At 41.2% G+C, this 62788-nt stretch overlaps 6 protein-coding genes and 1 long non-coding RNA gene across 7 annotated transcripts; 3 read left to right on the forward strand and 4 right to left on the reverse strand.

The window, feature by feature from the left end:
* Positions 1-3286: 3286 nt before the first annotated feature.
* On the reverse strand, positions 3287-9038 carry LOC130736145 (uncharacterized). Its single transcript, XM_057587991.1, has 5 exons — positions 8827-9038; positions 8583-8716; positions 4335-4751; positions 4122-4263; positions 3287-4028 (listed from the first exon to the last, which is right to left on the reverse strand). Exons 1-5 carry the CDS (start codon positions 9036-9038, stop codon positions 3287-3289), a joined length of 1647 nt encoding a protein of 548 aa, XP_057443974.1.
* An 851-nt stretch (positions 9039-9889) lies between these two features.
* On the forward strand, positions 9890-10587 carry LOC130736146 (agamous-like MADS-box protein AGL62). Its single transcript, XM_057587992.1, has 2 exons — positions 9890-10449; positions 10548-10587. Exons 1-2 carry the CDS (start codon positions 9890-9892, stop codon positions 10585-10587), a joined length of 600 nt encoding a protein of 199 aa, XP_057443975.1.
* Positions 10588-10704: 117 nt separating this feature from the next.
* On the reverse strand, positions 10705-13962 carry LOC130737707 (uncharacterized). Its single transcript, XR_009018885.1, has 3 exons — positions 13683-13962; positions 12780-12857; positions 10705-11206 (listed from the first exon to the last, which is right to left on the reverse strand). It is a non-coding gene; the product is annotated as an uncharacterized LOC130737707 (long non-coding RNA).
* A 12790-nt stretch (positions 13963-26752) lies between these two features.
* On the reverse strand, positions 26753-35562 carry LOC130736147 (uncharacterized). Its single transcript, XM_057587993.1, has 2 exons — positions 35397-35562; positions 26753-27942 (listed from the first exon to the last, which is right to left on the reverse strand). Exons 1-2 carry the CDS (start codon positions 35560-35562, stop codon positions 26753-26755), a joined length of 1356 nt encoding a protein of 451 aa, XP_057443976.1.
* Positions 35563-36702: 1140 nt separating this feature from the next.
* On the forward strand, positions 36703-37443 carry LOC130736148 (agamous-like MADS-box protein AGL62). Its single transcript, XM_057587994.1, has one exon. It carries the CDS (start codon positions 36703-36705, stop codon positions 37441-37443), a length of 741 nt encoding a protein of 246 aa, XP_057443977.1.
* A 4630-nt stretch (positions 37444-42073) lies between these two features.
* LOC130736149 (uncharacterized) lies at positions 42074-43351 on the forward strand. The gene has a single exon (XM_057587995.1). The coding sequence runs from the start codon at positions 42074-42076 to the stop codon at positions 43349-43351; it is 1278 nt and encodes a 425-aa protein (XP_057443978.1).
* Positions 43352-50209: 6858 nt separating this feature from the next.
* On the reverse strand, positions 50210-52069 carry LOC130736150 (uncharacterized). The gene has a single exon (XM_057587996.1). It carries the CDS (start codon positions 52067-52069, stop codon positions 50210-50212), a length of 1860 nt encoding a protein of 619 aa, XP_057443979.1.
* Between the last annotated feature and the right edge of the window lie 10719 nt (positions 52070-62788).

Genomic DNA, 62788 nt, shown 5'->3' on the forward strand with positions numbered 1-62788 from the left:
TTCCTAGCTCCTCACGGTGGCGAGAGCTTCATTCTTCCTCGCTAATTCGCCGCGCAAGATTTCAAGCTCCAAGTTCCGGGCAGCGATGTTCTAATCCTTTACAGCCAGAGCTTCATCCTTGGCGGCGATTTCCTACAGCGTCTCTTGTTTCAGCTCCTCCAGCACCCTCTCAAGTTTAAGAATTTGATTGTCCCTGAACTCCAAGCTGAATTTGGCCCGGTTAGTCTCTTCGTGGGATGTCTTCTGGGTCACTAGTTGGGCCTCCAACGCCTCGCACTTCTCGCTGTACGTAGCGTTGGCGGACCGAAGACGACCCACATCCTGCCGCAAGTTTTCAGCGTCTTTGGCGGCAGAGTGGTAGCGGCGGAAGGCGTTCCTGAAGATGCTCTCGGCGTGCAAAAAGCTCGCCATGGCTTCCTCGGCCACATGATCCAAACCTTTATGCAGCATTTCCTCCTCTTGCCTCTCAGAATTAATGTGCGAAAGAAGAAAGGCGATCGAGCACTCATGATATCCCAAGGTGAGGGGCGGCCGATGGAAGAACTTTTCTCTAGGGTGAAATCTTGCTGAGGAACACAATAAGGGAGGTCGGTGAAATGTTAGTCAGGTCCTGACGGTTACGGTTGACTTGCATGAGTTTTTTTGGCTTTGGTTGTCAAGCTGGGAGCTGCTCGGTCGGGTCGAGGTCCTTGGCGGGATATCAACCTCGCCATGCAAGGATTTGGTCCCCGACACTGGCCGGGCCACCGCCCCCGCCCATTGTGTATCTTTGACGTCAACCTCGGACGTTGATACAGGGCGGAGGTCAGGTCCTCGGCCCGGGGCAGTGGGGGCTCTTGGCAGAACTTTCTTTTTGAGGGGCGAATGGCGGGTGCCGGTCTCAGGTTCTTGGCGGAAGAGTCTCTTTTTGTTGCCCTCCATGTTGAACAGGGGAGGGAACTGAGCAATTTTCTTCTTCGTCAATGCCTTCAGGATAATCATCAGACACTCAGATCTTAAAGTATCTTCGAGCGAAGTGGGTTTTGGCGTTAGATCAAAAGGGATTAAAACATTTGCGGCCGGCCCTGGCCTTCAGTGCTACCCAGCCGCGTGACTGCAAAGACTTGGCGTCCATATCATAGAGGTAGTAAAAATGGGTTGTTGACGGTTCACGATGAACAGCGTCGCAAAGGATTTCAAAACACCGTATAAATGCCCAGGCATTGGGGTGCAATTGGCAGGGGGATGCGTTGATATCCCGCAGTACCGAACAAACAAAGGGACAAAAGGGGAGTTTTATTCCCAGATCAGTGAACAAGTACTCATACACGTAGAAAAATTGGAAGTTGTGTACGTTGCCGGCTTTACGACGGTACCAAGGGCGCTCGACTGCTTTACAACCCCTGTAAGCAAGGATGTTGTCCAGGGGTCTTTCGTGGCAAAAACCTCCGACTTCCGAAGAAAGGTCCGAGATTGAGTCGCGGGTCTCATAATCAGAAGGCTGATTGATGGCCTCTAGCAAGGGCGCAGACTGAATAGGATGGGGAAGGGACTGGAAAGTCCTAAGGCGAAAGGCCGTAACTTTCGACTGGTCAAGAGGGGTCTCGCCGGGAGGGGGAGGCCTGATTGACATTATGGATGCCTGGTCGCGACATGGGGGAACAGGTGGAGCGGACTTGCGAGAAGAGTTCCTGGTTCAGTGTTTGGGTGGCATAGTGGAGGAGTTGTCAAAAGGGTGAAGAATGAGGTGCTGAAAGCGGCGGCTTGCAGAGGGATCTCTAGGGGGCGGTCAGGAGAAAGAAGAGTGAAAGTATCGAAAGTGGCAAGTGATGGAGAATAGGAGTTCTTATAGGCAAGGGACTGATGGTGGCACAAGTCGCGTGTAGGATTTGAGCGGCCGCTTTATTGCGTGTAGAAGATGGTGAGTTGCGCCCCATAATGATAGAAGGGAATGATTGCCTTGAAAAAACAAACGACGCAACCTTGGGAGGCGTTGTAAGCGTGGGGTTGGTTCAAATTCTACCCTCTATGACGAGAGGTGACGTTTCAAAAGTGGTAGTTGAGGTTTCAAAGATATGCTGACTTTTCCACTTCGCTGACATGTCGACGCACTAGGCGACTGAAATTCTGGTTCTCTCACAGGACAATTGTCCTACACGATGCTGGGACAATAGGTTCGAGAATTGACTAACAGTAACAGCAATAAACAAAAACACAAGTAAACAAGACACAAGAATTGGTAACCCAGTTCAGTGAAAAACTTCACCTACGATGGAGGGTTTTCACCCAAAGAAAGGTAATCCACTATCTCAAGATTCAGGAATTACAGACACTCATGAACACAACAGTTCATAGTTCACTTCCTAATCTACCCAGTGTATTTATTCTTAGAACCTCAACCTAAGTATGAGAGCTCCTCTCACTATCTCTCAATCACTGCCATAGTGATTGGTAACAAACAATCAACAACGACAATCCTAAAACACTCGATCTCTCTATTAGCTTCTGTGGTCTTCAAGCTTTAGGTCTTTGTTCTTTTATAGTCTTCAGCAGCGGTGGCTTGGGCAATAGGGTTTGCTTTGCTGAAGTAATAGATAGCAGCAACAAATCAAAACTGAATCTCCAAGATATTGTTGCAAAATTCAAACATGAAGATAGAAACTCAATCTTTTATCAAAGATTGTTTCAACAAATAACAACCAACAAATCAAACCCTTCCTGTACAACTATTTGTTCCTCAAGTAACTATAAAAATATAACTTCATAAAATCTACAAGGGCCCACAATAAACGTTCCAAGCATAGGACTGATGTCCTAGCAACACAAAGGCAGATGCCACGGCATCAGCTTCGACATCCGGTTGTTTTTGACAAAATGCTAGACAACAAAGTAACAACAATCTCCCCCTTTTTCAAATTTTGTCTAAAACAATTTACAGAACAGAGAGAGTAAACAAAGAGAACCAAACCTCCCCCTTAGTAGCAGACTCCCCCTCAAATGATGCATCAACCAACACACTCCATAAAGCACAGTTGGAACAAAGAACATGATAGCAGAAATGTACTAACTATCAACCAGTGCTAAACAACACACTAGAAGCAATGTGAACAAAATCTAAGCACCAAACAAAACAACCAGTCAATTACTTGCCTCTGTCTTGAACTTGTCTTCAAATTATTACAGACCAAAGCCATCAACACAACAAAACACATAGTTTGCACAGCTACACAGATCTACTCCCCCTTTTTAGCATAAATTTGGCAAAGGGTACACAAACTACAACCAAAAGAAAAACAAGAACCACAAACTAATCATCAGAACTGGAGTCGTCTTCCGTGTCTTCTATATGTTCTTCAGATTCTCCCTCTTCTTCAGTGCTGGCATCCTGAGGAGCAGCAGCACCACCACTTGGCTCACCCTCTTGACCTTCTTCCTCTTGAAGCTTGAGAAGTAAAGCATCAACCTTTAGCTTCCTTGCAGTGCTGATCCTAATAGTCTCCTGTAGAGCCTTAGAAACATCCATTAATTCAGCAATAATAACCTTAGTGCTAGATTCACTCACAAAAGCAGGGGCAGAAGTCTTGCTAAATGGCACAGCAATGTCTATGACATGTGGCTCCATAAACAGTCGTTGATCCAGGGTAATAGGAACACCCTTTGGCAAAGGAACCTCATCAGCCCTGATGCTCTGACGATGCAGCTTCACAGCACAAGTGTTAGCATGCTTCAAGGTCTGTTCAAACACAAAGGACCCAAAATCAAAAGCAGTAGAAGTGCCAATCTTGTAGATCCATCTGACAAGAGCAGTAGAAACTCCAGAAGTATGTTGGGTAGGAACCCAGTTCACAGCTCCAATCCTGTTAAGGATGGCATACTTCACACCCAGTGCTCCTGTAGACAGCAACTTCTTGATGGGCCACTTCTTGACTTGGCCAGCAGTAATCTCCTTGGCAATCACATCCAAGGACAACTCCTCATCAACAAACTCAACAGCACTTCTTCCAAGTGCTTCGTTGATCACAGCAGGGGGGAATTCAACACATTTTTCCCTGACAAACACCTTTCTAAACTCAATACTTTAAGGAAGTCCCACTTCCACAGACAAATTCACCAGAAATTCTCTCACCAGTTTTTCATAACACCTTCCCACCTTGAGAATGGTCTTCATCAGTCCAGCGTTTTCAATAAGTGCAACCACTTCCTTGCACTCAAGTACATCAGAGCCAACTTCCCTTTCCTTGGCAAATCTGCGTTGGCACACATACTTCCACTTCTGAACATTACCTTCAGCATGAAAAGACACATTGTCAATAGGAACAGCAGAGACATTCTGAGGAATGCGTTTTCCTGCATACTTCTTCTTCTCAGAGGCAAGATGTCCTCGACATCCCCCTCAACATCTGACAAAGATTCCTCAGCAGCAAGTGGAACCTTCTTCTTCTTGACACTCTTGGATTTAACTTCCTGTTGCTTACCTTTGCCCTTCACGTCTTTTTTCTTAGACTTGGAAGTTGTTGGAGTGGACTTGGTCTTCTTCTTTAGAGCAAGAGATTCTTCAACATCAGGAACCCTTCTTTTTCTGTTGATCCTTGCAGCAACACTATCAGGCAGAGAAGCAGTTAACAGAACATTATCAGAGTCATCATCAGAGATGTTCTGAATAGAGGCAGGAGTCTGGCTTGATTCCTTGGACTGAGAATCATCAATGGTCACATGCACTGGTTCATCCTCTTTCGAAGGAGAAGAAGAGCCATCAGAATAAGTGGGTACACCTGAATCATATTTATTAGTTAATTTGTTAAAATTTATAAATTTTAAATTTAAATTTACTCCGTTGAAATTTCATTAGTTACTCATTACTGATATCATATTCTATCATTATCAAGTCTACCTCAAATGCATGATAGGATATAAGTCTATCATGTTCTTATCTTATCCAACCCTTATCCATCTCTATATTTATAATTAAATAAAGACTAATTTAAGAAAATAATATTAATATTATTATTAAAATTTATTAATTTAATTATTTATCACTTTCTACTAGTAAATTAAAATAAATTAATTACTTATGTATTTTAAATTTAAATAGACTTCGTAATAAATAAATTGAATTTAATTAATTTTAAAATAGATATTGACTCATTCATAAAATAAATAAATAAATAATAATAGACTAATTACTTTTTAAAATTATTAATTTTTTTAAAATTAAATTCTATCATTTCATTGTTGATATCATATCCTTTCATTATCTTGCCCACTTCCAACACATGATACATAAAATCTTATCACGTTCTTATCATTTTCTGCCATAATCCATCTCTCTACCCTATCTTGCGCTTATCATATCTGATCCCAAACATGTGTTTAAAGGGCCAAGGCATATACTTAAGCACAATGACACCAAGAAAATATGCGCTCGGAAGCACGACTTAAAGGACTTTTAACTTTCTTGCAGAGACATTGAACGTACACATCTAGCCTATAAATACAGGTTTAATCGTTCATTTAGATAAATGCTAGATTGGGAAAGCCTTGGGGCCGGCAAAATGTTTCGCTGGAAGGCTTGAGTGGACCTTAAGAGCGCTAATATGGATCAAGCTAGGTGAAGGATGGACAAGAAACATTAATGTGAAATAATGATAGACACTTAGGGACTAAGGAGGTACCTGCCTATGTGCGGGCATAGATCTTGTACGAACTCTTGGGCCAAGATATTAAAAGGCCCAAGAGTCGACTAGGGTTAGTTTAGGGTTCCAATAACCCCCTATAAAAGAGAAATTGTTTACGTTGAGAAAAGGACTTTTGATTGATATACATTAGGTGGCTAGGTTATTACAAGACCCTACCTCTGCTAGGGTTTTAGACTTGTTCCTTCCTCATTTTTCTCTATACATGAACAACAGGGGTCGTATGTGCGAGATCGAGAAATTCATTCCACGGTCGTGTGGTTTCTTAAGTGAGAATTGTGAGATGGAGACGTGTTATAGGCGCCATAGAGTTTCGCCGGAGCAAAGGTGTGTTTCTCCACCGCGTCGGTGTATAGGAGACTGGGGCCTGTTCGTTAACAGCAGGTCTTGGAGGAGCATGTTTAGCAGGAACATGTTTACAAAGATCTCGTACCTAATCCAATGCTTGCCCCAAATTAGGACGACCCAGGTCGAGCAGAACTAGATATGGGACCTCCACAGCACAAGGGAAAACCGCTGCCACCGGCGGTGACGCTAGAAGATTTTGCACGGCTTTGCACCAACATTGACGTGATCCGCGTCACACAAGCATCTACAGGCTCAGCTGGATTTCCTCTGTCCTGAACACGACCACTGTCAGATGGCTTGCATTAGACGAAAACTGTGGTGAAACTCAAGTCATTCTCCGTTCAAGAAATCAATATTTAATGCATGGCTGAATTTCAAATTACTTGTTGCTGTCAAAATAAAATTTAAATTAGTTACTAGTGTTATAGACAAAAAAAAACTGTAAAAATACTTATATATGACAATTTTTTTCTTTTTAACACCTTAAATCCACTCACACTCAGAAAAATAGAAAAAAAAGAAAAGAAAACGATATAAATAAGACATATGATTAATGATGTGTTAGAAAATGAAAAAAAAAATACAAGAACAAAGTAAGTGGAAATAGAACAAAAGTGTAGAAAAAAAAGTAGGTCCAGTTTTAAAAACATTTATATTCACACTCAATTACACTTTGAGTATACTTTTACTTACTTTTTATTGAAAATTAATATGTTGATTTTATTATTCGTATTTAGATATTAATTTCTCAATGGTGATGGTCGCATTCCTACTGAAGATGATTCAGTTGAGCCTGCTAAAGCTTATTCTGCTGTTGAATCATATCTATGTTCTCCTGCATCGACCGCTAATCATCGGGGGGTAACAAAGACCAGAGGAGGCAAAACGTTGTCAATCAAAACACCACCTATGCTCTCAACCTCCTCGCTCTTGTCACCTCCAGGAGCGCGACCTCCAATGGTTATTCTCCCTCCGCCAACGTTTCGATACACACATCCACCTTTTCTGCCCAGTACTCTTCCGCTTCCCACTACTACTCTTTCACCTCTACCATTTCCAGGGCTACGTCCACCATTCCAGCTTGGACCTCATCGTCCATCTCTCACGCCACCATTACGAGTCTTCATCAATTTGAACTAACAATAACTACAAGACCTGGGAAAAGTTTATCATATACCCATAGACGACATCAATGCTCACATCGAGTAAAATAATGAAGCAAACCAAGTCGGAACCCTAGCAGAAGTAGGAATGTCTAAAGACCTAGCCGTTTTTGTATAATAATTAAGTGAGCATGCCAATTACAAATGAACATTTTCCTCTTATAGAGGAAAAGTCTAAAACCCTAAATATGATTCCAAATGGGACTCTTCGGCCTCATAGAATAACGATCCAAGATTCATTACATACTGTTTACCATAATTGGCCGACCATAATAGTGTAAAATCCCTAAAACAAGGAACCAACTCGCCATCTGCATGAGTGGCTTGCCATGAGCGAAGGCTTTAGAGTGGACGCTTCCTTTGCCCTAACACAACTCCCTAGTTATATCTTGATCACCGAAGGCTGACCCATAGGTTAAATTTCTGGGATCCTTGCTCGCCTCAACCATAAACCATTTTGAGAGCGATCGCCTTCTAAGGTGAGCCTAGGAAGTCCCTAATAAGTCCAAATTAAATTAATCTTTCAAACACTACATATACATATGTAGAAATATCAAGATATCTAATCCCAAAATGCAGGTCATGTTATTGATGAATTATTGCCAGAATAAACAGAAAATGAATTCAAGCTTAAGCATTGGGGTATTTTTTTTTTGTTATGAACCGTCGCGCAGGATCTGGTCATTGGTCAGGACGTAGAAGAATTCTTCTTGCGACCCAATTTGTAGAAAAGAAGCCTGCTCGTCCTTGACAGAGCTTCTTCTAATTTACGATTCCTTTAGGAAATACTTGCTTGATTTTATTCAATACTGAAATACCTATTTATAATAAGGGTTGAGTACAAGAAAATAGGAAACTAGGAAACTCGAAAACTAAGAAACAAATCCTAAGGTCTTATAAAATAAGATAGAATCAAATCCTAACTTATAAAGATATAACAATAAAATAGAATTATCCTAAATATCCTAAATAAACCTAACAATTAAAATATGCTTATTGATAAAAATAAAACAAATCATATCAGCATCAATTCAAATATGCATCTATATCATCACACCCCTCCTCAACATTGACCTTGTCCTCAAGGTCAAATTGTAAGATCGTTCTTCGGGTCGTTGTCATCATCGGGAACCTCAATCAAAAATAGCCTTTTACACTCGTGCCTAGTTGAATATGATTCATCACAGTTGTAACACATCCCTTTTTCCCTCCTTTCCGCCATTTCAGCTCGTGTTAACCTTTTAAAAAAAGGTGTTGAAGATCCCCCTCTGTTGTTTCCACTTGCTGGCTTGGAGATTTGTCCACTTCCTTGTCAATCTGGTTTTTGTCAATCAGGCAATCAAATGGCCATTCCTCACAGTCAATGGTGGAAGAGTTCTGTGTGATACCTTTTGTTTACATTCTAATGCTCGAGCCAGGTTCATGGCAGCACCGAGATTTTTGGGTTGTTGCATCTCGATATCAATTATGAGTTCTTCTGTTAACCCAGTAGTGAACATGTCCACTTTATGAGGGTATTTCAGGTCAGAATTCCTAGCCAGCAACGATTGGAATAGACTAGACATTGGGATTCCTCAACAAATCCTGTTTGTTTTAGGTTCGAGAGTTCCCCTAAGGAATTGTTACTCAAGGGTGGCCCGAACCTTACATGACAACCTTCCTTAAAACGGTTCCAGTCCAATTCTTCTCCTTCCTGGTCAATATGATCAAACCATAATTGAGCCTCGCCCAAGAGATGGAAAGCCGCTAGTCCCACGTAGTCTTCTTCAGCAGTTCTCTGGCTATGGAAGAATCGCTCACAGCGTTCCAGCCAACCCAAAGGATCGACGCTGCCGTCATAAACTAGAAACTCCATCTTAGAATATCACGGCGCCATGGATTTTCCTGCGCCGTCACGTACACCGGTGCTGCTGTCACGTACGTCGGTGCTGCTGCCGTCACGTACGCCAGTGCTGCTGCCGTCTGCGCTGGATCCCAGGGATTTCTTCTCAAAGTCCCGAACGACGACGAAGAGTTCCGCCATATGTTCTTCTAGAGCTTGCTGCCTGGCAGCCATTTGTTCCATGAAAGCGTTCAGCTTTACTGTCAAATCCACGTCCCCCATGACAACCGACATTGGGGTCTTTGTTAATCCAATCAGTATATGATAAATATTTCCAACCAAAAAGTTATATAAGTTGGTACTTGCTATAACAGGAAAAATCATGGTTCATTGGTGGACTAGTTTTAACATGGTCCACCGTTAATATTTACAATTAATCTTGCTTAATTTCTAGAAACAGATGAAGAGGCGTAAGTTGTCAATTGATATTTTTTAAAACAAATAAAAAATAAATATTGTTGCATAAGTAGAGACACCTTGTGAACAGTTGTCCCGAAAGAAAAATTTACTCAAAATATGCTCTGGATTTTTTTTTCATAAACTTATCTTACTAATAAAATATTTATCTTTACAAAAAATCTGAGTCATATTGCAAACAGCTGTCTGTAATGCAGCATTGATTCAAAATTAATTTTATACTATATGAGCCATGCGAATGAGGATTGCAAAAAATTTCAATCCAGATACATGTCAATACAACATTAATCTATGCATAAAAAATTGCCTATAAAAAGAGAAATTTTTACGTGATTTCGAAATGTGTCTGCAACTTATCCTCTACACTCTTATCCCTCCATTTCTCTTTATTTCGTTCTTCAATAGCCATGTCCACCTCAGGAAAGAAAAGTTGGGGGCGTAAAAAGATTGACATCAAGAAAGTGACGAATCAGAAACATTTGCAGGTTACTTTCTCGAAGCGCCGCACTGGGATCTTCAAGAAAGCAAGCGAGCTCTCCACGCTTTCTGATGCAGAGATGGCTCTCATCGTCATCTCGCCGGGCCAGAAGGTGTTTTCATTCGGCCATCCGAATGTTGAGACTGTCATTGAGAAGTACCTCTTGGAGGTCCCGACTCAACCGGCTGACAACATGCAATACGTCAATGCTCAGAGTAGCGCTGACGTGCTTGGGCTCAATGCAAAAATATTTCTATTTAACAACCAAATTGATGCTGAGAAGAAGCACATCAAGGAGCTAGATCGTCAGATCAAGGCAGTTCAAGCTCAATTTTGGGGGGCCTCTCTGATTAAAGAGATGGACAAGTCTCAACTTGAGCAGTTCAAGGGGGCCTTGGATGAGGTCAAGAAGCGAGTCACTCGCTATTGTGACATGCTCCCTATGCAAGGTGATGTTGATGCTAGTGATGCCCCTACCAACCCACCAATGTATCAACATTTTTCTGCTGGACCCTCGAACGCCATGATCCCTCTCCACCACCCACCACCAACACCTCCTCAGGTGTTTTCACCACTGAATTTTCAAGGCCCAATGATGCAGACTCAAACCTTTTTTGGTGGCCTTAACAACTGTAACACCCCGATTTCCGGGTGTCACTTTAGTAACCAAAAATCAAATAAAGCGGAAAAGCAGGTATTTTTTTTTCGTTTTCTTTTTAAATAAAAAGACTTGTCGAAATAAAGGCTCAACCCAATCGCGATTAACAACGACTAACATACGATATAAGTACAGCCCTCGCTGCAACTAAAAACATCGTCACGAGTGCCCTCAAGTGACGGAAAGTAACATCAAGTAACTGAAAGTGGTGCCCGAAGGCAACAAGTGCGACCCATAGCCAGAGTCATAAGTTTTATAAATACAGTCCTCCAAGAAAGTAAGTCAGCCCAAAACGGCCTCCAAAGGACCTCCTACGTCCGACAAACTCCCTGTGATCCTCATGGAAGAGAACCACACAAAAAGCTAATAGTCGGGGACCTACCCTGCCCCAAAATAAGAAATGAAAATCAGAGCTATGACACTAACACCCAACCTTAGTAGGCTCTAAACACTCATACCCTATACTTCCATCATCGGCCCTCATCTGGTCCTGCATTCAGTTCGGGTCCTCGTCGAAACTTCAGTAATGGTAATTACGCTCCTGGTCCTCCCCGAGTGACGAATCATCACGAACCAGCTGTCGAACGTCTGGCAGCAGGCCGACCGCCCAAACACAGACATACAAACAAAGCCAAGGCGCTAGGGTCAACTTACAGTATACAATAAATATACAACCAACATTTGAAGAATAAGGGGGTATATATATATATATATATATATATGTTGTATATATATATACGTATAACTTATGTATTGCCTACCCTAAGGTATATACATAGCATATTTATCAACATCAAATCATCAAGATATATAACGATGTCTATCGACATCAAATCACAAATGACATTTGGATCTTCAACACATCAACAAATACAGTTAGGTGCATGGCGCGCCAATGCAATGTCATGCTCAAAAGATGATCCGGATAAAATGTCACCATCTCGATGGATGGGACGAGCCAAGCATCTCGCTCCGCTAAAGCATCTCGCTTTTATGAAGCATCTCGCTCCTGTGAAGCAGCACGCTCCTGTGAAGCATCTCGCTCCAATGAAGCATCTCGCTCCGATGAAGTCCGATCTGAGATCGTCCTTCGGAAAGCAGCACACTTTCCAAGAAATGTATGCATGAATGCAATATGGTTAGTCAAACAACGAATCTTCCTCACCAAGGTACGCGTGTCTAGCTAGAGAACATTGTCTCTACAATACCCTAAGGTAAACAAAGAAGTGCTAGTCACACTTGGTAACTTTCCTAGCCACTTTGGCTCACCGTCTCGATGGCCAATCAAACTGCTCCACGAGCAAAATAATGCATCTCGCACTCAGTGACCTTTCAAGTTACCCTGGCTCACCATCTCGATGGCCAAACGACTGATCAACGATTAAAGAGAATGCTGCTCGCATTCTGTGACTTCTCGTCACAACAACTCATCCTCTTGAAGACTGAACCAAATGCTCAAGGAGCAAGGAGTGTCATCCGCACTCAGTGACTGTCCCAGTCACAACGCTAGGATCGCCGACACTTCCCGTTTTCAAACTTATTTCAGATCCTAAGTCTTTTCCAAGAAATTGTTATTACTATTTGAATATGTTCTACCTTTGGTTAATGCATTATGAATTTCATTTATGAAGTCAAGTTTCGTTTCTCTTTTGTTCCAAAACTCTATAAGTAAAAAGATCCCAATAAACCCAAGTAATTCCCCAGGAAGGTCTCGATCCTAAAATGACTATGGCTTAGACCTCCGGTCAAAGCCTGCCTAACATTTCCCAAACCTCATCATTAGCATGGCATAACATCACGTTTTCCCACACTCCGAAATCATATAATCATGTACTATCTCAAGTCAGTACAATTCAATAGAGCATATGCAGGACATCGTAAACTCAACATAAATTTTGGCATATAGCTCAGTTCAATAACAATATCAATATAACAATAATTCAGTGCGGAAATCATAAGACGGAAACCAGTAAACGGCCGAAGCCTCTCAGAAAACGGAGACACACGTCTCATATAAGTTTACTCGGTCGAAGCCTCCAGAAAACATTTTCCAGTTCAAAGCGATAAACAACATTCAATGCAATCTTCAATATCAAGCAGTATTCAAGTCGAAGATAACGACGCCTACATTACAAATAGCTATTAAGTAAGTTGCCCTAACCTCGAGTTGTTCCAGTCTCGCGGTGCAGGTCTCCCTCACAAGCTTGTTCAGTCAACCCCAAAGTTTCCACAATTGAACCTTTGAGCAAACAAAGCAATAATGAATCAAAACAAGTCGATACAGTCGAAACAATCCTAACTAATGTTCGACAAAGCTCAAGAAGCTTCAGAGTACAACATTTAGGCACGAATGGAAGGCTTTCCCCGAATGGATGAGTTTTGACTCGATTCAAGTTTTGTACAAAAACACTTTATTCGCTAAAACGTCCATAACTCGAGCTACAGAACTCAGAATGACACGAAACCGACACCAAAATTTCGACAATTGAAAGGGCTACACTATAACTCAGGTCATACATACCAAAAAATTATTTTTGGACACGGTACAATAGCAAATAAGTTTCGGCCACTAACAAAATAGGGTTTCCCGAACTTTTTCTTCGATCTAATTTAATTCCTAGGTATTCTTAGGCGATATCTAAGTCAGGGAAACTCTCAGAAAAATTATCGGGTCGAAAACTAACACAGGGGTATTTTGGTCAGTGTTTTTAGCCTGAAAACTCAAAGTCGGAATTTTGAGAAATAAATTTGATGAGTGTGTTCCTAACGACATTTATAACAACTAATCCCACTGACACTAAGCTCAGTCGAGAGTTTTTAATCCAAAGAACGAAGCTTTGGTCAGAAAATGGGTATTTTCACAGAGTTGAAGCTCCGCGACGATTCGGCGAGATTCAGCAGAAAACAACCGGATATTCATGCTCTTGGGCATGTAGGCAATAAGTTTAGACACTGAAATCAAGTTATTTGGACAGTTTTACAAAAAGCTCAAAACTTTGAGCACAGAAAGACATAGAGAAAAGCGACAGAATTTACGATCAGAAGTAAGGAATAGCATTTATACCTCGAGGTCTACGCGTAGCAACTGGCCGCACGACGATCGGTCAAGAAACGAGAAAACGGTGCGGTAACTCCTTCTCCTTCAAGCTCCACGGCCAAGTACAGAAATTTCAAGGAAAATGAATGAAAAAAGTGTTGGTGATGGTTAGATGATGAAGCATGGTGTGCGTGGATGGTGGTTATGTTTGGAAGAAGGAGTTGATACTGGTCTGGAGAAGAATTGGAACAAGAGAGGGATAGAAATGATGGATAAAAGAAAACTGAAGTAAGAGAGCTAGTGAGAGAACCCGTGGGTCTGTAATAAAAAGAGAGAGTTTGAGACTAGCTTGAATAATATATATACATTTTTATATATTATATGAAAGTTGCCTTTGGAACACATACTGTATGTGTTGTTCGTGGCTTCTTCCAAGCGGACGTGCCAATATGTTGGTGGTGGGACAATGGTTAAAGGATAAATAATGGGTGTGAGTTAATTTGAGTAGTGTAAGATTTACCTCATAGAATTAAGAGAAAAATATAAAGATGATATATTATCATACCAAAAATTATGACAAGCTCTATTAAACCATAAAATACAAATTTGAATCACTTTGAGCAAATTAAAATGATCCATGAACAAAGAAATGAGTAAAAACTGAGTTAAAGAATACTTGTAAGACGATTAGAACAAATATGAAGTTTTCATATTATGCATCAGAGTTAAGTATCTCTCAATAAAATGTCGATACTTGTTCCAGGTTCATTTACGTGAGAAAATGGCTTGAAGGTAGTATGGATCGGAATATGCCGCAAAACTACTTTTTGCGTTTGACGTCGGATGAAGAAACTTCCTTCTGAAGAAAGGTTGGAAACGTCGAAAGAAATCTGGCAACGCGGATGGAAACTTCGTTTGAAGCTTTGAATAGAAAAAGTCTCCATCGACAGTTTATTTTAAGGTTCTTGAGCTATCAGAGATTCAGTTTCGGCAAACTTCCGAGAATTAGATTCGGACGTCCGTACATTCCAGGGTTTCGTATTGAAACGCTTGTCATGGAAAGGATTAAGATAAATTCTAACATTTCTCTAAAGATTGTTTTTGGAATTAGTTTCTATAGTGCTCTTAAGGGTAAATTAATCGTTTCCTAACGCTCTTGCCCTAGGCGTAAGCGAATAAGACTCGCGCTATAACTTATATCGACTTTAATACTATTCTTAGTCTTTTCCTGAACTTTCTCCTTCATAAATTTATTCCATCAGTAAACACTTGTTCAGGTTTCCTTCACGATACATCGAAACTTAATCGTGGTTAGGAATTTAATTAATTAATTCTATAACTGAAATTTTGGGTCTCACAACAACAAGGGAGAACATGGAGGACCACCCCCTGGTTTCTACTAATATCATCCCATGATGATGAAGATGATGCCCAATTTTTTTTCATGTTCAAGTTTTTTCAATAATCATAGAACACAGGCGTAACTAGTTTCATGTACGTGATATAGTTAGGACTGTTTAGGATTTGAAATTTAATTATCGCTTCATAAGTTGTTTTGAAATTTGTTCCCCTTCTATTACCTATCTATTATGTAGTTGGGAACTATTGTGGTGTAGTTTTATATATGCATTATTCAAGTAAAGGGCTTCATACTAGAAAAAAAATTGTGTTTTCTTTATGTCTTTTCTCTCCAAAATAGCCCCTTATTCCTTCATCTGGTGGAACGCATTTGAAATTTTCAAGTGAAATTGGCCAAAAATATAGATATGTGTTAAAATCAATCAAATGTTGTAATATTATTTATGCTGAACATTTCCCACGATGTTGTCCCAAAGAGTCAAAACTTTTATGAGAATTTTCGGCTATGTATATGCCATATTATGTATGTAATTTAGATTAATGGTGAAGATTTTGTTTGAAGATTAGTAAAAACTATGACATAAATCATACTAAAGTATATACGATGATAATTTGCACTTACACCATTGTCTATCGAACAGTACTGCTCAGGAGTACCGCTTTATCATCTTATATACTTTAGTATGATTTATGTCATAGTATTAATTCAGAACACTCTTAATTTATATATAAGGAAGAGGCTACGTATAATAAGGACATATTCTTGCGTAATGTCAAATTTTATGGATTAACAGTGTAAAAAAATTAAAAGAGAAAACCAGGGCTTTCTGCTAGGTTTTGAGCGTTGGAAGGTTCCATTGCCGCTCAAGACCTCTCATAATTTTAATGACGCCATCTTTGATACATTGTCGATTTTTTCTGTTAACCCCCAGTAAAGACCGGTACGATTCAATTAAACATTTTGTTCATTTGGAGTTCTTCGTTGTGTAACAAATAAGGTCCTCTTCACAATCGCCTCTATTTAAGGCGTTGTTTTTTCGCGGTTCTTACGCTTTGTTTTTGTTGGGTTATTGTGTTGTATTGTGTCCTTTGTCGAGGACTTGTTTCTCGACTCCCACTGATTTCAATAAATTCTTGCTTTTGAAAAAAGAAAGTTAAAATTATTTAGTTACTCATATAAATTAAATTAATTCAAAAAAAAAATTAAAGAAAATTGAACTAAATTTTAAATTGTCAAAATATTGGTCTTGGTTATATAAACATAGACAACTTTTTCTCTTATCACTAGCTACTACTCAATTAATATTATACCATTACTTATATTAGGGTTTTTCCCACTGGGTTTTTCCTATGGAGGTTTTTATGAGACTCCTTCATTAGCTTTTCTTTTCACCAAAATAGCACAAGGGTTTATAAGGACATTGAGCTGTATTGATTTAATCTTGAGTTCTTCTTCTTTTGTCCTTTAGATAATCTACATGAGAGGATTGTTCTCATGATCTATTTATATATCAATAAAATCTTCATGTTCTCGAAAAAAAAATTATTCATTACCTCTAAAATATGTATATTGAATTATTATGAGTAAATATGGACTGATTTTCTCTTATCATCTTCTATACATACTTACAATATTTTTGTACTTCTATAATTATTTATAATTTATAAATAGAATAACTATTAAAAAATAAATAATACTACTTATAATTTTTATAAAATTAATTAATTATTTTGTTTATCACTTTCAAATATTAAATTAAATTTATTTGATTAGTGGTTTATTTTTAATTTAAATAGAATAATTAATTAAAAATAATTTAATTTTAGTTAATTTAAAAATATATACAGACTGATTTATAAAACTAAAAAATAATTGACCCATTACTCTATAGAAAAAAAGTAATTATAAATATTAAATTCTAAAAATAATATGTACTTTCATTATTATATCATATCCTATTATTATTGTGTCCACCTCCAACACATGATAAGATAAATGCTTATCTTGCTCTTATATCATATCATGCCCTTATCCATATCTTTATCATATCTTGCTCTTATCATATCCTAACTACCAAATGGGCCTTTAAGACTAACAGTAGGTCTATTTAAATAAATAGAAGGGATAATCATCAAATTAGTCCTTGTGTTTGTAAAAGAATTTAATTTTAGTCCCTCCCCGAAAAAAGTTTGGTCCCCTCACAATCGTATCTAGTTTGGTTTTATTTTCGCCATAAGGCGGAGCTCAAGCGAGGTTTTTGAGTGGTAAGCAAGTGCTAACGTAGCTTTATCCATGTCATTTTAACTCCATATATATAATTAATAATTTGATTTAATTAAAAATTAAAAAAAAATTAATTATAACTGAAACTCATATATAAATTAAGGTGCTTCAAAACAGCACACCAAAGAAAGGAATACAAGTCTTAAACCCACATCCAAATTATATTCAAGACCCACACTAGCAAAAGGATAAAATTTGAGATTGAGCATCATTAAAACCTTACTAGGAAAAGCTCATTGGGATAAAAACCTAGTGAAGGAAAAATAATACTCAAATCTCAAAGAGGCTGGACTAGGCGAGCCCCAAGGGGGCCTACGCCCAGGGGTTACTTGCCAAGTCGTGGTCGCCCAACCTGGGAATTAGGCTTCCTCTCGCAAGGCCCAGCTGGCCCATCAGAGCGGTTATGATTCGCTAGGCCCAGCTCCCCTAAATAGGGAGCGGTTACCATTTGTAAAGGACTCATGGCTCATTTGATCAATACACACTTGAGATTCAGTTATTTTCTCTCTCTAAGCAGTTACACTCTCTCTAGATTCGCTCTTAGTGCAATCTTTCTCTACTGTAGGTACTACACCCTATCTCTATGTTCAAGGCAAGAACATTTAGCGTCGTTTGTGGGGAATCGTAAATTTTCTATGTAAGATCAAGTTTTGATCAAGTAGTACAACTCTATGTTTTGATGATTACATGTTAACTATTGTGTATGAACAATTATGGTACTCTAACGCTGTTTTCTGAGTGTTTTAATGACAGGCTCTGACTCTGATCTTATTACACATAAATCAGAAGCACTATGCTCAAATAGTAACCTCCGCAACGCTTTCGCACTCACTATGTTCAATCTGAACAGTAAAATAAGCTTCAAAAGATCTGAAGATAGTAAAGCTCTGATATGGATTCAGTTCACTTGAAGTTCTGAAGACCAGAAGCTCTGAAGGTCCAGAAGCTCTGAAGACCAGAAGCTCTGAAGGTTTAGAAGCTTTGAAGGTCCAGAGGCTCTGAAGGTCCAGAAGTTCTGAAGGTCCAGAAGCTGAGAAGTGAAGATTCTGATGTCCAAGAGTAAGCTGGCTCTGAAGACCAAGTACTTCTCCTCTGAGTCCAGAAGCAGAAGGTACAAAGGTCAGAGGATCCAAGCTTCCCTCTTACTCTGATCACCAAGCTTCACAAGTTCCAACATGAAGCGTCGCTCTGATCAGAAGTCATCTAGGTTAAAGGTCAAGTCGCTATCCTAAGTACAAAAGCAACTGTACTATTCCTGACGACCTTACCTAACTTATTCAGCCACAGAAGAACTTGGAAAACCCAGATCTGCCCTCCAACGGTAGCATTCCAAGCAAACGTCTAAACCCTAATCCTTGAAGTATATAAAGAGGTTGAAGATGAAAGATGCCGCCTAAGAAACTTTGTTCAAGCTCCCACAATATTCAAATATTCTCTTAGCAATCTTTCTTCAAACTGTACTTATTGTGTTTACTTTAGCTTTTTGAGAAGAAATTCTTTGTAAACCCAAACTTTCAAACAGTTGTTTGTTTTTCCTTAAGGAGACCAAGGTTGGTCAGATCCTTGAGAAGACTAAGAGAGTGAATCTTAGTGATAGCTAAGTCATTGTATTGTTAGTCACTTTGCAGGTTGCAAGTGCAGTTGTAACAAACTCTGATTAGTGGATTGCCTTCATTCTAAGAAGGAAGAAATCACCTTAACGGGTGGACTGGATTAGCTTGAGGGATTTATCAAGTGAACCAGGATAAAATCATTGTGTGCTTTCCTAAACTCTTATCTTAGCACTTTTATCTTCGGTGTTTGAAGAGATTTGTTAAATCTCTAGTGGGAAAAGATTTAGATTGAAAACGCTATTCAAACCCCCCCCCCCTTTCTATCATTTTTAATACCTTCATTCTACTCTCGGATCACGTGGATTGATTGCACAATGACAGGAAGCTCCGATTTCTGGTGAATTCCTGGTTTTACGACGAGTTTCTAGCATTTCAGCGTCCTTTAAGCAGTTATAGATGGAGACACGTCGTCGACAACGTCGCGACTCTCTGGAACGGAGGCGCGTATCGCCTCCGTGTCGTGCTCAAGTGCAAGAATGCATAGTTCGAGCACGTCGTCCGGAGGCTCAGCAGGAGCAATTGGCTTTGTCACCACCTGCTTCTCCACCTCCACCACCTCCTCCGCCACCTTCTCCAACTCTGTCGCTTCCAACTCCGCCTCTGCCAACTCCGCCATCACCTCCCTCGCAGCAAGGATCTCCGGCACAGTCACCAGCCCCGTCGGAGAACTTGACTCCTTCGCCACAACAGATAGTTACTCAAAGAGACTAGCGGCGTATGATGCAGAACGTCGATAACATCAGTCAACGAAATGAGTATTTCCAAGAACAACTCGAGCTCTTTCGCTACGAGCAGCAAGATGAAGGCGTGCGCGAGCCCGAAGCGGTTGCTGAGTTTGAACCTTTCTCGGCAGAGGTGCAAGAAGTCGCCTTTCCAAATAACATGAAGAACCTAGTGTTGGAATCCTACAGCGGCAGAATCTATTCGAAGGATCACCTTCTATACTTCAACACAAAAATTGTGATCAGTCCAGCGTCAGATGCGGTCAAGTGCAGGATGTTTCCTTCTACCTTCAAGAGTATGGCGATGGCGTGGTGTACAACCTTTCCTCGCGGATCAATCACGAACTTCCGTGACTTCTCATCAAAATTCTTGATCCAATTCTCGGCGAGAAAAGTCAGGCTAGTAATGATTGACAATCTATACAATCTGCGTCAGTTTGAAGGAGAAACACTGAAACAGTACATGGCTCGTTACAACGCCACGTCTGTAAAGATCGAGGACTCCGAGCCGTGACCTATGCCTTGGAATTCAAGAATGGACTGTTGCCTGGCTCGCTGAACAGTAAGCTGAGTGGGAAGCCAGCCAGGTCTATGGCGGAGATACGAGCTCGAGCAAACACGTACATTCTTGACAAGGAAGATGACGCGTTCAAGCGGAGGCATGCAAAGAAGGAAGGTGACGGTGCTCGAGAGAAACAAGCGGGAAAGGAAAGGCGCAGCGAAGAAAAAGGCGAAGGAAGCAAGCACAGGGAGAAGAAGGGGAAGTCACTGGCGAAGTTGGTTAAGGAACAGCTGTACCCGCGGTGGGAGGCTTTAGATCATCGCCGGCCGTGGCAACCACATGGATCTCACCGGTGGGAGGAGGACATGGAGCTCAACACACATTTGACAGATATTCTACGAGAGGTGAAGGCCACACACATGGTTGGAGAATCCGACCAGAGGGAACCCCCACCACGCAGCGGGATCGACAAAACAAAGTGGTGTGAGGACCACCGGTCGGTGGGCCATGACACAGATGATTGCTTCACCCTATAGAGGGAGATAGAAAAGCTAATCAAATTGGGGCTGCTGAAGCAGTATAATCGAGGAGGCCGCCAACAGGGAGATCGATAGCAAGGAGACCGCGACAGGGAGACCGCCATCAAGGAGATCGCCAACAAGGGAACCGCCACACGGCAGCGAAGAAAGATCAAAAGGAAACGTTGGCGACCAGAAGGGGAGGAGCTGAAGAAACCTTCAAAAAGGAAATGGAGCCGGTGGTCGGCACCATAAACCCAATTGCAGGGGGTTCGGAGGCGGCGGTGACACTCAGGCGGCGAGAAAGCGACACATGAGAGCGGTAAGTTCTGTCAAGGAAATTCCTTTTGGCTTCCAACACTCAGACATAGTGGTGTCAACGAGAGATTTCGAGGGCATCAAGACGCATAAGGACGATCTTATTGTCGTCATGGTGAGGATCAACAGCATCAATGTCAGACGAGTACTTCTAGACCAAGGCAGCTCAGCGGACATCATCTATGGCGACGCGTTCGACAAGTTGGGGCTGACGGATCAAGACTGGACTCCCTACACATGAACCTTGGTAGGCTTCTCAGGTGAACAGGTTTCGTAAGGGGTTATCTGGACCTTGATACGATCTTTGCCGTTGATGAGAATGCGAAGGTGCAGCGAGTAAGGTACTTGGTTTTACAAGTAGTGGCCTACTATAATGTGATCATTGGCCGAAACAAATTTAACCGCCTGTGTGCGCTAATTTCCACGGCTCACCTGGCGGTCAAATACCCACTTAATAGCGGAAAAGTTGGGAGGATCACGGTCGACCAAAGGCGAGCTAGATAATGCTACAATAATTGTCTAAGCATGTACGGGCAGAATGGTGCTGCTGCTAGGCATACGTGTTATGAGGGCAAGGTTCGCCGGCCATAGCAGGATCTCCCCAGCTCAAGGAGGACGGGAAAAGATGGTCAGTTTACTGACTCCAAGGCCGAGAGCCACTAGGCGGATATCATTGCCCATTTTGAAGAGCAAAAATTCAGCAGGGGAGTTTTGGCGATTGGATCCAGGCTTACTGCTTAGCAGGAATTGCATTTGGAATGATTGTTGGACGATAATTTAGACCTTTTCGAGTGGAGCGAGAGCGACCCAACTAAGTGGGGAATACCTAAGGTCAAGCTACCAGCGCCGCAAGGACCCCTTCAAAAGGACAAAGAAACGGGGAAGGCGGTGCAGCAGGAAGTGGCAAAGGCCGCTGCTAAGGCCATAAAGGCGAGAGGAATATTCAAGGCTCCAAAGGCGGGTTGGCGACAGAAGGGTGAGTTCTAGACGTCAATAACAAGCGAGGTGGAGGATGGGCGAAGGTCAGTAACACATCTAGGCTAGGTGAAGGATTCTTGAAGACCGATGAGTGGAAGACGAGCACTTCGGGGACAAAGGACGTGGAGCTAAGAGAGTTGTTGTAGCCGGGGGCATGGGAAGGCGACGTTGGGATGCGGAGAGCAAGAAGACTTTGAAAAACAGAAAGGACGAAAAATAAAGACGCGCTTTTTTTCTCCATCTCGAGAGTTGTTTAATGAGGCGTCCATAAAAAATGTAAAAATACAAAGTTTGTATTTGCAAAACATATATATGACAGGGTATTCTCAAAAATATTTCTACGATTGACTTCACCAATCGAGAAAAACTGAATAACGGCGGTTGCACGGTGGGAAAAATTCCCTGAAAGTGGCGATTCCATTTACGACCTTTGAAGTACGAGAATCGCTCCGGAAAAGCCTGCACAGTCACCGTTATCCATTGGCGATGTGTGGGATAAGCTTCTTATCCAAAAAGCCTCCCCGGAATAAGGGTTAGCATTTCTAACTAGGCAAAGCCTTGGGGACCCCAAATGGCCATTGGGACCTGATCACCAAAACCGCGGCGGGCAAAGCCCTTGACCAAACACGCTTGGCGAGGAAACACCTTGTTTCTTTAGGAAGAAAGGTGTGATTTTAGCCTTGATTGAAATATATTGAGCAAAAAAACCGAGTTAAACCCTCACACAATTCAATATCATTAAACGTAATTCAGGAATTAAGAGGAAAAGCGTACGAAATAGCGCATGAATAACTTAACAAGCGGGATTGGCAATAAAAATAACGCATGTTCCCTTACAGAGAAGGCCCTAAGGGGGCAGCCGAACATGGATCAAATTACAAAAGAGGGTAAGTAATATTACAATTAAATGTTAGCATTATTATTAACATTTTCTTGGTCCCTAGCACTTAGGAAGTCGATATCGCCAACCCCCAGAGGATCTTCAGGACCAACCAAGTCGGTGGGGGTGATTGCCTTGAACATCCCCATTGAATGCAGGTCAAGGTCACCAAAGAGATGACAGACTTGAGCTTTGGACAGAAAGAATCCGTACTCACGCTGCATAGCAACTGCCAAAGCGGCTGCGCTCCTCAGCTTTTCCTCAAGAGCCGCAGTGTTGACCTTTGCTTGAGCTTCCATTGTCACCAAGTCAGTTTTTTCCTAGCTCCTCACGGTGGCAAGAGCTTCATTCTTCCTCGCTAATTCGCCGCGCAAGATTTCAAGCTCCAAGTTCCGGGCAGCGATGTTCTAATCCTTTACAGCCAGAGCTTCATCCTTGGCGGCAATTTCCTACAGCGTCTCTTGTTTCAGCTCCTCCAGCACCCTCTCAAGTTTAAGAATTTGATTGTCCCTGAACTCCAAGCTGAATTTGGCCCGGTTAGTCTCTTCGTGGGATGTCTTCTGGGTCACTAGTTGGGCCTCCAATGCCTCACACTTCTCGTTGTATGTAGAGTTGGCGGACCGAAGACGACCCACATCCTGCCGCAAGTTTTCAGCGTCTTTGGCGGCAGAGTGGTAGCGGCGGAAGGCGTGCCTGAAGATGCTCTCGGCGTGCAAAAAGCTCGCCATGGCTTCCTCGGCCACACGATCCAAACCTTTATGCAGCATTTCCTCCTCTTGCCTCTCAGAATAATGTGCGAAATAAGAAAGGCGATCGAGCTCTCAGGATATCCCAAGGTGAGGGGCGGCCGATGGAAGAACTTTTCTCTAGGGTGAAATCTTACCGAGGGACACAATAAGGGAGGTCGGTGAAATGTCAGTCAGGTCTTGACGGTTGCGGTTGACTTGCATGAGTTTTTTTGGCTTTGGTTGTCAAGCTGGGAGCTGCTCGGTCAGGTCGAGGTCCTTGGCGGGATATCAACCTTGCCATGCAAGGATTTGGTCCCCGACACTGGCCGGGCCACCGCCCCCGCCCATTGTGTATCTTTGACGTCAACCTCGGACGTTGATACAGGGCAGAGGTCAGGTCCTCCGCCCGGGGCAGTGGGGGCTCTTGGCAGAACTTTCTTTTTGAGGGGCGAATGGCGGGTGTCGGTCTCAGGTTCTTGGCGGAAGAGTCTCTTTTTGTTGCCCTCCATGTTGAACAGGGGAGGGATCTGAGCAATTTTCTTCTTCGTCAATGCCTTCAGGATAATCATCAGACACTCTGATCTTAAAGTATCTTCGAGCGAAGTGGGTTTTGGCGTTAGATCAAAAGGAATTAAAACATTTGCGGCCGGCCCTGGCCTTCAGTGATACCCAGCCGCGTAACTGCAGAGACTTGGCGTCCATATCATAGAGGTAGTAAAAACGGGTTGTTGACGGTTCACGATGAACAGCGTCGCAAAGGATTTCAAAACACCGTATAAATGCCCAGGCATTGGGGTGCAATTGGCAGGGGGATGCGTTGATATCCCGCAGTACCGAACAAACGAAGGGACAAAAGGGGAGTTTTATTCCCAGATCGGTGAACAAGTAGTCATACACGTAGAAAAATTGGAAGTTGTGTACGTCGCCGGCCATACGACGGTACCAAGGGCGCTCGACTGCTTTACAACCCCTGTAAGCAAGGATGTTGTCCAGGGGTCTTTCGTGGCAAAAACCTCCGACTTCCGAAGAAAGGTCCGAGATTGAGTCGCGGGTCTCATAATCAGAAGGTTGATTGATGGCCTCTAGCAAGGGCGCGGACTGAACAGGATGGGGAAGGGACTGGAAAGTCCTAAGGCGAAAGGCCGTAACTTTCGACTGGTCAAGAGGGGTCCCGCCGGGAGGGGGAGGCCTGATTGACACTATGGATGCCTGGTCGCGACATGGGGGAACAGGTGGAGAGGACTTGCGAGAAGAGTTCCTGGTTCAGTGTTTGGGTGGCATAGTGGAGGAGTTGTCAAAAGGGTGAAGAATGAGGTGCTGAAACCGGCGGCTTGCAGAGGGATCTCTAGGGGGCGGTCAGGAGAAAGAAGAGTGAAAGTTTCGAAAGTGGCTAGTGATGGAGAATGGGAATTCTTATAGGCAAGGGACTGATGGTGGCACAAGTCGCGTGTAGGATTGGAGCGGCCGCTTTATTGCGTGTAGAAGATGGGGAGTTGCGCCCCATAATGATAGAAGGGAATGATTGCCTTGAAAAAACAAACGACGCAACCTTGGGAGGCGTTGTAAGCGTGGGGTTCGTTCAAATTCTACCCTCTATGACGAGAGGTGACGTTTCAAAAGTGGTAGTTGAGGTTTCAAAGATATGCTGACTTTTCCAGTTCGCTGACGTGTCGACGCAGTAGGCGACTGAAATTCTGGTTCTCTCACTGGACAATTGTCCTACATGATGTTGGGACAACAAGTTCGACAACTGACTAACAGTAACAGCAATAAACAAAAACACAAGTAAACAAGACACAAGAATTGGTAACCCAGTTCAGTGAAAAACTTCACCTACGTCTGGAGGGTTTTCACCCAAAGAAAGGAAATCCACTATCTCAAGATTCAGGAATTACAGACACTCATGAACACAACAGTTCATAGTTCACTTCCTAATCTACCCAGTGTATTTCTTCTTAGAACCTCAACCTAAGTATGAGAGCTCCTCTCACTATCTCTCAATCACTGACATAGTTATTGGTAACAAACAATCAACAATGACAATCCTAAAACACTCGATCTCTCTATTAGCTTCTGTGGTCTTCAAGCTTTAGGTCTTTGTTCTTTTATAGTCTTCAGCAGCGGTGGCTTGGGCAATAGGGTTTGCTTTGCTGAAGTAATAGATAGCAGCAACAAATCAAAACTGAATCTCCAAGATATTGTTGCAAAATTCAAACGTGAAGATTGAAACTCAATCTGTTATCAAAGATTGTTTCAACAAATAACAACCAACAAATCAAACCCTTCCTGTACAGCTACTTATTCCTCAAGTAACTATAAAAATATATCTTCATAAAATCTACAAGGGCCCACAATTAACGTTCCAAGCATAGGAATGATGTCCTAGCAACACAAAGGCAGATGCCACGGCATCAGCTTCGACATCCGGTTGTTTTTGACAAAATGCGAGACAACAAAGTAACAACAATCTCCCCCTTTTTCAAATTTTGTCTAAAACAATTTACTGAACAGAGAGAGTAAACAAAGAGAACCAAAGCTCCCCTTTAGTAGCAGACTCCCCCTCAAATGATGCATCAACCAGCACACTCCATAAAGCACAGTTGGAACAAAGAACATGATAGCAGAAATGTACTAATTATCAACCAGTGCTAAACAACACACTAGAAGCAATGTGAACAAAAGCTAAGCACCAAACAAAACAACCAGTCAATTACTTGCCTCTGTCTTGAACTTGTCTTCAAATCATTACAGACCAAAGCCATCAACACAACAAAACACATAGTTTGCACAGCTACACAGATCTACTCCCCTTTTTAGCATAAATTTGGCAAAGGGTACACAAACTACAACCAAAAGAAAAACAAGAACCACAAACTAATCATCAGAACTGGAGTTGCCTTCCGTGTCTTCTATATGCTCTTCAGATTCTCCCTGTTCTTCAGTGCTGGCATCCTGAGGAGCAGCAGCAGCACCACTTGGCTCACCCTCTTGACCTTCTTCCTCTTGAAGCTTGAGAAGTAAAGCATCAACCTTTAGCTTCCTTGCAGTGCTAATCCTAATAGTCTCCTGTAGAGCCTTAGAAACATCCATTAATTCAGCAATAATAACCTTAGTGCTAGATTCACTCACAGGAGCAGGGGCAGAAGTCTTGCTAAATGGCACAGCAATGTCTATGACATGTGGCTCCATAAACAGTCATTGATCCAGGGTAATAGGAACACCCTTTGGCAAAGGAACCTCATCAGCCCTGATGCTCTGACGATGCTGTTGAAGAATAAACTCTGTAAGAAGAGATGGAAATGATATGGGCAGTTTCACAGCACAAGTGTTAGCATGCTTCAAGGTCTGTTCAAACACAAAGGACCCAAAATCAAAGGCAGTAGAAGTGCCAATCTTGTAGATCCATCTGGCAAGAGCATTAGAAACTCTAGAAGTTTGTTGGGTAGGAACCCAATTCACAGCTTCAATCCTGTTAAGGATGGCATACTTCACACCCAGTGTTCCTGTAGACAGCAACTTCTTGATGGGCCACTTCTTGACTTGGCCAGCAGTAATCTCCTTGGCAATCACATCCAAGGACAACTCCTCATCAACAAACTCAACAACACTTCTGCCAAGTGCTTCGTTGATCACAGCAGGGGAGAATTCGACACATTTTGCCCTGACAAACACCTTTCTAAACTCAATACTTTCAGGAAGTCCCACTTCCACAGACAAATTCACCAGAAATTCTCTCACCAGTTTTTCATAACACCTTCCCACCCTCAGAATGTTCTTCATCAGCCCAGCCTTTTCAATAAGTGCAACCACTTCCTTGTACTCAAGTACATCAGAGCCAACTTCCCTTTCCTTGGCAACTCTGCGTTGGCACACATACTTCCACTTCTGAACATTACCTTCAGCATAAGAAAACACATTGTCAATAGGAACACCAGGGACATTCTGAGGAATGCGTTTTCCTGCATACTTCTTCTTCTCATAAGGCAAGATGTCCTCGACATCCCCCTCAACATCTGACAAAGATTCCTCAGCAGCAAGTGGAACCTTCTTCTTCTTGACACTCTTGGATTTAACTTCCTGTTGCTTACCTTTGCCCTTCACATCTTTTTGCTTAGACTTGGAAGTTGTTGGAGTGGACTTGGTCTTCTTCTTTGGAGCAGGAGATTCTTCAACATCAGGAACCCTTCTTTTTCTCTTGATCCTTGCAACAACACTATCAGGCAGAGAAGCAGTTAACAGAACATTATCAGAGTCATCATCAGAGATGTTCTGAATAGAGGCAGGAGCCTGGCTTGATTCCTTGGACTGAGAATCATCAATGGTCACATGCACTGGTTCATCCTCTTTCGAAGGAGAAGAAGAGCCATCAGAATGAGTGGGTACACCTGAATCATATTCATTAGTTAATTTGTTAAAATTTATAAATATTAAATTTAAATTTACTCCATTGAAATTTCATTAGTTACTCATTACTGATATTATATTCTATCATTATCAAGTCTACCTCAAACGCATGATAGGATATAAGTCTATCATGTTCTTATCTTATCCAACCCTTATCCATCTCTATATTTATAATTTAATAAAGACTAATTTAAGAAAATAATATTAATATTATTTTTAAAATTTATTAATTTAATTATTTATCACTTTCTACTAGTAAATTAAAATCAATTAATTACTTATGTATTTTAAATTTAAATAGACTTAGTAATAAATAAATTGAATTTAATTAATTTTAAAACAGATATTGACTCATTCATAAAATAAATAAATAAATAATAATAGACTAATTACTTTTTAAAATTATTAATTTTTTTAAAATTAAATTCTATCATTTCATTGTTTATATCATATCCTTTCATTATCTTGCCCACCTCCAACACATGATACATAAAATCTTATCACGTTCTTATCATTTTCTGCCATAATCCATCTCTCTACCCTATCTTGCGCTTATCATATCTGATCCCAAACATGTCTTTAAAGGGCCAAGGCATATACTTAAGCACAATGACACCAAGAAAATATGCGCTCGGAAGCTCGACTTAAAGCACTTTTAACTTTCTGGCAGAGACATTGAACCTACACATCTAGCCTATAAATACAGGTTTAATCGTTCATTTAGATAAATGCTAGATTGGGAAAGCCTTGGGGCCGACAAAATGTTTCGCTGGAAGGCTTGAGTGGACCTTAAGAGCGCTAATATGGATCAAGCTAGGTGAAGGATGGACAAGAAGAATTAATGTGAAATAATGATAGACACTTAGGGACTAAGGAGGTACCTGCCTATGTGCGGGCATAGATCTTGCACGAACTCTTGGGCCAAGATATTAAAAGGCCCAAGAGTCGACTAGGGTTAGTTTAGGGTTCCAATAACCCCCTATAAAAGAGAAATTGTATACGTTGAGAAAAGGACTTTTGATTGATATACATTAGGTGGCTAGGTTATTACAAGACCCTACCTCTGCAAGGGTTTTAGACTTGTTCCTTCCTCATTTTTCTCTATACATGAACAATAGGGGTCGTATGTGCGAGATCGAGAAATTCATTCCACGGTCGTGTGGTTTCTTAAGTGAGAATTGTGAGATGGAGACGTGTTACAGGCGCCATAGAGTTTCGCCGGAGCAAAGGTGTGTTTCTCCACTGCGTCGGTGTATAGAAGAATGGGGCCTGTTCGTTAACAGCAGGTCTTGGAGGAGCATGTTTAGCAGGAGCATGTTTACAAAGATCTCGTACCTAATCCAATGCTTGTCCCAAATTAGGACGACCCAGGTCGAGCAGAACTAGATATGGGACCTCCACAACACAAGGGAAAACCGCTGCCACCGGCGGTGACGCTAGAAGATTTTGCACGGCTTTGCACCAACATTGACGTGATCCGCGTCACACAAGCATCTACAGGCTCAGCTGGATTTCCTCTGCCCTGAACACGACCACTGTCAGATGGCTTGCATTAGACGAAAACTGTGGTGAAACTCAAGTCATTCTCCGTTCAAGAAATCAATATTTAATGCATAGCTGAATTTCAAATTACTTGTTGCTGTCAAAATAAAATTTAAATTGGTTACTAGTGTTATAGACAAAAAAAAACTGTAAAAATACTTATATATGACAATTTTTTCTTTTTAACACCTTAAATCCACTCACACTCAGAAAAATAGAAATAAAAGAAAAGAAAACGATATAAATAAGACATATGATTAATGATGTGTTAGAAAATGAAAAAAAAAATACAAGAACAAAGTAAGTGGAAATAGAACAAAAGTGTAGAAAAAAAAAGTAGGTCCAGTTTTAAAAACATTTATATTCACACTCAATTACACTTTGAGTATATTTTTACTTACTTTTTATTGAAAATTAATATGTTGATTTTATTATTCGTATTTAGATATTAATTTCTCAATGGTGATGGTCGCATTCCTACTGAAGATGATTCAGTTGAGCCTGCTAAAGCTTATTCTGCTGTAGAATCATATCTATGTTCTCCTGCATCGACCGCTAATCATCGGGGGGTAACAAAGACCAGAGGAGGCAAAACGTTGTCAATCAAAACTCCACCTATGCTCTCAACCTCCTCGCTCTTGTCACCTCCAGGAGCGCGACCTCAAATGGTTATTCTCGCTCCGCCAACGTTTTGATACCCACATCCACCTTTTCTGCCCAGTACTCTTCCGCTTCCCACTACTACTCTTTCACCTCTACCATTTCCAGGGCTACGTTCACCATTCCAGCTTGGACCTCATCGTCCATCTCTCACGCCATCATTACGAGTCTTCATCAATTTGAACTAACAATAACTACAAGACCTCGGAAAAGTTTATCATATACCCATAGATGTAAGACCCAAGTTTTTAAGCTTAGAATAAGTGGAAGAGATTTCCATTTACGATTAGGCTTGATGTATCGTGAAAGGAAACCTGAACAAGAGTTTACCAAATGAAATAAATTTATGAAGGAGAAAGTTCAGGAAAAGTCAAAGGATCGTATCGAAGTCGATAAAAGTTATAGCACGATCGTTTTACGCTTAAACCTAGGTCAGAAACCCTAGTATATAACTAATTTTCACTTTTAGGCACGACGGAAGTTAATTCCAAAAATCTTCAGAGAAATGTTAGAACTTCTCTTTTTCCATATATCACAATCTTTTCGAGGCGAAACTCTAGGATCTACGAACGTCCGATTCCAATCATCGGAAGTTTGCCGAAACCGAATTCCTGGTATTTCAAAACCCTAGAATTTCTCGACGATGAAGACTTTTTCTATTCAGAGCTTCAAATGAATATTCTACACGCGTACACCCATTTCTCTTGATGATTTCAATCTTTCTTCCGAAGGAAGTTTTCCATTCCGACATCCGATGCAAAAAGCAACTTATCGGGTAAAATAGTTTTATACCGACTATGCTTTAGTTGCCAAAAATACAAAGAGGCCTCATTTTAGTTTTGGAATTCTTTCGCCAAAACATATCTATTAATTCACGGAGAATGACGCCGGAAAAATCAGATTCGCGAAACTTTCATTTTCCCGCGAATTTCCATCCTCTATATATAGCAAACAAGTGAGAAAAAAACACAAAACTCCTCCATTTTCTCTCCTCAAGGCCGCGAGTTCATCCAAGGAAGAAGGAAGAAGAATTTTCTTCATTACTTGCTTGATCGTCGATCAATCAGTTGCTACTTCAAGGCTTCGAGGTATAGTCGCTAATCCTTACCTCTGATCGCTTTTTCCATAGCTTTTCTGTAGAGTTTTCTGAGCGGATAGTTTATGGGTTTTTGCAAAACTATCCTGAATCTTTCATTTCTGATTCTAAACCTCTTCTATATGTGCCCAAGATCAGTTCTGCCGGATTAGATTTTCCGTTATGTCGCCGGAATTCCGCCGGAATCAATTTTAGCCTTAAATACCCATTTTTGGAGTTTTTGAGGTAAAGCTTCAACCTTTAGGCTGAAAACTATCGCCTTAGCTTAGTGCTAGTAGGATTAGTTGTCATAAACGTCGTTGGTGACGTCCCTGCAAAATTTTATTTTTGGGATTTCAGTTTTGAAAAATCCTAAGTTAAAAATCATGACCAAAATACCCCTGCGACAGTTTTTGATCCGATAATTTTTCCGAGTTCAGAATACCCTTAGTTACGGCTTATGAAAGCATAGGAACCAAGTTTGATCGAAGAAAAATCGAGCCCCATAATTGCACAAAGTGGCCGAGCCCTATTAGGGGGGAAGAGGAAAATTTCCTTTTCCGAAAACTTGTCTTTCGCGCTAGATTATCGTACCTTAGAGTATAGATTACTTCGAGTAACCTTAGTAAGTATCGATAGCTTAGTTTTCGATAGACTCTGATAGTATTTCTGTGGTTTTGCTCTAAAGGTGATTTTGAGGAATTCCCAGAGGAGCAAGCCTTTGATTGTGAACAAGTGTTAGGAGATCGTCCTGGAGAATCTACAGGTGAGGGCTTCTCACTGAATCTCTAGTTAATGCTTAGGGTCGATGTTTTCGACATTGTTTATTGTTTATGCACTGGATTGTGTGTGATTGGAAAATGTTTTCTGAGGCTTCGGCTGACAATGTAGATGATTCATCTACTGAATGTTTTTGAGATTGACTTACATGCTATGTGCTATGTGGGTAATCTAGGATGTGTGGTGCATGCTTTATATGCTAAGTGCTAAGTGTTTATGATGCGATTTATTGATATATGACATGTTGTTGATTGTGATGATTTAAATATGCTCTGTACTGGAATCTGAGATTCTGAATGGTGAGAATAGCGGGCAGGTCATGCCGATTTTATTTTGAGAGTTTTGAGAAAGTTTGATAGGATGAACGAGGTTCGGGCCTTAATTTTGTTTAGTGGATCGAGACCTCCTCTGGAAGCGACTTGGGATTGGGAGATCTTGAAAATGTATAAGACTTGCGATAAGACAAAATGGAATCTATTTTATAAAGAAAATTCATAAGACCTTAAATAACCTCAAAATCTTTAAGTAATGATAACAACCTCGAAGGAAGGCATTGGAAGTCAAATCATAGTTTTGGAAAAACGAGGAGTGTCGTCGGATCCAAGTGTTGAGTTTGTTGTTGTGCTGTTGGAGCAGCGTTTGTTGTTGTGCTGTTGGAGCAGCGTTTATTGTTGTGCTGTTGGAGCAGCGTTTGTTATTGTGCTGTTGGAGCAGCGTTTATTGTGGTGCTGTTGGAGCAGCTATGTGTCATTATGAACTGTGTCTTTTGGTCGCAGAATCGACTTTACCTTAGGGTAAGCTTTTACAGACTTTAACTTCCCTAGAACACGTGGCGACGTGTCGAGTGAGGACGGAGACGTTGTTTGACTAATCATTTTGCATACATGCAACATTAATGGGGTAGTAACACAGGACGTACTCTGGACCTCGTCGGTTTCCAAAATGGTCATAAGACCCGGAATGCCGTGAAAGAGCGTTTATAGACGTCTCTTGTAGCAGACCGAAATGGCAGACCTACGGGTTTACTGCTGATCTGGCTACCTTTGTGTGGTGTAAGAGGCACGCGGGCCGAAATGGTTCCACCGTGGCTGGTGTTAGGGCTGATCCGTTTGATGTCCATCCCTTTCCGGAATGCATGTGGTTAACTGGGTTAACCTGCATATCATTTCATGCAACATGCATACTGACTTAGTGATGAGTGTGTTTGATACTTGTTAATTCTATTTGAGGCATGTTAACTGTGATTTATCGTCATTTATATTCATCATGAGATATGCAACCCTAGGATGTTATCCCTAGCTAAAAGCCTAAGTGGCTATCCTATTATCTGTATCTATCCTTGCTATTATTTACATAATTCTTTGGAGTTGACCCTCGCGTCTTCTGTGTGTGCTTTGGCGGACAAACGCCCTTTGTCAGATGTCTTTGGCGGACTGGTTCACGACGGTTCACCCTTCGGGGGAAACTAGAGTTGGGATGCTGGAACAGGGGCGCATCGCGATAGCGAGCGGAGGACGGAGGATGTACCTAGACTTAGTCGTTCTGGATTCAGATTCGGACGACGATCACGCTAGCATGTAGGATTGAGTGTTAGTGTGAGCTCCTCGAGATGGGATTAGTGTAGGAGTAGAGTCTTAGCTCTGAACATCATTTGTTTCATTCGGGACAGGGTAGTTTCCCACCTATAGCTTTTTGTGTGGTTTCGTTACAGGAATCACAGAGAGTTGGTTGGACTTAGGAAGTCTTGTTTCAGGCCGATGGGCCAGCTTATTCTCATTTTGAGGGATAGTGTTGCGGACACTTAACCTTTTCTTTTGGTTTGTACTTTTGCCTACGGGCGTTACATCTTTCTCCTTCTGTCACTGGAGGTTTACTCGTGACGAGGTTGCTTCTTACAGCGGGGGCTGTTTATATATTTGCTTTTCGCATTCGGGTTTTATTCAATTCAGTCTTGTCTTAGTTATTATCAAAAAAAAAAATATTCACGTTTTTCCGCATTAAGTTTATTTTTGGTTACTAAAGTGACGCCACCGAAATCGGGGTGTTACAATAGACGATATCAATGCTCACATCGAGTAAAATAATGAAGCAAACCAAGTCGGAACCCTAGCAGAAGTAGGAATGTCTAAAGACCTAGCCGTTTTTGTATAATAATCAAGTGAGCATGCCAATTACAAATGAACATTTTCCTCTTATAGACGAAAAGTCTAAAACCCTAAATATGATTCCAAATGGGACTCTTAGGCCTCATAGAATAACGATCCAAGATTCATTACATACTGTTAACCATACTTGGCCGGCCATAATAGTGTAAAATCCCTAAAACAAGGAACCAACTCGCCATCTGCATGAGTGGCTTGCCATGAGCGAAGGCTTTAGAGTGGACGCTTCCTTTGCCCTAACACAACTCCCTAGTAATATCTTGATCACCGAAGGCTGACCCTTAGGTTAAATTTCTGGGATCCTTGCTCGCCTCAACCATAAAACATTTTGAGAGCGATCGCCTTCGAAGGTGAGCCTAGGAAGTCCCTAATAAGTCCAAATTAAATTAATATTTCAAACACTACATATACATATGTAGAAATATCAAGATATCTAATCCCAAAATGCAGGTCATGTTATTGATGAATTATTGCCAGAATAAACAGAAAATGAATTCAAGCTTAAGCATTGCGGTATTTTTTTTTTTTGTTATGAACCGTCGCGCAGGATCTGGTCATCGGTCAGGACGTAGAAGAATTCTTCTTGCGACCCAATTTGTAGAAAAGAAGCCTGCTCGTCCTTGACAGAGCTTCTTCTAATTTACGATTCCTTTAGGAAATACTTGCTTGATTTTATTCAATACTGAAATACCTATTTATAATAAGGGTTGAGTACAAGAAAATAGGAAACTAGGAAACTCGGAAACTAAGAAACAAATCCTAAGGTCTTATAAAATATGATAGAATCAAATCCTAACTATTAAAATATGCTTATTGATAAAAATAAAACAAATCATATCAGCATCAATTCAAATATGCATCTATATCATCACACCCCTCCTCAACATTGACCTTGTCCTCAAGGTCAAATTGTAAGATCGTTCTTCGGGTTGTTGTCATCATCGGGAACCTCAATCAAAAATGGCCTTTTACACTCGTGCCTAGTTGAATATGATTCATCACAGTTGTAACACATCCCTTTTTCCCTCATTTCCGCCATTTCAGCTCGTGTTAACCTTTTAAAAAAAGGTGTTGAAGAGCCCCCTCTGTTGTTTCCACTTGCTGGCTTGGAGATTTCTCCACTTCCTTGTCAATCTGGTTTTTGTCAATCAGGCAATCAAATGGCCATTCCTCACAGTCCATGGTGGAAGAGTTCTGTGTGATACCTTTTGTTTACGTTCTAATGCTCGAGCCAGGTTCATGGCAGCACCGAGATTTTTGGGTTGCTGCATCTCGATATCAATTCTGAGTTCTTCTGTTAACCCAGTAGTGAACATGTCCACTTTATGATGGTATTTCAGGTCAGAATTCCTAGCCAGCAACGATTGGAATAGACTAGACATTGGTATTCCTCAACAAATCCTGTTTGTTTTAGGTTCGAGAGTTCCCCTAAGGAATTGTTACTCAAGGGTGGCCCGAACCTTACATGACAACCTTCCTAAAAACGGTTCCAGTCCAATTCTTCTCCTTCCTGGTCAATATGATCAAACCATAATTGAGCCTTGCCCAAGAGATGGAAAGCCGCTAGTCCCACGCAATCTTCCTCAGCAGTTCTTTGGCTATGGAAGAATCGCTCACAGCGTTCCAGCCAACCCAAAGGATCGTCGCTGCCGTCATAAACTAGAAACTCCATCTTAGAATATCACGGCGCCATGGATTTTCCTGCGCCGTCACGTACACCGGTGCTGCTGTCACGTACGTCGGTGCTGCTGCCGTCACGTACGCCAGTGCTGCTGCCGTCTGCGCTGGTTCCCAGGGTTTTCTTCTCAAAGTCCCGAACGACGACGAAGAGTTCCGCCATATGTTCTTCTAGAGCTTTCTGCCTGGCAGCCATTTGTTCCATGAAAGTGTTCAGCTTTACTGTCAAATCCACGTCCCCCAAAACAACCGACATTGGGGTCTTTGTTAATCCAATCAGATATGATAAATATTTCCAACCAAAAAGTTATATAAGTTGGTACTTGCTATAACAGGAAAAATCATGGTTCATTGGTGGACTAGTTTTAACATGGTCCACCGTTAATATTTACAATTAATCTTGCTTAATTTCTAGAAACAGATGAAGAGGCGTAAGTTGTCAATTGATATTTTTTAAAACAAATAAAAATAAATATTGTTGCATAAGTAGAGATACCCTGTGAACAGTTGTCCCGAAAGAAAAATTTACACAAAATATGCTCTGCATTTTTTTTTTATAAACTTATCTTATTAATAAAATATTTATCTTTAGAAAAAATCATAGTCATATTGCGAACAGCTGTCTGTAATGCAGCATTGATTCAAAATTAATTTTATACTATATGAGCCATGCGAATGAGGATATGCACAAAATTTCAAGCCAGATACATGTCAATACAACATTAATCTATGCATAAAAAATTGACTATAAAAAGAGCAATTTTTACGTGATTTCGAAATGTGTCTGCAACTCATCCTCTACACTCTTATCCCTCCATTTCTCTTTATTTCGTTCTTCAACAGCCATGTCCACCTCAGAAAAGAAAAGTTGGGGGCGTAAAAAGATTGACATAAAGAAAATGACGAATCAGAAACATTTGCAGGTTACTTTCTCGAAGCGCCGCACTGGGATCTTCAAGAAAGCAAGCGAGCTCTCCACGCTTTCTGATGCAGAGATGGCTCTCATCGTCATCTCGCCGGGCCAGAAGGTGTTTTCATTCGGCCATCCGAATGTTGAGACTATCATTGAGAAGTACCTCTTGGAGGTCCCAACTCAACCGGCTGACAACATGCAATACGTCAATTCTCAGAGTAGCGCTGACGTGCTTGGGCTCAATACAAAAATATTTCTATTTAACAACCAAATTGATGCTGAGAAGAAGCACATCAAGGAGCTAGATCGTCAGATCAAGGCAGTTCAAGCTCAATTTTGGGGGGCCTCTCTGATTAAAGAGATGGACAAGTCTCAACTTGAGCAGTTCAAGGGGGCCTTGGATGAGGTCAAGAAGCAAGTCACTCGCTATTGTGACATGCTCCCTATGCAAGGTGATGTTGATGCTAGTGATGCCCCTACCAACCCACCAATGTATCAACATTTTGCTGCTGGAGCCTCGAACGCCATGATCCCTCTCCACCACCCACCACCAACACCTCCTCAGGTGTTTTCACCACTGAATTTTCAAGGCCCAATGATGCAGACTCAAACCTTTTTTGGTGGCCTTAACAACAAGGGAGGACATGGAGGACCACCCCCTGGTTTCTACTAATATCATCCCATGATGATGAAGATGATGCCCAATTTTTTTTCAAGTTCAAGTTTTTTCAATAATCATAAAACACAGGCGTAACTAGTTTCATGTACGTGATATAGTTAGGACTGTTTAGGATTTGAAATTTAATTATCGCTTCATAAGTTGTTTTGAAATTTGTTCCCCTTCTATTACCTATCTATTATGTAGTTGGGAACAATTGTGGTGTAGTTTCATATATGCATTATTCAAATAAAGGGCTTCATACTAGAAAAAAAAAATTTGTTTTCTTTATGTCTTTTCTCTCCAAAATAGCCCCTTATTCCTTCATCTGGTGGAACGCATTTGAAATTTTCAAGTGAAATTGGCCAAAAATATAGATATGTGTTAAAATCAATCAAATGTTTTAATATTATTTATGCTGAACATTTCCCACGATGTTGTCCCAAAGGGTCAAAACCTTTATGAGAAGTTTCGACTATGTATATGCCATTTCATGTATGTAATTTAGATTAATGGTGAAATTTTGTTTGAAGATTAGTAAAAACTATGACATAAATCATACTAAAGTATATACGATGATAATTTGCACTTACACCATTGTCTATAGAACAGTACTCCTCAGGAGTACCGCTTTATCATCTTATATACTTTAGTATGGTTTATGTCATAGTATTAATTCAGAACACTCTTAATTTATATATAAGGAAGAGGCTACGTATAATAAGGACATATTCTTGCGTAATGTCAAATTTTATGGATTAACAGTGTAAAAAAATTAAAAGAGAAAACCAGAGCTTTCTGCTAGGTTTTGAGCGTTGGAAGGTTCAATTGCCGCTCAAGACCTCTCATAATTTTAATGACGCCATCTTTGATACATTGTCGATTTTTTCTGTTAACCCCCAGTAAAGACTGGTACGATTCAATTAAACATTTTGTTCATTTGGATTTGTTTGAGTTGTAGCTTTATAATTTGGATTAGGTTTATCGTAATTTGGAGTTCTTCATTGTGTAACAAATAAGGTCCTCTTCACAATCGCCCCTATTTAAGGCGTTGTTTTTTCGCGGTTCTTACGCTTTGTTTTTGTTGGGTTTTTGTGTTGTATTGTGTCCTTTGTCGAGGACTTGTTTCTCGACTCCCACTGATTTCAATAAATTTTTGCTTTTGAAAAAAGAAAATTAAAATTATTTAGTTACTCATATAAATTTAATTAATTCAAAAAAAAATTAATGAAAATTGAACTAAATTTTAAATTGTCAAAATATTGGTCTTGGTTATATAAACATAGACAACTTTTTCTCTTATCACTAGCTACTACTCAATTAATATTATACCATTACTTATATTAGGGTTTTTCCCACTGGGTTTTTCCTATGGAGGTTTTTATGAGACTCCTTCATTAGCTTTTCTTTTCACCAAAATAGCACAAGGGTTTATAAGAACATTGAGCTGTATTGATTTAATCTTGAGTTCTTCTTCTTTTGTCCTTTAGATAATCTACATGAGAGGATTGTTCTCATGATCTATTTATATATCAATAAAATCTTCATGTTCTCGAAAAAAAATTATTCATTACCTCTAAAATATGTATATTGAATTATTATGAGTAAATATGGACTGATTTTCTCTTATCATCTTCTATACATACTTACAATATTTTTGTACTTCTATATTTATTTATAATTTATAATTTATAAATAGAATAACTATTAAAAAAAAATAATACTACTTATAATTTTTATAAAATTAATTAATTATATTATTTATCACTTTCAAATATTAAATTAAATTTATTTGATTAGTGGTGTACTTTTAATTTAAATAGAATAATTAATTAAAAATAATTTAATTTTAGTTAATTTAAAAATATATATAGACTCATTTATAAAACTAAAAAATAATTGACCAATTACTCTATAGAAAAAAAGTAATTATAAATATTAAATTCTAAAAATAATATGTACTTTCATTATTATATCATATCCTATTATTATTGTGTCCACCTCCAACACATGATAAGATAAATGCTTATCTTGCTCTTATATCATATCATGCCCTTATCCATATCTTTATCATATCTTGCTCTTATCATATCCTAACTACCAAATGGGCCTTTAAGACTAACAGTAGGTCTATTTAAATAAATAGAAGGGATAATCATCAAATTAGTCCTTGTGTTTGTAAAAGAATTTAATTTTAGTCCCTCCCCGAAAAAAGTTTGGTCCCCCCACAATCGTATCTAGTTTGGTTTTATTTTCGCCATAAGGCGGAGCTCAAGCGAGGTTTTTGAGTGGTAAGCAAGTGCTAACGTGGCTTTATCCATGTCATTTTAACTCCATATATATAATTAATAATTTGATTTAATTAAAAATTAAAAAAAAAAATTAATTATAAAAGAAACTCATATATAAATTAAAGTGCTTCAAAACAGCACACCAAAGAAAGGAATACAAGTCTTAAACCCACATCCAAATTATATTCAAGACCCACACTCTAGCAAAAGGATAAAATTTGAGATTGAGCATCATTAAAACCTTACTAGGAAGAGCTCATTGGGATAAAAACCTAGTGAAGGAAAAATAATACTTAAATCTCAAAGAGGCTGGACTAGGCGAGCCCCTAGGGGGCCTACGCCCAGGGGTTACTTGCCAAGTGGCGGTCGCCCAGCCTGGGAATTAGGCTTCCCCTCGCAAGGCCCAGCTGGCCCATCAGAGCAGTTATGATTCGCTAGGCCCAGCTCCCCTAAATAGGGAGCGGTTACCATTTGTAAAGGACTCTTGGCTCATTTGATCAATACACACTTGAGATTCAGTTATTTTCTCTCTCTAAGCAGTTACACTCTCTCTAGATTCTCTCTTAGTGCAATCTTTCTCTACTATAGGTACTACACCCTATCTATATGTTCAAGGCAAGAACATTTAGCGTCGTTTGTGGGGAATCGTAAATTTTCTATGTAAGATCAAGTTTTGATTAAGTAGTACAACTCTATGTTTTGATGATTACATGTTAACTATTGTGTATGAACAATTATGGTACTCTAACGCTGTTTTCTGAGTGTTTTAATGACAGACTCTGACTCTGATCTTACTACACATAAATCAGAAGCACTATGCTCAAATAGTAACCTCCGCAACGCTTTCGCACTCACTATGTTCAATCAGAACAGTAAAATAAGCTTCAAAAGATCTGAAGATAGTAAAGCTCTGATATGGATTCAGTTCACTTGAAGTTCTGAAGACCAGAAGCTCTGAAGGTCCAGAAGCTCTGAAGACCAGAAGCTCTGAAGGTTTAGAAGCTTTAAAGGTCCAGAGGCTCTGAAGGTCCAGAAGTTCTGAAGGTCCAGAAGCTGAGAAGTGAAGATTCTGAAGTCCAAGAGTAAGCTGGCTCTGAAGACCAAGTACTTCTCCTCTGAGTCCAGAAGCAGAAGGTACAAAGGTCAGAGGATCCAAGCTTCCCTCTTACTCTGATCACCAAGCTTCACAAGTTCCAACATGAAGCGTCGCTCTGATCAGAAGTCATCTAGGTTAAAGGTCAAGTCGTTATCCAAAGTACAAAAGCAACTGTACTATTCCTGACGACCTTACCTAACTTATTCAGCCACAGCAGAACTTGGAAAACCCAGATCTGCCCTCCAACGGTAGCATTCCAAGCAAACGTCTAAACCCTAATCCTTGGAGTATATAAAGAGGCTGAAGATGAAAGATGCCGCCTAAGAAACTTTGTTCAAGCTCCCGCAATATTCAAATATTCTCTTAGCAATCTTTCTTCAAACTGTACTTATTGTGTTTACTTTAGCTTTCTGAGAAGCAATTCTTTGTAAACCCAAACTTTCAAACAGTTGTTTGTTTTTCCTTAAGGAGACCAAGGTTGGTCAGATCCTTGAGAAGACTAAGAGAGTGAATCTTAGTGATAGCTAAGTCATTGTATTGTTAGTCACTTTGCAGGTTGTAAGTGCAGTTGTAACAAACTCTGATTAGTGGATTGCCTTCATTCTAAGAAGGAAGAAATCACCTTAACGGGTGGACTGGATTAGCTTGAGGGATTTATCAAGTGAACCAGGATAAAATCATTGTGTGCTTTCCTCAACTCTTATCTTAGCACTTTTATCTTCGGTGTTTGAAGAGATTTGTTAAATCTCTAGTGGGAAAAGATTTAGATTGAAAACGCTATTCAAACCCTTGCCCTTTCTATCGGTTTTCATACCTTCATTCTACTCTCGGATCACGTGGATTGATTGCACAGTGACAGGAAGCTCCGATTTCTGGTGAATTCCTGGTTTTACGACGAGTTTCTAGCATTTCAGCGTCTTTTAGGCAGTTATAGAAGGAGACACGTCGTCGACAACGTCGCGACTCTCAGGAACGGAGGCGCGTATCGCCTCCGTGTCGCGCTCAAGTGCAGGAACGCATAGTTCGAGCACATCGTCTGGAGGCTCAGCAGGAGCAATTGGCTTTGTCACCACCTGCTTCTCCACCTCCACCACCTCCTCCGCCACCTTCTCCAACTCTGTCGCTTCCAACTCCGCCTCTGCCAACTCCGCCATCACCTCTCTCACAACAAGGATCTCCGGCACAGTCACCAGCCCCGTCGGAGAACTTGACTCCTTCGCCACAACAGATAGTTACTCAAAGAGACTAGCAGCGTATGATGCAGAACGTCGATAACATCAGTCAACGAAATGAGTATCTCCAAGAACAACTCGAGCTCTTTCGCCACGAGCAGCAAGATGAAGGCGTGCACGAGGCCGAAGTGGTTGCTGAGTTTGAACCTTTCTCGGCAGAGGTGCAAGAAGTCGCCTTTCCAGATAACATGAAGAACCTAGTGTTGGAATCCTACAGCGGCAGAATCGATTCGAAGGATCACCTTCTATACTTCAACACAAAAATTGTGATCAGTCCAGCGTCAGATGCGGTCAAGTGCAGGATGTTTCCTTCTACCTTCAAGAGTATGGCGATGGCGTGGTGTACAACCTTTCCTCGCGGATCAATCACGAACTTCCGTGACTTCTCATCAAAATTCTTGATCCAATTCTCGGCGAGAAAAGTCAGGCTAGTAATGATTGACAATCTATACAATTTGCGTCAGTTTGAAGGAGAAACACTGAAACAGTACATGGCTCGCTACAACGCCACGTCTGTAAAGATCGAGGACTCCGAGCCGTGCACCTATGCCTTGGAATTCAAGAATGGACTGTTGCCTGGCTCGCTGAACAGTAAGCTGAGTGGGAAGCCAGCCAGGTCTATGGTGGAGATACGAGCTCGAGCAAACACGTACATTCTTGACGAGGAAGATGACGCGTTCAAGCGGAGGCATGCAAAGAAGGAAGGTGACGGTGCTCTGGAGAAACAAGCAGGAAAGGAAAGGCGTAGCGAAGAAAAAGGCATAGGAAGCAAGCACAGGGAGAAGAAGGGGAAGTCACTGGCGAAGTTTGTTAAGGAACAGCTGTACCTGCGGTGGGAGGCTTTAGATCATCGCCGGCCGTGGCAGCCACATGGATCTCACCGGTGGGAGGAGGACATGGAGCTCAACACACATTTGACAGATATTCTACGAGAGGTGAAGGCCACACACATGGTTGGAGAATCCGACCAGAGGGAACCCCCACCACGCAGCGGGATCGACAAAACCAAGTGGTGTGAGGACCACCGGTCGGTGGGCCATGACACAGATGATTTCTTCACCCTACAGAGGGAGATAGAAAAGCTGATCAAATTGGGGCGGCTGAAGCAGTATGATCGAGGAGGCCGCCAACAGGGAGATCGACAGCAAGGAAACCGCGACAGGGAGACCGCCAGCAAGGAGATCGCCAACAAGGGAACCGTCAGCCGGCAGCGAAGAAAGATCAAAACGAAACGTTGGCGACCGGAAGGGGAGGAGCTGAAGAAACCTTCAACAAGGAAATGGAGCCGGTGGTCGGCACCATAAACCCAATTGCAGGGGGTTCGGAGGCGGCGGCGACACTCAGGCGGCGAGAAAGCGACACATGAGAGCGGTAAGTTCTGTCAAGGAAATTCCTTTTGGCTTCCAACACTCAGACATAGTGGTGTCAACGAGAGATTTCGAGGGCATCAAGACGCATAAGGACGATCTTATTGTCGTCATGGTGAGGATCAACAGCTTCAATGTCAGACGAGTGCTTCTAGACCAAGGCAGCTCAGCGGACATCATCTATGGCGACGCGTTCGACAAGTTGGGGCTGACGGATCAAGACTGGACTCCCTACACAGGAACCTTGGTAGGCTTCTCAGGTGAACAGGTTTCGTAAGGGGTTATCTGGACCTTGATACGATCTTTGCCGTTGATGAGAATGCGAAGGTGCAGCGAGTAAGGTACTTGGTTTTACAAGTAGTGGCCTCCTATAATGTGATCATTGGCCGAAACAAATTTAACCGCCTGTGTGCGCTAATTTCCACGGCTCACCTGGCGGTCAAATACCCACTTAATAGCGGAAAAGTTGGGAGGATCACGGTCGACCAAAGGCGAGCTAGATAATGCTACAATAATTGTCTAAGCATGTACGGGGAGAATGGTGCTGCTGCTAGGCATACGTGTTATGAAGGCAAGGTTCGCCGCCCATAACAGGATCTCCCCAGCTCGAGGAGGACGGGAAAAGATGGTCAGTTTACTGACTCCAAGGCCGAGTGCCACTGGGCGGATATCATTGCCCATTTTGAAGAGCAAAAATTCAGCAGGGGAGTTCTGGCGATTGGATCCAGGCTTACTGCTTAGCAGGAATTGCATTTGGAAAGATTGTTGGACGATAATTTAGACCTTTTCGAGTGGAGCGAGAGCGACCCAACTAAGTGGAGAATACCTAAGGTCAAGCTACCAGCGCCGCAAGGACCCCTTCTAAAGGACAAAGAAACGGGGAAGGCGGTGCAACAGGAAGTGGCAAAGGCCGCTGCTAAGGCCATAAAGGCGAGAGGAATATTCAAGGCTCCAAAGGCGGGTTGGCGACAGAAGGGTGAGTTCAAGAGGTCAATAACAAGCGAGGTGGAGGATGGGCGAAGGTCAGTAACACATCTAGGCGAGGTGAAGGATTCTTCAAGAGCGATGAGTGGAAGGCGAGCACTTCGGGGACAAAGGACGTGGAGCTAAGAGAGTTGTTGTAGCCGGGGGCATGGGAAGGCGACGTTGGGATGCGGCGAGCAAGAAGACTTTGAAAAACAGTAAGGACGAAAAATAAAGACTCACTCTTTTTCTCCATCTCGAGAGTTTTTTAATGAGGCGTCCATAAAAAATGTAAAAATACAAAGTTTGTATTTGCAAAACATATATATGACAGGGTATTCTCAAAAATATTTCTACGATTGACTTCACCAATCGAGAAAAATTGAATAACGGCGGTTGCACGGTGGGAAAAATTCCCTGAAGGTGGCAATTCCATTTACGACCTTTGGAGTCCGAGAATCGCTCCGGAAAAGCCTGCACAGTCACCGTTATCCATTGGCGATGTGTGGGATAAGCTTCTTATCCAAAAAGCCTCCCCGGAATAAGGGTTAGCATTTCTAACTAGGCAAAGCCTTGGGGACCCCAAATGGCCATTGGGCCCTGATCACCAAAGCCGCGGCGGGCAAAGCCCTTGACCAAACACGCTTGGCGAGGAAACACCTTGTTTCTTTAAGAAGAAAGGTGTGATTTTAGCCTTGGTTGATATATACTGAGCAAAAAAACCTAGTTAAACCCTCACACAATTCAATATCATTAAACGTAATTCAGGAATTAAGAGGAAAAGCGTACAAAATAGCGCATGAATAACTTAACAAGCTGGATTGGCAATAAAAATAACGCATGTTCCCTTACAGAGAAGGCCCTAAGAGGGCAGCCGAACATGGATCAAATTACAAAAGAGGGTAAGTAATATTACAATTAAATGTTAGCATTATTATTAACATTTTCTTGGTCCCTAGCACTTAGGAAGTCGATATCGCCAACCCCCAGAGGATCTTCGAAACCAACCAAGCCGGTGGGGGTGATTGCCTTGAACATCCTGATGACCCGGGTTTATATGATGTTTTTATGTTTTTTCCTTGTAGGTTTTGAGTCTTTTTCTTGTGTCTCATGTAGTGTTTCATGCATTCTCATGCATTTTTATCTTTTCTTGAGTCTTTGTTTTGTTTTGGTAATTTTGTAGTTTTATAGGGAGTTTTCTTGCATTTTAAGTTAAGTTTAGGACTTGCATGATTTTCTTTTGTTTTATGAAGGACCTCTTGTGCTAATGAGCTCTTGGAGCTTCTAGAATCTTCCTTGACTTGTTGGTTAGGTTTGGAGAGCAGAAACTGAAGGAGAAAGAAGGCCAAGAAGCATGGAATTGATGGAGAACTTAAAGAGGATTGAAAAGAGGAGTTTCAGAAGCCAAAAAGTCCTTTTCAGGCGAGCTTAAGCGCCTAGGCGCTGGGAATGGGCGCCTAGGCGCCAATTAGGTCCAGAGGCATGTTTTTCAACATGCAATTGGCGCTCAGGCGCTCTGAATTGGCGCCTGAGCGCCCAGAACAGCCCAGCCTCGTTTATTTTTGCCTATAAATAGGATTTTAGTCATTTTCTTTTGTAATCTTTTGATACTTTGTAAAATTCAGAGGTAGAGGATCATCTAGGAGAGTGAGAGAGGACTTCCAAGCTTGTGTTCAAGGTTCTTAGCCAAGCATGGCTCTTGCCATGCTTGGCTAATCTCTCTTCTTTTACTTTGGTTTTCTTGTAAGACTTTTCCTTTTAAGTTAAATCTTAAGTTCTTTCCCACATGTTCTTCTTCTTTCCTTGAATCCCATATCCATGCTTTATGTTTCAAGTTAGAACATGTGCTAGCTTTATGCTTTTCTATAATAGAACGGAAGTTTGTTATAGATTAGGGACTTGTTGTGGGATTACCCCTTCTTTGCTTGCTACTAGGAATAGAGGAAGGGTTGGGGTTTGTTGGCCTGAATTTACATGATCTAAAACCTCATATAAATGACTAAGTACACAAGGAATTGGGCTTAGCTTTTATTATGGGAGAATTGCTTATGTGAGGAATCAATAAGTGAGTAACTAGGCTATATCATCAAGGGGAGATCCATGAGAACATGTGCTTAGAATGATGTACTTGAATTGATTAGTTGAGCAAGAACCCAAAGTAAATCACTCTTTCTTCTCATTCTCTGTTTCATTTCTGAATTTGTATTTTCTTTTTCCTTATTACTACTTCGACATATGTTTGCCTCAATATAACAAACCTTCGGACTCAAAGCTTGAACCGAATCTATTCACTCACAATCCCTGTGGTTCGATATTTAAAACCGGGTGGATTCGTACACTTGCGTAGGTCAAGGTCACCAAAGAGATGACAGACTTGAGCTTTGGCCAGAAAGAATACGTACTCGCGCAGCATAGCAACTGCCAAAGCGGCTGCGCTCCTCAGCCTTTCCTCAAGAACCGCGGTGTTGACCTTTGCTTGAGCTTCCATTATCACCAAGTCAGTTTTTTCCTAGCTCCTCACGGTGGCGAGAGCTTCATTCTTCCTCGCTAATTCGCCGCGAAAGATTTCAAGCTCCAAGTTCCGGGCAGCGATGTTCTATTCCTTTACAGCCAGAGCTTCATCCTTGGCGGCGATTTCCTACAGCGTCTCTTGTTTCAGCTCCTCCAGCACCCTCTCAAGTTTAAGAATTTGATTGTCCCTGAACTCCAAGCTGAATTTGGCCCGGTTAGTCTCTTCGTGGGATGTCTTCTGGGTCACTAGTTGGGCCTCGAACACCTCGCACTTCTCGTTGTACGTAGAGTTGGCAGACCGAAGACGACCCACATCCTGCCGCAAGTTTTCAGCGTCTTTGGCGGCAGAGTGGTAGCGGCGGAAGGCGTGCCTGAAGATGCTCTCGGCGTGCAAAAAGCTCGCCATGGCTTCCTCAGCCATACGATCCAAACCTTTATGCAGCATTTCCTCCTCTTGCCTCTCAGAATTAATGTGCGAAAGAAGAAAGGCGATCGAGCTCTCAGGATATCCCAAGGTGAGGGGCGGCCGATGGAAGAAATTTTCTCTAAGGTGAAATCTTGCCGAGGGACACAATAAGGGAGGTCATTGAAATGTCAGTCAGGTCCTGACGGTTGCGGTTGACTTGCATGAGTTTTTTTGGCTTTGGTTGTCAAGCTAGGAGCTGCTCGGTCGGGTCGAGGTCCTTGGCGGGATATCAACCTCGCCATGCAAGGATTTGGTCCCTGACACTGGCCGGGCCACCGCCCCCGCCCATTGTGTATCTTTGACGTCAACCTCGGACGTTGATACAGGGCGGAGGTCAGGTCCTCCGCCCGGGGCAGTGGGGGCTCTTGGCAGAACTTTCTTTTTGAGGGGCGAATGGCGGGTGTCGGTCTCAGGTTCTTGGCGGAAGAGTCTCTTTTTGGTGCCCTCCATGTTGAACAGGGGAGGGAACTGAGCAATTTTCTTCTTCGTCAATGCCTTCAGGATAATCATCAGACACTCTGATCTTAAAGTATCTTCGAGCGAAGTGGGTTTTGGCGTTAGATCAAAAGGGATTAAAACATTTGCAGCCGGCCCTGGCCTTCAGTGATACCCAGCCGTGTGACTGCAGAGACTTGGCGTCCATATCCTAGAGGTAGTAAAAATGGGTTGTTGACGGTTCACGATGAACAGCGTCGCAAAGGATTTCAAAACACCGTATAAATGCCCAGGCATTGGGGTGCAATTGGCAGGGGGATGCGTTGATATCCCGCAGTACCGAACAAACGAAGGGACAAAAGGGGAGTTTTATTCCCAGATCGGTGAACAAGTACTCATACACGTAGAAAAATTGGAAGTTGTGTACGTCGCTGGCCGTACGACGGTACCAAGAGCGCTCGACTGCTTTACAACCCCTGTAAGCAAGGATGTTGTCCAGGGGTCTTTCGTGGCAAAAACCTCCGACTTCCGAAGAAAGGTCCGAGATTGAGTCGCGAGTCTCATAATCAGAAGGCTGATTGATGGCCTCTAGCAAGGGCGCGGACTGAACAGGATGGGGAAGGGACTGGAAAGTCCTAAGGCGAAAGGCCGTAACTTTCGACTGGTCAAGAGGGGTCCCGCCGGGAGGGGAGGCCTGATTGACACTATGGATGCCTGGTCGCGACATGGGGGAACAGGTGGAGCGGACTTGCGAGAAGAGTTCCTGGTTCAGTGTTTGGGTCGCATAGTGGAGGAGTTGTCAAAAGGGTGAAGAATGAGGTGCTGAAAGCGGCGGCTTGCAGAGGGATCTCTAGGGGGCGGTCAGGAGAAAGAAGAGTGAAAGTTTCGAAAGAGCCTAGTGATGGAGAATGGGAGTTCTTATAGGCAAGGGACTGATGGTGGCACAAGTCGCGTGTAGGATTTGAGCGGCCGCTTTATTGTGTGTAGAAGATGGGGAGTTGCGCTCCATAATGATAGAAGGGAATGATTGCCTTGAAAAAACAAACGACGTAACCTTGGGAGGCGTTGTAAGCGTGGGGTAGGTTCAAATTCTACCCTCTATGACGAGAGGTGACGTTTCAAAAGTGGTAGTTGAGGTTTCAAAGATATGCTGAGTTTTCCACTTCGCTGACGTGTCGACGCAGTAGGCGACTGAAATTCTGGTTCTCTCACAGGACAATTGTCCTACACGATGCTGGGACAACAGGTTCGACAATTGACTAACAGTAACAGCAATAAACAAAAACACAAGTAAACAAGACACAAGAATTGGTAACCCAGTTCAGTGAAAAACTTCAGGAATTACAGACACTCATGAACACAACAGTTCATAGTTCACTTCCTAATCTACCCAGTGTATTTCTACTTAGAACCTCAACCTAAGTATGAGAGCCCCTCTCACTATCTCTCAATCACTGCCATAGTGATTGGTAACAAACAATCAACAATTAGAGTTTGCAGATGCAATCAACACAGATCATAACCTTGCTTTATAGAATCAGTGAGCAAGATATGATCACAATCAACAAAGAACAAAGAACAATGACAATCCTAAAACACTCGATCTCTCTATTAGCTTCTGTGGTCTTCAAGCTTTAGGTCTTTGTTCTTTTATAGTCTTCAGCAGCGGTGGCTTGGGCAATAGGGTTTGCTTTGCTGAAGTAATAGATAGTAGCAACAAATCAAAACTGAATCTCCAAGATATTGTTGCAAAATTCAAACGTGAAGATAGAAACTCAATCTTTTATCAAAGATTGTTTCAACAAATAACAACCAACAAATCAAACCCTTCCTGTACAGCTACTTGTTCCTCAAGTAACTATAAAAATATATCTTCATAAAATCTACAAGGGCCCACAATTAACGTTCCAAGCATAGGACTGATGTCCTAGCAACACAATGGCAGATGTCATGACATCAGCTTCGACATCCGGTTGTTTTTGACAAAATGCGAGACAACAAAGTAACAACAATCTCCCCCTTTTTCAAATTTTGTCTAAAACAATTTACTAAACAGAGAGAGTAAACAAAGAGAACCAAAGCTCCCCCTTAGTAGCAGACTCCCACTCAAATGATGCATCAACCAGCACACTCCATAAAGCACAGTTGGAACAAAGAACATGATAGCAGAAATGTACTAACTATCAACCAGTGCTAAACAACACACCAGAAGCAATGTGAACAAAAGCTAAGCACCAAACAAAACAACCAGTCAATTACTTACCTCTGTCTTGAACTTGTCTTCAAATTATTACAGACCAAAGCCATCAACACAACAAAACACATAGTTTGCACAGCTACACAGATGTACTCCCCCTTTTTAGCATAGATTTGGCAAAGGGTACACAAACTACAACCAAAAGAAAAACAAGAACCACAAACTAATCATCAGAACTGGAGTCGCCTTCCGTGTCTTCTATATGCTCTTCAGATTCTCCCTCTTCTTCAATGCTGGCATCCTGAGGAGCAGCAGCAGCACCACTTGGCTCACCCTCTTGACCTTCTTCCTCTTGAAGCTTGAGAAGTAAAGCATCAACCTTTAGCTTCCTTGCAATGCTGATCCTAATAGTCTCCTGTAGAGCCTTAGAAACATCCATTAATTCAGCAATAATAACCTTAGTGCTATATTCACTCACAGGAGCAGGGGCAGAAGTCTTGCTAAATGGCACAGCAATGTCTATGACATGTGGCTCCATAAACAGTCGTTGATCCAGGGTAATAGGAACACCCTTTGGAAAAGGAACCTCATCAGCCCTGATGATCCAACGATGCTGTTGAAGAATAATCTTTGTAAGAAGAGATGGAAATGATATGGGCAGCTTCACAGCACAAGTGTCAGCATGCTTCAAGGTCTGTTCAAACACAAAGGACCCAAAATCAAAAGCAGTAGAAGTGTCAATCTTGTAGATCCATCTGACAAGAGCAGTAGAAACTCCAGAAGTATGTTGGGTAGGAACCCAGTTCACAGCTCCAATCCTGTTAAGGATGGCATACTTCACACTCAGTGTTCCTGTAGACAACAACTTCTTGATGGGCCACTTCTTGACTTGGCCAGCAGTAATCTCCTTGGCAATCACATCCAAGGACAACTCCTCATCAACAAACTCAACAGCACTTCTGCCAAGTGCTTCGTTGATCACAGCAGGGGAGAATTCAACACATTTTGCCCTGACAAACACCTTTCTAAACTCAATACTTTCAGGAAGTCCCACTTTCACAGACAAATTCACCAGAAATTCTCTCACCAGTTTTTCATAACACCTTCCCACCTTGAGAATGGTCTTCATCAGTCCAGTCTTTTCAATAAGTGCAACCACTTCCTTGCACTCAAGTACATCAGAGCCAACTTCCCTTTCCTTGGCAACTCTGCGTTGGCACACATACTTCCACTTCTGAACATTACCTTCAGCATGAAAAGACACATTGTCAATAGGAACAGCAGGGACATTCTGAGGAATGCGTTTTCCTGCATACTTCTTCTTCTCAGAAGGCAAGATGTCCTCGGCATCCCCCTCAACATCTGACAAAGATTCCTCAGCAGCAAGTGGAACCTTCTTCTTCTTGACACTCTTGGATTTAACTTCCTGTTGCTTACCTTTGCCCTTCACATCTTTTTGCTTAGACTTGGAAGTTGTTGGAGTGGACTTGGTCTTCTTCTTTGGAGCAGGAGATTCTTCCACATCAGGAACCCTTCTTTTTCTCTTGATCCTTGCAGTAACACTATCAGGCAGAGAAGCAGTTAACAGAACATTATCAAAGTCATCATCAGAGATGTTCTGAATAGAGGCAGCAGCCTGGCTTGATTCCTTGGACTGAGAATCATCAATGGTCACATGCACTGGTTCATCCTCTTTCGAAGGAGAAGAAGAGCCATCAGAATGAGTGGGTACACCTGAATCTTCACGAGCAGTGGATTCCTTCCCAGAAATTTCTTGAGTTGAAACATCTGCAGGTACAGAAGCCCTAACATCGGGCACAACATCTTGATTAGAACCAATGGGAGAGTTTTCAGCAGAAAGTTCTTCTTCATCTGTGACATCTTCAATAACAGGAGCATTTGAGGTAGTATTGTCACGAGCTTGAGAATGATACACCTTTCTTGATGGAATCTTGGTCGTCTTCTTCTCAAACTTCTTCTTAGAACCTAATGAACCACTCTTGAGGCCCATGCATTTCACACCAAGTGGAGTTCTTTCAACCTTGGCCTTGACAGAGTCGTGCTTCCCTGATGCTTCAGACATGATGATTAAAGTGAACAACACTTTGAACACAGAAAATTGATGAGAAATTGAAAATGACGAAAGTTAAAACTTGCAAAACTAAGAAGTACAATCGGTTGCATAGAGACAATTTGCCCGTTGAAGGAGGTTATATAGAAGCTGAGCAAAGAAGTAGCCTTCTCTCTGCTGACATCACGTTAACACCTTTAGGAACGTTAATTGCTATGCTCCTTCAAAGAGGCAAATCCCAAGATTTCCTCTTAATTTATCAAAAGTGCTTGCATTAGGGGGCTTAGTTAATATATCAGCCAATTGCTTCTCAGTTGTAACATGCTCCAAAGTGACAATTTTATACTCCGCTAATTCCCTGATAAAATGATGTCTTATGTCAATGTGCTTAGTCCTGCTGTGCTGTTGGTCAATCTGCAAGTGTACAGAAACCTCCGGGTTTTAAAATATCGAACCACAGGGATTGTGAGTGAGAATTGTGGATTTAAGCCTAAAGTTTGCAACTTCTTAAAACAGTAAAATTCTGAAATTGGTTTTGAATATTTGTGACAAAGGTTTTGCAAAAGAGCAATGTTGAAAATGTTGAAATTAACAATTGATGGAAAATTTCCTTGGGTTGTTGATCATCTAATCCACTTTAGTCCACCTATCCTATGCATGTGACATCCTGATTTCTCTCTTGTTGCTTTAGCCCATGTACTTACTAGTTGATACCTCACAAAAGTAATTCTCTCAAATTGAAAGTTCAGCCCAATTCCTTGTGTACTTAATCATTCATAAGAGGTTTTTAAGCATACATATTCAGGCCAACAAAATCCTACCCTCACTCTATTCCTAGAAGCAAGCATAGAAGGACCTATTCCAATTCATGTCCCTAAATCATAACAAACTTCCATTTGATTATAATCTAGCCTATAGCAAGGGTGCACCAAAGCTAAACATGCATAATGGAATTGAAATACAAGGTAAATCAATAACTCATGCATAGAGATAGGATTTAACAAACTAAAATTTCATAGAATCTCTTAACACAAAGCAAAAAAGGGAACTAGCCACTCATGGCTAGTGAATTCATACAGAAAATGTAATAAGAACCTGAGAGAAATACAAGTTGGAAGCCTTCCTACAGCCCCAAGGTTCTCCTCAGCTCTCAAACTTGATCTAAAATGTGTAAAATGACTAAGTATTCTGAAGAAATTGGCCTAAGCCTTATTTATAGACATAAAATACAAGTCTGGGCGCTCAGACGCCAATTCAGAGCGCCTGAGCGCCAATTCCAGGGCAAAAACATGCCTCTGGAAGGCAATTGGCGCCTAGGCGCCAATTCCCAGCGCATGGGCGCCAATTCCAGGACCCTGAATAAACATAACTAGCGCCTAGGCGCCAATTCCCAGCGCCTAGGCGCTCAAGCTCGCTGGAAAAGACTTTTTGGCTTCTTGTAACCCCTCTTCAAGCCTCTTTAAGTCCTCCTTCAATTCCATGCTCCTTGGCCTTCTTTTTCCTTCAGTTTCTGGTCTCAAAACCTAACCAACAAGTCAAGGAAAATATCCAGAAGCTCAAAGAGCTCATTAGCAAAGAGGTCCCTCATATAACATAAGAAAATCATGCAAGTCCTAAACTTTACTTAAAATGCAAGAAAAGTCCCTATAAAACTACAAAATTAACAAAACAAAGTAAAGACTCAAAGAAAGATAAAAATGCATGAGAATGCATGAAACACTACATGAGACTCAACAAAAAGACTCAAAACAAACAAAGAAATGACCCTAAAAACACTACTAAAATAGGGTCATCATGTGCTGAATAGGATTTTTGGAAATATTGATTGCACTGAGATTGTCACAATACAATGTCATGACATCTTGTTCAACATCATACTCCTTGAGCATTTGCTTCATCCACATGAGTTGTGTGCAACTACTTCCAGCAGCAATATACTCTGCTTCTGCGGTTGATAAAGATACACAGTTCTGCTTCTTACTAAACCATGAGATTAGATTATTTCCTAAAAAGAAACAACCTCCTTATGTGCTCTTTCTGTCATCTGCACTACCTGCCCAATCTGCATCACAATATCCAACTAAGGAAGAGTTTGTATCATGAGTATAGAGAATACCATAATCACTTGTAGCATTGATGTACTTGATGATTCTCTTTACTTGCAGTAGATGACTTGCTTTAGGAGCAGCTTGGTATCTGGCACACACACCAACAGCAAAAGTAATGTCAGGTCTACTAGCAGTAAGATACAACAAGCTTCCTATCATGCCTCTATAGAGACTTTGATCAACATCTTCTCCCTGCTCATCCTTGGTTAATTTAACATGAGTTGCAGCTGGAGTTCTTTTGTGACCTGACTTCTCTAAACCAAACTTCTTGACCAAGCCCTTGGCATATTTGCTCAGTGAGATAAACATGGAATCCTCCATTTGCTTCACTTGTAGACCTAGGAAATAACTCAACTCACCAACTAAGCTCATTTCAAACTCAGACTTCATTTGTTGAACGAATTGCTCCACCATCGTGTTTGACATCCCTCCAAAAACTATATCATCCACATAGATTTGTGCTATCATGAGCTTTCCTTTGTCATTCTTAACAAATAGAATCTTGTCAATTCCTCCCTTGCAATATCCATTACTAACCAGAAATTCAGTAAGCTTCTCATACCAAGCTCTAGGAGCTTGCTTCAATCCATACAGTGCTTTCCTTAATCTGTATACATAGTCTGGATGATGAGGATCTATGAACCCTGTAGGTTGCTCTACATATACTTCTTCATTTAAGTAACCATTCAGAAATGCACTCTTGACATCCATCTGGTAGAGTCTGAACTTAAGAAGACATGCAACTCCCAACAACAATCTTATAGACTCCAGTCTTGCTACTGGTGCAAAGGTTTCATCAATGTCAATTCCCCTCTATCTGAGTATACCCCTGAGCAACCAGTCTTGCTTTGTTTCTGGTGACAATTCCATTTTCATCATACTTGTTTCTGAAAATCCATTTTGTACCAATGATGTTTACTCCTTCAGGTCTTGGTACCAAATTCCAAACTTCATTCCTTGTGAACTTATCAAGCTCTTCTTGCATAGAATTTATCCAGTATTCATCAGTAAGAGCTTCTTTGACATTACTAGGTTCTATCTTTGAAATGTAGCATCCATGAGCAATAAGACTTCTGGATCTGGTTGTTACTCCCTCTTGAAGCTCACCAATGATATTTTCTTGAGGATGGATCTTTTGAATCCTGATGGATGGGGCTTTATTCTGTGTAGGAAGCTTGTCTTCATGTTCATTTGTACTTGTACCAGACTCATTGTCGAGGTTCATTGCTGGAGCATCTGCTAGAACATCTGCACTATCTTCATCTTCACTGAGATTGGATTCCTTGCTTGCACTAGGCTCATCATCAACACTCACATTTACTGACTCCATCATGGTTTTTGTGCGAGAATTGAATACTCTGTAGGCTTTGCTATTTGTTGAGTATCCCATAAATATCCCTACATCACTCTTTGGATCCAACTTTCTTCTTGGTTCACGATCAGCAAGAATATAGCATTTGCTTCCAAATATATGAAAGTGTTTTACTGTAGGTTTCCAACCTTTCCATATTTCATACTGAGTAAAGGAAGTTCCAGCTCTAATGGTGACTCTGTTGTGAATGTAGCATGCAGTATTCAAAGCCTCAGCCCAGAACTTAAGAGGAATCTTCTTGGCATGCAACATGACCCTGGCTGACTCCTGAAGAGTTCTATTCTTTCTTTCAACCATTCCATTCTGTTGTGGTGTGATGGGTGCTGAAAATTCATGATTGATTCCTTCTGATTCACAGAACTCAGAGAATTTAGAATTCTCAAACTCCCTTCCATTCTCAAGCCTCAGACAGAGGTTCATGAAGATATCAAAAGTTTCTGACTTTTCTCTCATGAATTCTATCCAAGTGTACCAGGAAAAATCATCAACACAAACAAACACATATATTTTACCTCCCAAGGTTTCAACCTGCATTGGTCCCATGAGGTCCATGTGCAGTAGTTCCAGTACCTTTGTTGTGGTATGATGCTGAAGTTTTGTATGAGATACCTTGGTTTGTTTTCCAATCTTGCATTCTCCACACAGCTTACCTTCACTTATACTCAGCCTAGGCAAATCTCTTATGGCTTCTTCAGCAACTATCTTCTGCATACTCTTCAAATTGAGATGACCCAGTTTTTGGTGCCATACATTTAGCTCATCCTCCTTTGTTAACAAGCATCTAGAGACTTGAGCTATCTCTTGGGGTGTCCACATATAGCAATTATCTTTCGATCTGACTCCTCTCATAAAGACTTTGTCATCTTCTGTAGTTACAATACAACCTGCTTTGTTGAATTTCACTTCAAGCCCTTGATCACAGAGTTGGCTTATGCTAATTAGATTAGCAGTTAGATCATTAACCAGAAGCACATTATTCTAGTCTGGGGATCCAACATTAACCAGTTTTCCTACCCCTTTAATTTTTCCTTTAGCTCCATCTCCAAATGTGACATAGTTGCTAGAGTGACTTCTGAGATCCTTCAGATATCCTTTATTTCATGTCATATGTTTTGAGCAACCACTATCAAAGTACCAGTCTTCTCTTGCAGAGGCTCTGAAAGATGTGTAGGCAACTAGACAAGTAACTTCACTCTTGGGCTTCCATTCTTTCTTCATCTGTGTGACCTTTGAGTTATTAGACCTATCATAAGCTTGAGGATAGCCATACAATTTGAAACAGTAGGGTTTTATATGTCCATTCCTTCCACAGTAATGACACTTCCAAGGTGTTATTTTGATACTCTTAGTTTGAGACCTCTCATGACGAGGCACATGTCGAGGCATCGGTCTTGACATCTGATAATTAGCAGGTTTCTTGAATTCAGATTTTTCTACTGCAGCAACAAAATTCTTTGACCCCTTTTGATCTTTCTTGTTTGCAATTCCATAGTCAAATCCAATTCCCTTCAAGCTTCTTCCCTGCTTACTTGTTTCTTTCAGAATCTCATCTAACATGTCAGAACCACTATTCAACATTCGGAGTGATTTGTGAGTAGCTTCAAGCTTGCTTTTCCGAATCGCTATTTCCTCTTGTAATTCTGTATTGACTATCATCAGTTTTGCCTTTTCCATAGTGTCAACATTTTCAAGTTTAGATTTCCACTTATCACAATCTTCTTTTAGCTTAGCACTGAGTTCTTTCAATCTTTCATTCTGAGTGGAGAGTTGTTCTATTTCACTTTCCTGTTCTCTTACAAGTTTACAGCCTTCCTCCCATTTGATATGCAACAGCTTGTAAGTCTCAGCAAGTTCCTCATCTGAAATATCTTCATCACTTGTATATGTGTCACAAACAGTTCCAGAGAAGGCATTTACCTTGTTGGCAGAGATCTCCTCCTCATCTTCAGTGTCTTCATCTGACCAAGTGACCATCATCCCTTTCTTCTGCTTTTTCAGATAGGTAGCACATTCAGATCTAATATGACCATAACCTTCACACTCATGACATTGCACTCCTTAATTCTGACCAGATCTTTCTTCTTCCTTGGTCCTCTTCTGAGAATTGGAAAACTTGGGTTTGTTGTCGAACTTCATGTCCTGGACATTAGGCCTGGTTCTTTTTTCAATCTTTCTCAGTGCTCTGTTAAATTTTTTTGCTAGCATAGCCAGAGCTTCAGAAAGGTTTTCACCCTCACAGCCTTCATCATCATCCTCATCTGTGTTAGATACAAAAGCAATACTCTTATGTTTCTTTTCAGACTTGTCACCAAGTTTCAATTCAAAAGTCTACAGAGATCCAATTAACTCATCAACCTTCATGTGCTCAATATCTTGAGCCTCCTCAATTGCAGTAACTTTCATAGCAAATTTCTTTGGTAGAGACCTCAAGATTTTCCTTACAAGATTTTCATCTGACATAGGTTCTCCAAGAGCAAAAGAAGCATTGGACAAGTCACGAACACGCATGTAAAATTTAGAGATCGTTTCTTCTTCAGTCATCATCAGATTTTCAAACTGAGTAGTAAGCATCTGAAGTCTTGACATTCTCACTCGAGTAGTTCCTTCATGAGCAGTCTTCAGTATCTCCCAGGCATCCTTGGCCATAGTACAAGTGTTAATTAGCCTGAACATATTCTTGTCAACTCCATTGAAAATAGCATTCAGTGCTTTAGAATTCCCAAGAGCAGCTTCATCTTCTTCCTTAGTCCATTCTTCCTCAGGTTTCTCAGCAGTAACAGTTGAAGTTCCTTCAGTTTGTGCCTTGGTGGGATGCTTCCAACCCTTAACAATAGCTTTCCAAGTCTTGTTGTCAATTGACTTGAGAAAGGATGTCATGCGAACCTTCCAGTAGTCATAGTTAGTACCATCCAGAATAGGTGGCATATTGACTGATCCTCCCTCCTTGTTATCCATGAGAACTGAATTAGATTCCCTGGAGCTCACCCAAGCAGAACAGGGTGCCTGCTCTGATGCCAATTGAAATTCTGGTTCTCTCACAGGACAATTGTCCTACACGGTGCTGGGACAACAGGTTCGACAATTGATTAACAGTAACAGCAATAAACAAAAACACAAGTAAACAAGACACAAGAATTGGTAACCCAGTTCAGTGAAAAACTTCACCTACGTCTGGAGGGTTTTCACCCAAAGAAAGGAAATCCACTATCTCAAGATTCAGGAATTACAGACACTCATGAACACAACAGTTCATAGTTCACTTCCTAATCTACCCAGTGTATTTCTACTTAGAACCTCAACCTAAGTATGAGAGCCCCTCTCACTTTCTCTCAATCACTGCCACAGTGATTGGTAACAAACAATCAACAATCAGAGTTTGCAGATGCAATCAACACAGATCATAACCTTGCTTTATAGAATCAGTGAGCAAGATATGATCACAATCAACAATGACAATCCTAAAACACTCGATCTCTCTATTAGCTTCTGTGGTCTTCAAGCTTTAGGTCTTTGTTCTTTTATAGTCTTCAGCAGCGGTGGCTTGGGTTTGCTTTGCTGAAGTAACAGATAGCAGCAACAAATCAAAACTGAATCTCCAAGATATTGTTGCAAAATTCAAACGTGAAGATAGACACTCAATCTTTTATCAAAGATTGTTTCAACAAATAACAACCAACAAATCAAACCCTTCCTGTACAGCTACTTGTTCCTCAAGTAACTATAAAAATATATCTTCATAAAATCTTCAAGGGCCCACAATTAACGTTCCAAGCATAGGACTGATGTCCTAGCAACACAAAGGCAGATGCCACAACATCAGCTTCGACATCCGGTTGTTTTTTACAAAATGCAAGACAACAAAGTAACAACAGCAACGAAACTCACCACAATCGCACTTCAAGCGCGGCGACCAAACACTCCACAACCGCCACTTGTGGACTCATGAACTCGTGGACTTGTGAAATTTTGCTGCTTTTAATGCCATGTCGGCGATTTAAATATTTTTTCACTAAACACTTAAGTTAGTCATTTTGATCTTTAAGACACACTTAGCCCTCATGCTTCGTGCTCAGTGTCTTGTGAACTGGTGGACTGGGCGAGACCCTAGGGGGCCTACGCCCAGGGGTTACTTGCCAAGCGGCGGTCGCCCAGCCTAGGAATTGGACCTCCTCTCGCGAGGCCCAATCGGCCCATCAGAGTAGTTATGATTCGCTAGGCCAACTCCCCTACTATAAATAGGGAGCGGTTACCATTTTTAAAGGACTCTTAGCACATTTGATCAATACACACTTGAAATTCAGTTATTTTCTCTCTCTTGAGCGGTTACACTCTCTCTCTCTCTCTAGATTCTCTCTTAGTGCAATCTCTCTCTACTATAGGTATTACTCCCTATCTCAATGTTCAAGGTAAGAACATGATCCATGCCAACAATCATTAGTAATCAACTCACGGTACCCATTCCAGCTGTACCTTTAGTCTATGCAATGCTATGCTTCATGATTAGTCATACAACGTAGTTCTAGTCTTTTGTCGTTCGAAGACGACTTCACAACACCTTGACATGAGTGATCGGGGTCACCAAGTCATAGGAGTCACCAACTATCCGTCACCACGGTAGCCAAACCATCGTAGGTTCCACTTTCGATCTCATTCGATCAACATCATCCATACATCGCGTATCATTCGATAAATATGAACGAATAATGAACGAAATACAAGGCATATATTCATCGTGGATATCAGCAAAATTCTTCATATCATGTTCAACAAGTATTCATGTTCTCAAATATTAAGGTATTTAGGCATCTTATCATTCATCATGTTCTCTATAAGTCCTCATGTATAGCATGCATTCTTAACTTATAAATATCACATATATCATGCATATATTTCAAGGGTTAAATCCATATCTATAGGTACCTCAAAACATCCCAAAACATCCCACATTGGAGCTCTAACAGGCCACGTACGCATGTGCGTACATTGACTTGCACATGCGTGCAAGGTCAGGGCCTTGGCTTCTTGGTACGCATGTGCGTGCCAGAAGCCTACACGCTCATGTGTGCATACACATGTGCGTGCATTACACTGCACGCACATGGCAGGTTCATTGGTCTTCATTCTTTCCTTGATGTTTACCCCCATTCTAGCCTATTCTTGGTTCTTTTAGTCTCTTTACATGTTGATAAGGGCCATACATCATGTTAGGGTTCATTTAGAGTCCATTACAAGCATGTTCATCATCCTTTCATCAAGTTTTCAAGCAGTTATAAGAAACAATTTTGAACGCTGAAGTCCAAGACCCGAAGTGCCCTTACCTCGATCCAAGCTTTAGCTCCTCGTAGCGAAATCAACAAGGTGTTCTTCACCTTCACAACAATCAAATATTCAATCAATAGTCTCATACACTCATACACATAGTCTTAGCCATACCTAACACTACACAAGGTTTCTATCACCAACGAGGCTCTAGGTCAAGGATAAGTCTCAAGGTCTCAACTCTAAGGATACAAATCTTCAAGATTAAGGAGTCTAAATGAAAAACATCAACTTATTGAAAACACTCACTCAAGGCCAAACTTTAAAACTCTTAATGGAGTAAGTGTTAGAAATTGGGTATGATAATCCTGGAAAACTTGAAAGAATCGTGTTCGTACACTTTCCGAACAAAGAATTTCCGAGCTTAACGCATAATCACATCGGCCTACAATAAATCACATTACTACTAAAATCCATTGATGATACTAAAATCACCAACAGTAAGAATCTTTCTTTAAAACCTCTTCCATTTTCCTTAAGTCCTTGTAATGTAAATATCTTTTCACAAACTCTTCTAGCATCTCTTATGCTATTTACCCTCGATTCAAAACTTAGGTTTTCTCAACAACAAATACATTTTAAGAGAGTTTTTGAGTCCAACAACAATATTATCAAAGCTTCAACACCCAAAAACCCAAACTTTGTTAAATCCTAAATCATCAAAACTGAACCTTTTTTAAAACTAAATACATGGTTTGAAAGCTCTTTTCATAGGCTACAACTTATACAAAAACACTTTCCTCAAAGCTCAAGTTCAAAATGTACTAACCTCAAAATCCAACATTGTCCAAAACCATTTTCATTTCCATGAAGCCAAGGTGAAGCTCTACAACATCAAAAAAACCAACATAAGCTTTTGAGCAACTTAGAAAGGAAAGGTGACTCCTTTTTGGAAAAGAAGACCATCACCATGAAGCTTACCTTGAATGCTAACTATTTTCACAAACATGAAGCCATAGGGCCACAAGTTCATCACAAACCCAACAACAACTTAGGTCTTGAAGGGATTAGAGAGGAAGATGACTCCTTTTTGGATTTGGAAACTATTAACATGATCCTCTCCTTGAGTACTAGCTTCTTTATGAAGGGTAGAAGAGATAAAGATGACTTCTTGATGGTGTTTGCGGGTGATTAGTGTTTAAGGTTCAACTTGGAAGAAGAAAGATGAAGCAACTTCTCTCTACACTCTCTCTAACTTCTCTCATATTCTTCTCTCTATTCTTTTCTCCTTTTTATCATCTAAATCAGAAAAATCTGATTGAATGAGCCTTAAGGAAGGGGGGGGGCGGACGAAAATGGGAAGAAGTGTGAGCTTGATCTTGGTCCATTCTCCCATTTTAACCATTTATGGAAAAAGTTGATGGTGAAGGTTTTTGTTTTCTAGTATTGGCCCACTTAATTCAAATACAAAGCTTGTCCTATTCCACTAACAAGGATTCCTCACTAAGCTTCCCTCCTAAAACTGATCAGCTTTCACATGGGTTCATTTACGAGCCGAACTCGACTCGTTTACGAGCCAAAAGCACTACCGGGTGAATTTCTCGACCCTATATCGATATTATAGTCAAAATTCTCAAAATTACGCGTAGATCATCATAATGATAAGAGAAATATTTATTTTACACTCGAAAACACGTCGATTCGACTGTTTTCCGTTGTGCCACCGAATTCACCGACGAACAAGAATGAAACACTTGAAAAATAACTTCGACATGAATTAACATAATATCATTACAATTGGATTAAATCCATCAAACAATGTCACACATAAAGATCACTTTAATTAAGAATTAAAGCTTTAAACCAAGAAATTAATCGAGTTTATTTCTCTTCTTAATCGCGGGTCTTACAACCGCCGCCCCCACTACATTCACCACACTCTACTGTCATCGCCTCCACCACTATATACCGCCTTGACCCACCACCACCACT

This window comes from Lotus japonicus, chromosome 2 (assembly GCF_012489685.1).
Source record: "Lotus japonicus ecotype B-129 chromosome 2, LjGifu_v1.2".
Lineage (NCBI taxonomy): Eukaryota > Viridiplantae > Streptophyta > Magnoliopsida > Fabales > Fabaceae > Lotus > Lotus japonicus.

Excerpts from the sequence above, each read along its gene's own strand:
- LOC130736145 (XM_057587991.1), bottom strand. The coding sequence starts at position 9,038 with ATGGAGTTTCTAGTTTATGACGGCAGCGTCGATCCTTTGGGTTGGCTG. Across the intron at positions 4,752-8,582 it reads CCTGGCTCGAGCATTAGAAT|GTGTACCCACTTATTCTGAT; the intron begins GTAAACAAAAGG and ends AATATGATTCAG. Across the intron at positions 4,264-4,334 it reads CTTGCCTCTGAGAAGAAGAA|GTAATGTTCAGAAGTGGAAG; the intron begins GTATGCAGGAAA and ends TTCATGCTGAAG.
- LOC130736146 (XM_057587992.1), top strand. The coding sequence starts at position 9,890 with ATGTCCACCTCAGGAAAGAAAAGTTGGGGGCGTAAAAAGATTGACATC. Across the intron at positions 10,450-10,547 it reads GCCCCTACCAACCCACCAAT|GCCCAATGATGCAGACTCAA; the intron begins GTATCAACATTT and ends TGAATTTTCAAG.
- LOC130736147 (XM_057587993.1), bottom strand. The coding sequence starts at position 35,562 with ATGTCTAGTCTATTCCAATCGTTGCTGGCTAGGAATTCTGACCTGAAA. Across the intron at positions 27,943-35,396 it reads CCTGGCTCGAGCATTAGAAC|GTGTACCCACTCATTCTGAT; the intron begins GTAAACAAAAGG and ends AATATGATTCAG.
- LOC130736148 (XM_057587994.1), top strand. The coding sequence starts at position 36,703 with ATGTCCACCTCAGAAAAGAAAAGTTGGGGGCGTAAAAAGATTGACATA.
- LOC130736149 (XM_057587995.1), top strand. The coding sequence starts at position 42,074 with ATGCAGAACGTCGATAACATCAGTCAACGAAATGAGTATCTCCAAGAA.
- LOC130736150 (XM_057587996.1), bottom strand. The coding sequence starts at position 52,069 with ATGTCTGAAGCATCAGGGAAGCACGACTCTGTCAAGGCCAAGGTTGAA.